Genomic DNA, 72,089 nt, shown 5'->3' with positions numbered 1-72,089 from the left:
TTTTGTTTCTCAAGTCATAGTAGGACACACCTAGTTGCTCATGATCCTAGGAATTTAAATAAAACAAGCACAAGCTCGGAAGGTAGTTTTGCATGCATGACTAGTTTTGCATAAAATTTCCAAATCATCATCGTTGCATTTGTGTCGTGGAAATAATGTGGGACATTCCCTTTTATCCTTGAACTGAACCCTGACATATATCAAGTCCGGCTGTGCTACAAGCCTTGAGCCAAAATCCCGATTTACCATAAACCTTGCCCTAAAAAAAACAAAAGAGAAAGGAACTTCCCAATCAAAAGAGTGGGAGAAAGCAAAAAGAGAAAATTCCCCAATCAAAGAATGGGAGAAAGCAGAAACACAAAAAAGGGAAGAAAATTCCTGATCAAGGATCGGAAGAAAACAGAAGAAATATGCAAAAAGGTCTTCTGACCAGACGATGTCTGAACAATGCAGATTTGTCACCAAGAAAACATGAAATGAAAGGAAACCACGACCTAAAGTGGTCCTCTCTCTTTGATTGCCAACCAAAATCCTGTGCGTCAGTGACTTGTTCGCCTCGCGCTAAACAAAAAAAAAAACAGAAAAGGAAAAGGCCAAAAATATTCAAAGCCAAAATCCCACAAAAAACACCATTCCCAAGGAAATCCTACTGACCCACGATCACATGTAGTCTTTGATTTGATAGGAAATAATTTGCAAAATCAAGTTATGGCATATCTATGGTTCGGAATTAGGATGAAACACTTACCTGTGTGAGATTGATACACTTTGAGTGATTTTCTTCTATTTTTGTTGAACCCAGTGTTTCCTCTAAATGGTCATTTAGAAACGAAATGCTAACATCCAAAATCTCATTTGTGGATATGAGAAGTTTTCATCAGCATACTCCCCTTCCCTGGTAGACACATTGTTTTTCATCCAAAAAGCATATGTTGCTCTGATTAGTTGGAAGTTTTCTCTCTTTACTAAAGCATGTTCGCATTTTTTAGTGAAGAAAACACCAAGACTATTTTTAGTCTCACAAGTTAGCCAGAACTACGTAGGTCTGAGTTCCTCATTGAGGATACGTAAGAGCAAGAGCCTCGCTTTTGTCGGCCGCCCCCGACAATTTCTGTCATACTAACACTGGAGTCACGTGACATGCGGAGATACCCGAGTGGTTATCCGTAAAAACTTTCTTTTTCTATCTCTAAGACTCAAAGCATGATAGCACGCAGAGACTAACTTCGTCTTCTGCACCCTTTGTCAATCGCGGCCAACAAACCCGTTGACACGCAGAGATTTACGTCATCTTCCGCGGAGACAAATTCTATCATACTGACACTGGAGTCACATGACATGCGGAGATACCCGAGTGGTTATCCGTAAAAACTTTCTTTTGCTATCTCTAAGACTCAAAGCATGATAGCACGCAGAGACTAACATCATCTTCTGCACCCTTTGTCAATCGCGGCCAACAAACCCGTTGACACGCGGAGATTTACGTCATCTTCCGTGCAGACAAATTCTGTCATACTGACACTGGAGTCAAGTGACATGCGGAGATACCCAAGTGATTATCCGTAAAAACTTTCTTTTTCTATCACTAAGACTCAAAGCATGATAGCAAGATGAGTGGGTAAACGTGTAGATACGGATTCTGCGCCCTTTATCATTCAGGAACGACAAGCTGAGTGGGTAAACGGGATACAGATTCTGCGCCCTTTATCATTCAGGAACGACAAGCTGAGTGGGTAAACGCGTAGATACAGATTCTGCGCCCTTTATCATTCAGGAACGACAAGCTGAGTGGGTAAACGCGTAGATACAGATTATGCGCCCTTTATCATTCAGGAATGACAAGCTGAGTGGGTAAACCCGTAGATACAGATTTTGCACCCTTATCATTCAGGAACAACTAGCTGAGTGGGTAAACGCGTAGATATAGATTATGCGCCCTTTATCATTCAGGAACGACAAGCTGAGTGGGTAAACGCGTAGATACGGATTATGCACCCTTTATCATTCAGGAACGACAAGCTAAATGGGTAAACGCGCAGATCCAGATTATGCGCCCTTTATCATTTAGGAGCAGCGAGGCAGGTGATAAACGCACAGAGACAGATTATGTGCCCTTTGTCATTCAGATTTCGCAAGTTGGGTGATAAACGCACAGAGACAAATTATGCGCCCTTTGTCATTCAAAAACAGCAAGTTGAGAGGTGGGCGGAGACAAATTATTGTCATTCCGCACACCTTTTTGCCGTCCAGAGGCGGTCGTGTCCGGTGGCACACAGAGACAAATTATGGTCATTCTGTGTCTCGCCGCCCAGGCCCGATCGTGTCCAACAAAACGCAGAGACAAATTATGGTCATTCTATGTCTTGTATCAACCAAGAGGAGCAAATTCGACTGTATCAGGGAGGTTCACTGGCCGAACGGTGTTTCGCTCGAACAAAATTAGTGTCTTATCTTTACTTCCCTTTTATCTCCAATAAAAGACAAGTAAAGAGGGGTAACTGTCATACCCTAATTTCGTTCGGGGACCATCCGTTGTTGGGATGCGACCCTCATTTAACCACTTCGAGGTACTTGGCGCCCATCGTTAGGCAATTCGTGATGTTCCGTGACATGCCGGAAGTCAAAAGAAGGCATTGTAGCACAATCCGTGGAGTTCCGCAACATGTCGGAAATTAAAAGGAAGTGTTAGTGCGCAATCCACAAAGTTCCGTAACATTCCAGAAGGCAAAGAAGGGATGATTACGTAATCCGTAAGGTTTCGTAACATTACAGAAAGAAAACAAGCATCGTTACGAAATTCGTGAAGTTTCGTAACGTTACGGAAAAAGAATCACCAAAAAAAGGCAGGGGGATGCACTTAGTAAAAATGGGGGTGCAAATAGCAACCAGGCCCACTTGGGCCCTCCAGAAAATTCCTCCAGAAGGCGGTTGCTTCTGGAGGAAGCAACCTAGCTCGCCTGGGCGAGCTGGGTGTCAAGCATCTCCCCCATTTTCCTATAAATAGGGGGAGAAGTGAAGAGGAAAATTGTTCAGCCCTCCTGGTAATTCGAGATCACTTGAAATTAGTGAAAAAAATTGTTTTCGTGAAGAAAATCCAAGCCGAGGCGCTTCCGTAATGTTTCCGTAACGTTTCCGTGGGTGATTTCGCGAAGATTTTCAACCGTTCTTCGACGTTCTTTGTTCGTTCTTCGTCGTTCTTCGATCTTCAACCGGTAAGTACCCGAAATCGAAATTTTCAATTAATTCTATGTACCCTTAGTGGTCCTCATCTGTTTTCACGTGCTTTTATTTTCATTTCATTTACTTTCTGTACCCCATTTTGACGTGCTTTAGTCATTTGCTTAAGTCATTTTCTTGCCTAATCAAAAAATAAAATAAATTTCCACCGATCATTTGAATTGTAATATCCGTTAATTTCTGTTAAAATGAAATTCGACCGTTCGGTCGTGCCGTAACTACATTGGAAACCAAAAAGAGATAAAATAATAATATAATAGTCAAAAATATCTTTTAGTAAAATAAACCAAAAAAAAATCAATCGGACGTTTTTCTTTGGGATTTCTCTTTCTTAATCGAATCGACTAATAACCAAAGTGAAACTAAGGCTAAAATCAATTCATAAACCAAACTTTTGTCATCGCCTAAAAAACCATTTTCAAAGGTCCAACGCCTTTAAATGGTCTTTTCCGCTTTTATTGGTTAAGGGTAGATTTCTAAAAGGCCTAAAATCAATATGTAACTTTGTTACCTCTTTCAAAAATAAAGAAATCATTAATGGTCCAATGCCTTAATGTTTTCTCACTTTTCAAAAGAATCGAAAGATTGTCTAATGATCCAACGCCTTAAATGACCTTTCATTCAATAAAAAAACATATCTTGCAAAAAAGGATAAAAAAAATAACTTAACCAAAATGCTTTGTTCACAAAAGAACTACGTAGGTCTGATTTTCTCATCACAATTGAGGAATACGTAGGAGCAAAGGGAAACGCCCTTGTCGACCACAAAAAGATAAAAACATAAAAAGGCATAAAAAAGACATAAGAACGTAAAAAGGGAAAAAAACATAAATTGAAGTCATATTTGCACATTTGATTAAAAGCTATTGTCTCCTTTGACGGACGTGTGGGGTGCTAATACCTTCCCCGTGCATAAATACAACTCCCGAACCTTTCACTTAAAGTTCGTAGACCACGTCTTTTCCGGTTTTTCCGACGTTTTCCTCAAATAAACGTTGGTGGTGACTCCGCGCGTATTCCTTTCTTGGAACACGCACCCGCGAGTCTCGCGTCGCCCTCCCGCCGAAGGGTAGGTTGCGACACTATTGCTCCACCATGATGTTGCTTTAACCTCTGTCCGTTCACTACCCACGTCCTATCAAGGTCTTTAGATTGAGGATCACAAAGCTCCACTGCTCCATATGGTCAGACTTTCTTGATGGTAAATGGTCCAGACCATTTAGATTTAAGCTTCCTTAGGGCAATTTAAGTCTTGAGTTGAACAGTAACACTTGTTGCCCTGGTTGGAAGTCCTTCTTAAGTAACTTTTTGTCATGATACTTTTCAACCTTTTCTTTATACAGCTTTGAAGATTCGTAAGCATTTAATCTCATTTCTTCCAATTCCAAGAGTTGCAGCCTCCTTTGTTCTTTGGATGCGGTTTCATCAAAGTTCAAAAATTTCAATGCCCAATATGCTTTATATTCCATTTCCACTGGTAGATGACAAGACTTTCCATACGACATTTGAAATCAAGATAAGCCTATCGAAGTCTTGAATGTTGTTTTGTATGCCCATAAAGCATCATCTAATTTGACAGACCAATCTTTTCTAGTGGAAGCAACAGTCTTCTCCAAAATCTTTCTCAATTCCCTATTTGACACTTCTGCTTGCCCATTTGTTTGAGGATGATAAGATGATGTTACTTTGTGTGTTACATTATATTGTTTCAAAACCTTTTGTAACAGATTATTGCAGAAGTGTGTACCTCCATCGCTAATCAGAATTCTAGGCACCCTAAATCTTGAGAAAATGTTCTTCTTCATAAACTTCACCATAGTCTTGGCATCATCATGGGGGATTGCCACTACTTCAACCCACTTAGAGACATAGTCAACAACCACTAGAATATATTCATTACCACAGGATGAAGGGAAGGGACCTACAAAATCAATCCCCCAGCAATCAAACACCTCAACCTCCAAAATGTTCTGTAAGGGCATTTCATTTCTTCTAGATATACCACTTATCCTTTGACATTGATCACAGTGCAGCACATGCTGATAAGCATCTTTAAAAAGTGTGGGCCAAAAGAATTCAGATAGCAAAACCTTGGTCATTGTCTTATTTCCACCATAATGGCCACCACATGGAGAGTTGTGGCAATGCCATAAAATACTCTTGGACTCTTCTTGTGTCACACATCTTCTTAAGAGATTATCAGCTCCTATTTTAAATAGATGTGGATCATCCCATATATAAAATCGAGCATCATGCAGAAATTTCTTCCTCTGCTGCTAGTTAAAATCCTTTGGGATGATTCTTGCAGCTTTAAAGTTGGCCATATCAGCAAACTAGGGTCTTTCACTTATTAAAAATAATGATTCATCAGGGAATTGATCTTTCACTTCAGCTTCTTTTGTTGTAACTTCCTCATTCACTAATCTTGACAGATGATCAGCTACAACATTCTCTGATCCCTTTTTATCGCGAATATCCAAATCAAATTCTTGCAACAACAAAATCCATCTTATCAATCTTGGTTTGGAATCAGCCTTGTTAAGCAAGTATTTAATAGTTGCATGATCAGTGTAGATGATAACTCTTGAGCCTACCAAATAAGATCTGAACTTTTCAAGTGCATAGAAAATTGCCAACATTTCTTTTTCTGTGGTAGCATAATTCACCTATGCATCATTTAGAACTTTGCTGGCATAGTAGATGGTGCTATAATTACTAGCGCAAACAGTAATTTTGTTTTCAAATCATTAAATGCTTTCATACATTCTTCATTGAACACAAAAGCAACATCTTTATTCAATAAATTGCTCAGTTGTTTGGCTACTTTAGAGAAATCTTTTATGAATCGCCTGTAGAACCCTGCATGTCCTAGGAAGCTTCTTATTCCCTTGACATTCATGGGAGGAGGTAGTTTCTCAATTACATCAATCTTTGCCTTGTCCACCACTATCCCTCTTACTGAAATTTTATGCCCCAACACTATTCCTTCTTGAACCATGAAATGACATTTCTCCCAATTGAGAACTAGATTAGATTCTTCATATCTCTGTAATACTCTTTCAAGGTTTGATAAGTAGCCTTCAAAAGATGGCCCAAAAATAGAGAAATCATCCATGAAAACTTCAATGCATTTTTCCACCATATCAGAAAAAATAGCCATCGTACACCTCTGAAACGTAGCTGGAGCATTACACAAGCCAAAGGGCATACGCCTATATGCGAATACACCAAAAGGGCAGGTGAAAGCAGTTTTCTCCTGATCTTTGGGATCTACCGCAATCTGATTATAGCCAGAGTATCCATCCAGAAAACAATAATAGGATTTCCCGACAAGTCTTTCAAGCATCTGGTCCATGAAAGGGAGTGGATAATGGTCCTTCCGGGTGGCATCATTCAGCTTCCGATAGTCAATGCACATTCTCCACCCAGTGACAGTCCTTGTGGATATCAACTCATCTTTATCATTCTTGATGACTGTCATACCTTCTTTCTTGGGGACAACCTGCACAGGGCTAACCCATGCACTATCCGAAATGGGATAAATAGGGCCTGCTTCCAGCAACTTAAGCACCTCCTTACGCATCTCTTCTTTCATGATTGGATTAAGTCTTCTTTGAGGCTGTCTCACTGGTTTTTACTTAGCTTTCATATTAATTTGATGCATGCAATAAGATGGGCTAATTCCCTTCAAGTCAGATATGTGTTATCCAATGGAAGCTTTGTGTCTCTTCAAAATCTGCACCAACTGATCTTCATCTATTTTCTTCAATAAACTACTAATAATCACTGGTTTTGAGTCATTGTTCTCCAAAAACACATACTGCAAATGGGCAGGTAAGGTCTTCAATTCTGCTTTTGGTTTTTCTATTTGCCCACTATTCTTCAACTCCTCAAATACAGAATGTCCCTCAGAGATTTCTCCTGCACCTTCCAATCCTTTGATGCAAGTCTGCACTTCTTGTTCCTCCTCTTTAGTGAGATATTCTACATGATTAACCAATGCTTTTTCCAAAGGAGAATGCAATGTCATGGTTATAGCTGTTGTTTCTATTTCTTGTTCTACCTTGTCCAGATCAAAGCAAACTTTCATATCATTTGGATGATTTATTGCTTCAAATAAGTCGAACGAGGCTTTCTGATCCTCCATGCTCAATTCTAGTGTGCCTTTCCCTATATCTACTACGTAGTTGGTCGTGGACATAAAAGGGCGGCCCAATATTATGGGGATGTCAGAATCTTCCTCTATATCCATAACCACAAAATCCGCAGGAAAAACAAGTTGCTTGACCTGAATTAACACATCCTCGATCACTCCATATGGTCTTGTGATGGAGCGATCAACTAACAGGAGGGTCATGCATGTAGGTATTATCTTTATCTTTCCAAGTCGCCGGCACATGGAGAGAGGCATTAAGTTGATACTAGCTCCCAAGTTTATGAGAGCTTTTCCTACAGCAACCTCACCAATGGAACACGGTATCGTGACAACTCCAGGATCTTTGTGCTTAGGTGGAAGAATGCATTGAATCACAGCACTACAATTGCCTTCCACCACAATTTTGTCACTGTGGATGTACCGGTTCTTCTTTGTCAGCATATCTTTTAAAAATTTGGCATAGAGGGGCATTTGTTGAAGTGCTTCTCCAAAGGGTAAAGTAATTTCCAGTTTTTTGAAGATATCAAGAAATCTGGCCAAATGTCTTTCTTTCTCTTTCCGGGAAGGTACCAAAGGATAAGGAACTTCCTTGCCTTCATTTGGAGTAGTAACCTTCTTCTTGTCAGTGTTTGCCTCACTCTTGCCTCTCCTCATCTCATCATCAACAACTTTCTCTTTTTGTTTTTCATTTTTCAACTTTTTTTTCTTTTTCTTTTTCTTCTTCTTTTATTCTTTCTCTTTTATTGGTGTCTCTTCTTCCTTATCATCTTCAGCCTCCTCATTAATCTCTTCAAAAAAATCAGAAACGGGTTCAAGTGTTGGCTTAGGTGCCAGCTATTGTTTATGTTCCTCCATCTTCTTCTTAGCTTCACTCTCATCTACATGGATTGTCATTCTGCTTCTAGTCATCACAGCTTTACACTCCTCCTTGGGATTTTTCTCTGTATTAGCTATAAAACTGCTTAATGATCTATCCATCAGTTGCTTTGCAAGCTGTCCTACTTGGACCTCCAGATTCTTTATGGCAGACTCTGTGCTCTTCTGGTTGGACATAGAAACCTGCATGAACTGAGCTAGAGTCTCCTCCAACTTCGTTGTGCGATCATAGAGACTAGGCCCTTGTTTCTATGGCCTTGTGGATGGTCCACCTTGATTTCTATTGAATTGATTCCCAGGGTGGTTCCTCAATTGTCCCTGTTGTTGATTGTATTGCTTGCCATGTTGGAATCCAGAAAATCCTCCTGCATTAAAATTGTTTATGGGCTGATTTCCCATGTAATTGACTTCATGAGTGGGTTATTCTTCAATAAGGATACAACATCCAGATTCATGAGCTCCCCCACAGATGGTACATCCTGCAACCTGCAAAACAAAAGCATGTGAAGTATGTGCCGAATGAATTTGAGTTGGCAACATACATACTGTTTCAGTCAATGCCTCAAGTTGCTTAGACAACAACTTATTTTGTGCCAACAATGCATCTTGGGAGGTTAGCTCCAATAAACTCTTTTTAGTAGGAATGTGAGCTCTATCTCTCAAAATATCAATGTCACTTGCAGCCATATTTTCAATGAGATCAATGGCTTCTTCAGGGGTCTTCAATTTGATTTTTCCATCTATAGCAGCGTCCAATAGCTGTTTGGACTGTGGTCTTAACCATCTATAAAAATGTTGAGTTGTATCGGTTCTGAGAATCCATGAGTGGGAGTCTTTCTCAACAAACCACAGAATCTTTCCAAGGCCTCACTCAAAGATTCATCGGGAAATTGGTGAAAAGAAGAGATGGCGGCTTTGCCTTCTGCAGTCTTAGACTCGGGAAAATATTTCTTGAGAAATTTCTCCACAACCTCATCCTATGTCTTAAGACTATTGCCTTTGAATGAATGAAGCCACCTCTTAGCTTCTCCCGATAAAGAAAATGAAAACAAGCTCAATCGGATTGCATCTTCAGGCACTCCAACCAACCTAATAGTATTGCATATATCTATGTAGGTGGCTAAGTGTGCATATGGGTCTTCAATTGGTAAACCATGAAACAAATTATTTTGAATCAGCTTAATCAATGATGGTGGATATGTAATGGCTTGTGCTTGAACTTCTGGTTGAGAAATGCTGGTGAAAAATTGTGGCACATTAGAACTTGAATAATCTTCCAAGGTGACTCTTCTTGGCTCTTCAGCCATGATGTGGTCTTCGATATGTTCTAAATGAGAATGTCCTGCAATAGGAAAACTAAAAGATGCCTCGGAAGAATGAGGTTCTTCCTCTGGAATTGTTGCTGCTTCTAAATCCTGCAAAAATTTTCTAATTCTCTCTTGATTGCGCCTCCTACAAGTGGCGTTAATCTCCAAATCAATGGGGATCGAATCACCTGCAGTAGATCTTCTTTGCATAGGCTCTGAATTCACGACGTTGTGCTTAGCGCCACCCTCGCGCTTAGTGCGGGTAAGTGGATTCGGGCTTAGCGCCAGTCGTGCGCTGAGCCTGGTTGAAGACACCTATTGTGCTTAGCGCACTGATCTCGCGCTTAGCGCACGGCCTTGATGCTGATGCTCTGCCAGATTCTCCTTCGCGCTAAGCGCTGAAGTTGCGCTTAGCGGTGGATTCACACCTAGCCCACTGATAAGCTAAGCTCAACTGCCACTTTTTGCACTTCAAAACTTAGCCTCTTTTTCACCTGAAATTGCACATGTTTCATCATTAAATCCAATGGACATATTCTAGAGACAACTTTATCCATAAAACAAAATTTATTTACAAAAATCACTACAAAATAACCATAAATTGGGGAACTATACAAGTTTTGGAAAATAATTTCTATACAAAAGTTTGTCGTATAAGACGACTAACAGCTTTGCATACCCCAAAGATCCATCAAGAAATTACTTGTGAAAGAGAGCCATGAGGGTGGGCTTATGGGCCACTTTGGGATAGACAAGACCCTTGTCTTACTCAAAGAAAAGTTTTATTGGCCTCATATGAAGAAAGATGTCCATAAGCATTGCACTAGGTGTGTGGCTTATCTACAAGCCAAGTCTAGGGTGATGCCTCATGGGCTATACACACCCTTACCCATCCCATCTGCACCTTAGGTAGACATTAGTATGGACTTTGTCCTTGGGCTTCTTAGAACCCAAGGAGGTGTAGACTCTATCTTTGTGGTGGTGGATATGTTTAGCAAGATGGCACAGTTTATACTATGCCACAAGGTGGATGATGCTTCCCACATCTCAAAACTCTTTTTCAGGGAAGTTGTGAAACTCCATGGTTTGATAAGGACCATTGTGTCAGATAGAGATGCTAAGTTCCTTAGCCACTTCTGGAAAACCTTATGGGCTAAGCTAGGAACTAAGCTTCTTTTCTCTACCACTTGTCATCCACAAACTGATGGGCAAACAGAGGTAGTGAATAGGTATTTATCCACCCTTTTAAGGGCTCTTCTGAAAGGCAACCATAAGTCTTGGGATGAGTATCTTCCTCATGTAGAATTTGCCTACAACAGGGGGGTTCGTAGAACCATCAAGCAATCCCCTTTTGAGGTTGTCTATGGGTTCAATCCCCTAACACCCTTAGACCTCATTCCCCTCCCACTTGACACTTCTTTTATACATAAAGAAGGGGAATCTAGGTCATAGTTTGTAAAGAAGTTGCATGAGAGGGTTAAGAACCAAATAGAGAACAAAACAAAGGTGTATTCAACTAAAGGCAATAGAGGAAGAAAGGAGCTAGTTCTTAATGAGGGGGACTGGGTTTGGCTCTATCTTAGGAAGGATAGATTCCCTACTAAAAGGAAATCCAAGCTTAGCCCTAGAGGGGATGGACCTTTTTAGGTCTTGGAGAGGATCAATAACAATGCCTATAGGTTGGACCTCCTAGAAGAGTATGGAGTCAACACCACTTTTAATACTTTTGATTTAATTAATTTTGCAGGTGAAGTTGATATTGAGGAGGAGGAACCCACAGATTTGAGGTCAAATCCTCTTCAAGGGGGAGGGGATGATGCAATCCTCCCTAGGAAGAGACTAGTTACTAGAGCCATGAGCAAGAGGCTCCAAGAGGATTGGGCTAGAGCTACTGAAGAAGGCATTAGGATTCTCATGAACTCATGGTAGATTTTTTAGCCCATGGGCCAAGGTTGGGTCCACTTATCTTTGTACAAATTAGATTAGGATTTCATTATTTTTGGTCCTTGTATTTAGGGCTCCATAATGTAGGTAGGGTACCCTAGAAATGTAAGATTTTTCAGTCCTTGTATTTTAGGACACCTAGACTAGTTTTTGTATTAGGGGTAGTTTTGTAATTTCACATGCATTAAGTGAATATTTAATGTGTGTGTTGGAAAACAAAATTAATTGAATTGGGAGAAGCCCAATCCAATTAAATTTTAGAGGGGGAGGTGAGCATTTGCTTGCTACACACCATTGCCACATCATATAGTCACACTTTGTGCATGTCCTTCATGCTTTACATGTCTCATGACACCTAAGCACACTTAGTGGAGAATATTGGACTTGATCTTGGATTAGTGGGCTGAACCATAACTAAAATTCACTAATCATAATTAGTGAAATTTTGGCTCCGAAATTTGGCTCCATAAATTCAATTTCAAATTCAAGTGAAATTTGAATAGAAATTCAAATTTCCCTCCAATTTGTGTGACACTTAGGCTATAAATAGAGGTCATGTGTGTGCATTTTTCAACTTTGATCATTTGAGAATTACACTTCAAAGTTCAGACCTCTTTTGAGGCACAAAATTTCGTGCTCCATCTCTCCTTCTCCCTCCACTCATCTTCTCCTACCTTCAAGCTCTTATCCATGACTTCCTATGGTGGTGAGCTTCTTCTTGACTCATCTTCTCCTTGAAGTGGCGTCTCCAATCATCTTTCTTCCTTCTCCATTCCACTGCCATGATCTTCAAGAAGCAAAGGACTCCATTGATGAAGAAGATCCAAGGCTTACAAGCTCCACATGGAGCTACATCAGAAGGTGCACGAATCTGATACAACACCAGAAAATAATGTAATTATTGTTGCAAATAAATTTATATGCCCATGATCCAAGTCATCATGTAGTCAATTCTAATTTTAATAATAAAGTATTATTTTATTTTCATTGTCATATTTCATTATTTGATTAAAATGGTCCATATGATAATGTCCTTGATTAAAATTAAAGACTTGTTATTATAATAGAGATTATAATAACGAGAAACAAGTTTATTCTAATTTTAATCTAAAGCGTTCTTGATCATAGGATTATTGTAAATAGGATATCAATAATCCAGATAGATTAATATGAATATATATATATATATATATATATATATATATATATATATATATATATATATGATAGTATTTATTGGATAAATATTAATATATCTCATCTATTAATTTGCATATATAGATGAGTCACATGTTGATATGATCATTGAACTAACTCAATTGAAATTTTCTAATGGTTAAAATTTACCATAAACTGTCAATAGAAAATTCTCAAGAAGAGGTATAATAGCTTTCTTTGATCGGAGATTGTCATAGTAATTAATAGGTTGTTTGTTGTATTTTGATTCCGAACACCTAATGCTTTAGAGCACTTGTTGAATGGATATTGGATATGATTAAATACCTGTAGAATTAATGATTAATGGAGAAGGAATCCATCAACTCTTGGTAATGAGTTTGAGCTCTATGAATAAAATTATATCCTGGCCAGAAAAATTAAATAAAAGAATAAATGAGTTTCTTAAGTCATTATGAGTTAACTCAAAAGGGTTTGATGGTAATATCATGCTCTAGAGTTAACCTAGAGCTGTGAAGATGAAAGAAATTATTACACTACTCTTCTAATGATTCTTGAAAGTAAAATGTTACTTCATGCTATCTGGACGTTAAGGAGTGTTGCTAGACGCCTACCTTGATTAGTATATTAATTTGATTAATATATTACTGACTTAGTATTGAACCTACGGGGTCACACACAAACGAATGTTCTGATCTCTATTAAAGAAATTATTTTAATATTTAATGATTAATTAAATTAGAGAATTTAATATGATCAAATGATTAATTGATTTAAAAAAGGTGGAATATTATTATATTTTTGCTAGCCCTGAAAATATAAATAATATGAAAGATTTTGTGAAAGAAGAGAAACAAACATGTATGATTTTGTATTTGGAATTTGGGTTGAAAAGGCAGCTAGATACAAGTTTGACTTGGTCAATTATTATTTCAGTTATAATTGCTAAATGGTTAGCAATAAAAGGTAACAAGAAATAATATAGTTTAAAAAAGGATACTATCAATAATGATTTTAATTTGATCACAAATTTGGTATCCTTAGCATGCTATAAATAGAGCCTTAGGCTGCACGTTGAAAAAAAAATCTCAATATCACTTCTCTATTCTTATTTTTTCACTTGTCAAAGTTGTTGATGAATAGAGGTCAGTCTCGGTGTGGATACACGTAGAATCTTCACACTATTGAAGAATTTTTATGCTTCAAGAGCTCATCAACAGGTACACTTTTTAATATGTCATCTGTTTATAATATAATTTTAAATATAAAATAGATCCTTTTATTCCGCAATGCGTGTTTTTTGAACACCTTTTTCCTTCAATTATATCTATCTATCAGACAATAAAAATAACAGGAACTCATGGCTTTTACAAGTAACATGATAAACACACGGGGATTCAATCATTGTCCACTTTTACCCAATTATACAATTGTTGTTGCTATGATATAACTTTCCTAGTAAACTTCATCATTCTATTCTATCCTAATAGCTAAACTTTCTATTTTTCTTAAGTGGTTATGTCTCTAGAATATGCAATCAATGGTATTGTCTTAGGCAAAATAGAGGTATACAACTTTCGCGTGCTGCTACTTGAGATTATTAGTGGGATGAAGAACAAGACTTGCATCCACTCAAATCATACATTCAATCTCATAGTGGAAGCAATGACAATCGAACTTAAGTTCTTGTGGATCTATCACAACCCCCCAACACTGGACCAATCCTATTACAGTGGTTCCATCATGGTTGCTCACCCTATTCGTTCCCCAATAAAAATGAAATTTAAAATGAAACACTGACCTAGCTTGCATCATTATACTAACTGAAACAGTCAGACAGGGGAAATGAGATACTCACCGTGGATGATGACGATTGTAATTGAACGGCGGCCGAATATGTTTGACGATGGGGTGGGTCGACGCAGAAGGGTGAGTGATGAAGAGGGTGACCTGAGTGAGGGAAGCACATAAGGCGTGAGTGTACTGATTGAGGTCACGAGGCTGACTCAATTAATGAAACGAGTCACGTGACTATATGGCGTGCAAACCACGATGGTGTCGAGTAAAAAAAATCATGGAAATTGTTGTACCATAATTTGAAGACGGGTTTTTACATGATCGTCTTCGTTTTCAAACTTCATAATTACGAACGTGCCACTACGTATTATACCACAGCAGTTTAGGAGGACCGACGTCGTAAGTGTGTCATAAAAATATGTTTTTTAGTAGTGCTAGCGGTTCCCTAAGATTCCTAATATTTTTCCTCTAGTTGTTCTGCTAAGGTTTTTAAGCGTTAGAGAAAAGAAGAAGGAATTGGAGCCTCAATTTCATTGTCTCTCCATGCGAGGGACATTTCTCTCTCTACAAACATTATTTCGCAAATCCCAATTGTGAGAATGTGCAAAAATAAGTTCCAAAGGTGGTGTCCAAATTTTGGGAAAATGAATTTGAAAATAAGAAAGAGCGTAGAAACATAGTAAATGTAAAAAATGACATAATATGTCTCTATTTATAGATAAAGTACTTTTAGTCTATTATATACTCTATTTTTCTTTATTTTATTATTTTATAAAAATGAACTCTATTTTACTCCCTATCAAATGAATAAATAAAAAATCTTTTTTATTTTTTGAAAACACATTTATTTTATTTACCTTAAAACTATTATTATAATTAATAAAATTATTTCTTCTTATTTATTTAATTATAAAAAGTTTATTATTTATCTAAAACTCTATTTATTTTTAAATCAAACCCTTTTTAATTTATTTTATGAAAAATAGGATGTTGCAACGCACTTGCATGTCCTCCAAGACCAATAAAATAGTTAACTTAATTAATTTTAATTTAAACATTATTCTAGAAATACCGATATAATTCAATAGTTTAAGTAAAAGTTATATTTAACAACATTGTCGAATAAAAAAATTCACCTATGAAATTGACTTAAATTATTAATAAATCAATTAATACATTTACTTGTATACCGAAATGATTGATTGTTTCATTAGTAAACTCCACAATCGTATATAAAAAACATATTTATTTATTTATTATATAAAGGTATATAATTACTATATTTAAAAATGAGTTTATGTTTCTTATAATTATAAGAAAAAAATGAATTTACTTATTTTTTATATTTATATAAGTGATCAAATTAGGTAGATAGTAATATCTCTGTACTTGATATAGTTATATATTTTTTCTTTATAAAAAATATTAGATATATATATATATATATATATATATATATATATATATATATATAACTTATTTTAAATTTTTTGTAATGTAGAAATTAAAAAAAAAAAAATCTTGATCCCTTTCGAATCGAATTTCTGACTCCACCCCTGCTGAGGAACTAAATTTGAAGTATTCTTGCAAAATTTGATAGTGATGGAGAATTTGTTTTGGGAAGCAAAGATATTCTCAACCATAGCTTGGCTTTTTCTCACTTACAAAGGACAAGGAATCTTCACCCTAATATCCTCGATTTAAATTTTCAGAATGTCGTGTTTTTTTTTTTTTTTTTTCAGAATGTCGTTGTATATCCAAAATCTACTACAAAATATAAATTGACTTATATGTAGATTATCAAATCATCATGTGGAATGTTCAGAGTTATTTCAAGTTGTAAAGAACATCAACTTACTTCGATATGTAGATAATTAATTTATATGGTTTTCAACATTTTAATTAAAAATACAGTAAAAAAGTTTTAATCAATATTTTATTCCATATAAAATATATTTTGTCTCGACAAATATTCAAAACAACAACCCGTGCTTCCCACGGTAACCCTTAGATATCATTCAAGTGCCGTTGATTTTTTATTCAGAATTCATATTCAATTACGTTTTTCTGAATTCTGATCTTTTGTTTCTTTACTACCGCACGCCTCATTCTTTCTTTGGCTGCCTGTGACGTAGGTGTAATATTATATAACCAACATTAAGATTTTCCATTACATGCTAAGGTTAAGTTTTTAAGTCTAAAAGAAAATCAGTCTTTGATCAGGTATCAATGGATGAAGGAAAAGAAACAAAGGGGACAAGAAGTAAAGGAGACACAGAAGAGGAGAGGGACAGGTTGGGTAAGTTGCCTGAAAATGTTCTGCTCCATATAATGAATTTCATGGAAACAAGACATGCTGTTCAGACTTGTGTCTTGTCTAAACGATGGAATAACCTTTGGAAAAGTCTCACTACTCTCACTTTCCATCACTTTCGAAGAATCAACGTTAACAAATTTGTATCTCGGGTTCTGTCAGACCGGGATGATTCCATTTCACTACTTAATCTTTGTTTATCCGGCCTCGATCAAGCTGAATCCGGACACTTGATTTGGGCCACGAGATATGCTGCCTCACACAATGTCCAGCAATTGACGATCCACTTACCTTACAAATTTACAAACATACTCAATTGTTTTGACCCTCTCACTTTGTCCTGTCCGTCCTTGACATCCCTTGAGCTTCACAAAGAATGTTGTGGCCCTCCTTTGGAAATTCCAAAATCTCTGCAGTTACCAGCGTTGAAAAGCTTGCTCTTGGAATATGTCAGTTTTACTGCAACTGACAATGGCTGCGCCGAACCCTTTTCAACCTGCCACTCGCTAAATACTTTGGTCCTATGCTCTTTGCACATTGATGCAAAAGTACTCTTCATATCTAATTCTAACCTTTCCATTTTGAACCTGAAAGACCTGAAGATCTTGGACACCATTCAACAAAAAATTGTGTTTTCTACTCCAAATCTTAGTTCTCTCACAATCACCAATTATTTAGGTTTCAGTCATCAACCATTCTCCTCCACATGCAATCTTTCGTGTCTTGAAGAAGGAACTATTCACACCACTACTTATATATCTTACTCGGTCTTCATAGGCTGGCTGCAACTCTTCGCTAATGTAAAGATATTGAAACTTTCTTACGATACCCTGAGAATACTGAAAGTAAGTTTTCTTTAGTTTGTTTTCTCCTCTCCTTTTCTTTTTGATATAATCCTCATGTGATTCCTGCATTGTTATGCCAAAATGTTTTGTCTATACTCAAATCCTGCATTTCACTAAGTCAATTAAAATTTATCTTCAATTGACTCTCATTGTGTAGGATCTATCAAATCATGCTACAACAAGAACTCAACCTCCGTGCTTTGCTAGATTGGAGTCATTGAAAGTGAAAATTATCCCATACCTAGAAATGTCTGATGAAGAAGTAAACAGGGCAGTGGAGTACTTCAGAACTCTACTAATCAGAGTTGCTGTCATAAATCGCTGGAACTTACAACAATGTGCGTAACTCTTTTGGTAAAAATTACAATTATTCAATTTTTACTCCATTTGATGTTTCCCTTTCTTGCTGATGCTCCCTTCTTAGTTCTTACAACAAATATAGGGTGGTTTGATTGTCATTGTTTGTATTTTTTTACTGGAGGTGTTTTTCTTATTTGGCTTTGAAAGATGAATTATTTTTTAAGAAAACTTCACTGTGAGGAATGTGTCTAAACATACAAATTTTTTTATTCCTTAGAGGTGGTTAGTAACTTTGAGTGCCCTTAAGATTCTAAATGAAAGTTGCTTTAGTTTTATCCACTACTACAAAAAACAGTTTTAACATTGGCTTATTAACATCGGTTTTGTACAAAACCGATGTTAAGTTAAACGCGGTGGTATATTTGTAACCTGCCTTTTAGATAATCCTTCTAAATATATCTCTTATTTCACACATGATATCCCTTCTGTCCTATACTTATTACCAATACATAACCTGCCTTTTAGATAATCCTTCTAAATATATCTCTAATTCACTCTTTCGGTATTTGTTAGTTTAGAAATGATAGATATTTGAAGGCTTGCTCAAGAAATGTGTGACACCCTCTACCCCACACATATATATACTAATAATAAAAAGAATAAAAATATGAAGTAATTAATAATTTTTAAAAACATTTAAATAAAAGCATTTTAAAAGAGTAAAAGGTTCACATTTGCTTTAATATTTGTAAATAAAACTTATAAAAACACATATTCGACTCAAAGCAAGGTCGTCAAAGTTTACAAAAGAAATTTTGTTAAATCATTGAGGTAAAAGAAAATAAAATAACATCATGCAATTAAAATAAAAACTCATCTCCAATGTCACATCCTATCAGAGCATTGAGTCTCAACATCTTTTAGTACGGGGTTCTTTAAAGTCATTCACCTAGTCATCTGCTCCCATGAATACAAGGTTTGAGATCATTACAGGATCCAAACACAAATAACACTCAAGGAGTGAATTATCACATTTCTAAAAACAATACAAATAAAAAAAGATGTAATCAAAATAAATTATGGAAGTAATTATAACATAGCTCAACTTAATACAATCCACGTCACTTCATCACTTTATCATTTAAAATTTATTTTTCAATCACTAATCACATTACGCATGAATCACATACTAAGGTCAAGACGTAATAACACTCATCAATTTCATAATAAACAATTAGCAAGCATTTTGCAACATTTATACTAAGACTCAAGCCTATATGCAATGTAGTACCATGTCAGTGAAAAATCACCATGGGACGCTTAGGAGTACATAACAAGACACACCACACAATGAATATGTCAGGTCACTCTCACTAAGTAAAATCATAAGGTGACCAGTCAGGGTTACTCTGTTTTGCGAGAATGCTTCAACCATATGAGATCAACACTCAAATTGAGTGTCTTTACCCTCAAGGCTTAGACTCTGAAGAATCTGTTAGGGTTTCGCCTTCCTGATTCAAGTCCAACCCCTAAAACAATTTTTTTGTACGCAAACACTGCTCATGAATTATACAATACCCACGACCTCACACTCGTGTTTCAAACATGTTTAACACATTGTGCTACAATTTAACACTGGTTCCAAACTAGGAATCCTATGCTTTCCCTATAACACTGTGCATAAACACTTTTCTCAAGATAACTACCAGTCGGATTATTGTATAATTCATAACTCACAACACAAGTATTGTCACATCGAGTGTTAACCACTCACTTAATCATAATCAATTTCATATCCATAATTTTAACATCTCATAATGTCACAATCCACCATCACATGTTTACGTGTATCTCGTAAATTAACGCATGTTCAACTTTGCACTTATACTAAATTTCAATAACAATGTTATAATCTTAAAGCAACATGTTATTTTACAATTCATCACATATTCAATTTATAGACACACACAATTTCAATCACAAATTCATGATCCTAATATAACCATTTATCACAATAATCTTTTCTAAAACACAAACAAATTATACAAAAATATTTCTCGCAACAAGGGAAGTAAAATTCCTCAAACAATTTCACATAATCATACATGAAAAATTATAATACAATAAACATTCCAAAATAAACCTCAATTTGATCCTTTAAGGACCTCTACACATGTTCATTCTAACCCTAATTGTGATAAACTCACCCCTTACTTCTAAGCGGGCTCATGTATGTAGTCCGGCAATGATAGCAACACCTCTAGTGGTTGTCTATGATTCCTCGAGCTTTTCTTATGTTTGTTCTATTAGGGTTTTCAAGCGTTAAAGAGAAAGAGAAGGGATTGAAGCCTTCATTTCACTGTCAACATGAGAGACTAATTTCTCTCTGCAGAAACATTGTTTCGCAAATCCCAACAACGAGACTGTGAGGAAATGAGATGTGAAGGTAGTGTCCAATTTTTACGACAATCCAACGGTTAACGAATCAATGATCATAATTTTACTGGAACATGTTTGGATGTATGCGAGAAAAGAAAAAACTTAGTGAGAGGGACAAAGAAGGTTTTGGGAGGGGAGAAGGGAAAACGAATGTTAGAGAAAAAGAAAGCATAGAGATATATCCTCAGTGTGAGGACTGACTCATTTGCCTCTAGGATAATTCCAGCCTATTATTTACTCCATTTTTTATTTATTATTTTATAAACAAATACTCTATTTTATTTTCTATCAAATGAAAAAATTAAATATCCTTTTTATTTTCCTTCAAACCATTATTTTAATAAAATTATTTTTCCTTATTTATTTAATTATAAAAACTTTACCATTTTTTTAAAACTATTTATTTTTAACTAATTTTTTTTAATTTATTAAAAAAAATGAGGTGTTACAAATTAAAATGTGTATTGGTATTCTTAGATGAAAATATTACAATCCCAAATTCTATTTGCCAAATTATCAAAATGCACTTTTAATTAACAAAAGGTAGTTTATAATGACCGTGTGAATGAAACATACATAACATTTCCATTTGATTTAATCATTCAATTGATACATGATGGAGTATGTAACGTGTTATGTTTGGGTGCTCGCACATGTGTTTCGATTATTCTTTCTGCACACACGTTTCCTTTCTTCTTATTTTTCTCATGCAATTTGGTGTACTGAAATGGTTAATTTTTTAGTCTTAATATTTACATTTCCGAATGAAACAAGGAATTCTTTTCATTGTGGTTTGGAACAGGTCTTTTACTTTTCTTTTTCTCCCTTTAGAGTTGACGAATTCAAAACAAATATATGCAATTTAAAACAAAAATAAATTTTGGTAAATAAATATTCGTTTATTAATTCACAATAACTATAAATAATAGAGTATAATGGTGATACACTTTCATAGTTTTTTTTCTCTCTAAATAATATAATGAATCATTATATTCATGTAAGTTTATTTGCTCATTTTATCACTGAGTTTTCATCATTTTTTTAATTTTACTATTCAAGTTTAATTCTTTTGAACTTAATCATCATGTTTCTTTTTTAATTTTTTTTTGTCTATTTTACCATTATGTTGGTATAAAAAACAATAACGTTTCTAAAAAGATTGACAACAAAGATACGTACTTTTATTTTTTTTATTAAACGTTTTTAGTGGCAGTTAACATTGGCAAAATGAAAAAAAAATGAAAACTTGAATTGTATTTTTTTTTAAATTATGATAGTTGGATAGTAAAATCTAAAATATGCAATTAAGCCATTAATTTAACGAAATCATTTAGTAATAGTTAGCAATATATATACACTCATCATCTCTTAAATAGTAAAATAGTAAATGCTTTAGTACATACAGATGAGAGATCAAAATAGTAAAAAAAAAAAATGCAATATTCAAATAAGAAAGCCTTCCAAGGCACATATTTTGTTATGACTAATTCATTACTATAAAATTAATCTACCGAAGGAAATGTGGTAGGACATACATTTTGTAGTTTAGATCTCAGACACAGCACTTCTATGTGCTTGTCCCTACCTACTCTTACATGATTAAGAAACTCATACGCCCACCGTTTCAGTCATCATTGCGTGCCTAACGTTATCATTTTGGAAACACAAATGGAGCCAAACGGCTTTTAAATTTGTCACAAGCCATATCATATATGACACACTCTGTCAATGTCACTTTGTGGCAATGCTAGCAATTGACTTAGATTTTTCCTATTCGAAAGGGTATTGTATTGCAAGTTTAGTTAAGCATATTTTAAAATCAATGATTTCGATCTTGTAATTTTTATAATTGAAAAATTTTGTTCCTCTTTATGAAAATTTAGATAAATGAAACAAAATTTACCAATTATAAAATATAAGTGGACTAAAATTATCATTTTTAAAGCATAAAGACTCAGACCAATTTGAACCAAAATTTGAAAAACCTAAACTAAAGCACACAGTTATCCTGATAAAAATCATGGTATGTTAGTAACACTTTTCTAAAAAAAAAAAAGAAAAATCACTTTTAAATCCTTAACCAATATCTAATGCATTGGTGGTTAATGTTTGTTTTTCTATATAATAGAATCAACATTCCTCAGCTTCCTTCATTCTCTTTCATTAGGGTGCTCTAGGATGGGATGTTTTCCGGCTTGTTTTGGTTTATCCAAGAAAAGAATGCGTCCAAAGAGATTCTACAGATTATAGCTGAAGTCCAAGTAAATCTGAAACCCCATCTTCCTTCAGTAGTCTTGTTTTGTTCACATTTTGTACCATTCAAGAACAGTCAGTATATCATTGTATCATCATGGGTTTTTTCATGCTTTTGTAGTTTTGTAGTATATCAGTTTAATGAAGAGGGATTCTCTCCCATCTTGCAGAAATATGGACACTATGAACCGCAGGAATCCTGTCTCACTGTGAATCATGCCATCACAGAGCCTCATTGTCCCACTTTCTGAGTTCATGTTAGTTAGCTCTTATCTTTCTCTTATATGAGCCTAACCTCAATGTTTACCAGATTTTAGATAATGAGGAAGAAGTGACAACACTAACAGAGAAAAAAGAAGGATATGCAGTTTCTCATATTGAAGTATAACATAGTGAAAAGACGAGCATGTGAGTTTTTTGAACTGTATTCCTTGGTGGCAGAAGAAAGAATAAAGAATCTTAGTTGGTGAGGAATTGAGTGCAAGTTGTTATGAAAGGGATGAGTGAATTGTATTTGTGTGTAATTCTTGTCCTGTGAGGTTCTGTCTTTGTTTATGCATTCATATTTCATGGTGCACCTAATATATCTAACATAAGTAGTATCTACTCTAAAATTTGAAATTTACTTACATTCCGGAAGCATGTTAAAAGTGAAAAAAATCAGTCCAATAAAATATTAATTTTTAAAGACTTATCTATCTCATGAGAACTTCTCATATAATAGTTGAATTGATAAAATTCAACTTCTACAATAGGTTATTGTCAAGTCAAGCACATGGTGGAGTAAATAGATTCCCAAATAGGATAGACTCTTGTTTAGACAGTTTGTACAACATAAATTGATATGAAGAGTAGATTCACATAAAAAGTATAACTGAATATAAACGTTTATTCAACAGCAAAGATGCAAGCAGTACACAAGGACTGTTTCAGCATAATTATTTGAGAATGAATACCCAAATCATGAAAACTTGTTCCATATATTGAGGAACCAAAAAAACAAAAGGAAATATTTAATAGTTGTGTCTCCTCTTTAATTTAGAAAGATTATGATCAAAGCCATTGAGAGCACAGCTTTTACAGTATCAGTAGATGGGGGTAAGCATGAAAGCCATCTCCGCTGTCCAAATCATATTTCTATCATGTGTATTTTGATCTACATCCAAGATCCCAAAGTCCCTCTATGAAATCATCTCAAAACCCAGTATGATGAACTGGATCCATGGCTTGGTAGACATGAGAAACTGCTTGTCTTGGTTTATTGGACTGCTGGTCCCACCTCAAAACACAGATCAAACCTGTCAAGTTGTCATGTTTTGGTTGTAATCAGGGTTGGCAAGCCACAATAATGTCCCCTGATCCAGCAGAGCTTGAGACAATTATGAAGATGGTTTCTACATTATTGCACAGATGCAAGAATCTGAATCCTCATCTTCTGAATCACTGACATCACTGCAGACACGTTGGGAGACCAAATGAGAAATAATTCTTGTATATCTCAATAAATAACACATAAAACTGATTGTCATACTCAATTACATTGTGTTACATTGAAGTTGTATTGCAAATGCATAAAAAAAACCCTTAATTTTTTTTCTTTCCTGCTGTTTTTTCCTTTCCCTTTTCTCTAGGCAAAATTAAATTAGCTGACAGAATTTTTAAGTAGATTTCAATGCATCCTTAACTCCACCATCATAGCAGCAGCTCCTATATTTTTCGTACATTGTATGAACTACACATCTAATTACACAAGTTCAGTAGATCAAGAAAAAGATGAGATGAAACTAGTCTATTTTTTCTCAAAATGATTATAGTTGGTCACTTCAAGCCATATATATGGCTTCAATGTTTTTTTTTCCTTCACATGAAACAATAACAATCCTTGAAATTTACTATTTCCCATATCAATTTTTCCTCTATCACTTTCTCCCAGAGTTTCTAAATGTCATAAGTTTTATCCCCATAGTTTCTATAAGTGTCGCCATAAGTTCAACCGTGTTAACAGATGCAGCCTTGCTTGTTGCCTTTCCCATATAAATAGGAATGTGCTTCCCACATAATATTGTCTCCTGAGTCTCACTAATAACTAACAGTGACCAATAAATCTTCCCTCGATACAGAGCCGGTTATTCTTAAGAATCCAGCCAAGGAATTACAGCATTTTCAACTTCTTCATGACATGAGCAAGCAGAATGAAATTCCACCTTGGAATTCACTATCGTAAGTACCAACTCTCTGCATTTTTACAAGTCTGTGTCAAAGTAAAACACGTTTTAAATACACTCCTCACCAAAACCAACTAGCTCGCATGTTTGCCACTTATTCTCCTTATTATCCCATCATTCTTATTCCTATCTTGAACAAAATGCAATAGATCTTAAATCTAGTATTTCACTGCATTCTACCTTTTACATTCAATAACCACAAAGATAATAAAAATGAAACACAAAGGAAGGCAAGGAAAATGATTGAACAGGTATAAAACAAGCCTTACTCCTGCGATTTCAGTATCACCCCTTTTATTCTAAATTGATGAAATTCATAGTAGTTAACTAAAAAAAAAGATAATGGGTTTCATGTTTTTCAAAATGTGTCATTAGTGCAAATGCTTTATGCTCAAGACTCAAGAGTCAAAAACATAATAAATGACTTTTAGATAGTCAAAAACTCTTCTGCTAAAGAAATTGTGATGCATAGGTGGGAAGCTAGTAAGGAATCAGATAATTCTAATATATTGTTCCATGGCCCCTGGAAAAATTTTACCCATTCATACTTGTCCATCAAACAGACATCCAATATTTAAGGAGACACACTGATAGCAGGAACACTCAGTATTGGTATTCCTGCGATATTTCTCAAATTAACCTAACTGTTGCCAGCAACTTACATTGACATTTTCTAATTTAATTGTAGTACAATAAAAAAAAAAAGCCTTACTAAATTAAATGTTTAGCAAACTTGGAGTTTTGATCATTGAAAGATTGTTAGCACATTGATTTATCCTTCCAAAGATCATCTCTATGTATCAGTTAACAACAATGGCTTTGCAAATGCTAACGCTCAGGTGATCAGAAGATTTAAAGGTCTTCATATATTTTTTTGGTTAAGATCTAACACATGGAGAGATCAGAAATATGATTTGGAAAGAAAAGATGGTCTATGGCATATAAAATTCTGTGCAAATCCTAAAAGCCATGGGTTTATAATTCAAAAAGCACATAGCTAGTAATTTACAAGTCTGCACAATGCTAAATCTATAAAAATGAATATTTTTTCTAATTTAAACTCTAATTTATTGTTCTTTAATCTTTTTCAATTTGCCATAAATGCTAAGAAGCAGAAGACAAGTGTTCAAAGTTTTTAAATACTGTCATGACATAAGAAACTTGTTAGTCAACAGGAGAGGGTTGCTATTAACCGAGGACAAAATATACTGCACTTAAATGAGGATTAGTTAGTAAATGAGGGTGACACAAACTAAAACACCTGGAGTGCCCTCCTAATTCCAACCCAATTGAGTATCTGTCAAAGAAAACACCATCCAAAAGTACCATTTACAGATCATCACAATGAGAATCATAAAATAGACGACCCTGCAGTAAGGCCTAAGTGAACTCAGCCATACAAAGTAGTTGGAATTCAAACTTATTAGGTCAAATCAAACTAAGATCTGATATAAAATCTAAGCCATGACATGGTACCCAGGCCAACCTGTAAGAGTGTAGTAATTCTAAAGACCCAAACTCAACCTAAACCCATGAATTATTTTTCTTTTTTTATAAAAAATTGCTGCAAAAATCAAGTTAAAACTATAATTTTTTAGTTTTTGGAATAAAAAAAGTTAATTAAAACAAGATAAACCCATTAATTAAGTTGAATTTGACTTGTTTTCCTTTTTGGGATAGAAAAGAATATAAAACATAAAGGTCACAAGTTCCAATTCATGTGTTGGAAACTTTCAGCATTGGGAGAAGGTCCAAAAGTCAAACAACAAAACAGTGAAAAGAGAAGGGAAAAAAGGACCAAAAATGTCTAAATTAAGAGGAATGTACTGGTTCAGAGAACATTTAAAGAAACAACAAAACTAAACATCCACTAATTATCAACGCACAAATATTATGTGAGTATTATAAACATTAAACGTAATCAGCTTCTCATTTCTACTCCAACTTGAAGTTCTGACGGAGACTACAAAAGCTTAATTACCTTAAGTTGATCCAAATACTCCTAAAATAAAATATAGGTAATTTCAAACAAATGAATGAAATGGTGATCATCATAAACACATCCGTATGGGTAATGAACAAGATGACAGACACCGAAGTTTCAACAAACTTCATTAACACATTCCGGAAGAAACTTAGCTTATTTTCTGCAAAAGATATCACCTTTACCATCACAAACCACTACATGGATTTACAGACATGTCATAACTACCCTACACAACATAAATTTAGCAAAAATTCACGACATTACCCAAATTAGGAAGAGCAAAAACATGTCAACCTCTTCTTTCCTCTTCCTACAGCAACACAAAACTGAACTAGCCAACTAGTGCATAACAAGTGTTCCAGTTACAATAACCAAGAGAAAATTCAAATCATAATAAAATTGCGAACAAGTTACCATAAAATGAAAACAAATCAAGACAAAAACAGAACAATTCAAATAGCCAACCCAAATTCACCAAGATTTACCGAATTGAAAAAACAAAAAAAGGGGTACCTTGGCTCATATTCCAACACCTCAGCAAGCTTGTTTCCATTCCTATCATTCCACTGCACTTTCCGGCGAGTCTTTTCACAGTTTCTGGACATGCCACCTCTCCGAGGAGGCAACAAAGAATTGGAATCACTATCATCTTCTCCGTTGACATGATCTTCAACCTTTTCACAAACCAAAGAAGATGTCACCACAGGTTTATGTTTATCCATGAGGCAACCATTAATATCCTTAGAATCCATATCCACCAACAACCACACACAAACAGACACAGACACAAAAAAGCAAAAATTTTCAACCCAGAAAAGATTTAGAACAATTTAAAGATTTGGAAGAGACTCAGTTGACTAAAAACCATGCTCCAACTTAAAAATCTGAAAAAAAGATAAAAACTTTGGATTGGAAGAACAAATCTAAGAAAGGTCAAAGCGTTCTCCACGACGGGGATATGGAGAAATCAGTGGAAACAAACAATGAGAAGGGGAAAAAATTAAAGTGGGAAGAAATTTTGAGAAGAGAATCTCAGTGTAAAGATTGGAAATTTATTTTCTCGAGAAAATGAGGGAAAAATGACAACCCATCATCGGATTTTATTTATTTATTAGTAAAATGGGAAGAAAAATCCCAACACGAAAGAGCTTGAGAAAATAAACAAGTTGCAAACAACTTGTACTTTTTCTTAACTGCTTTTGCATAATATTTATGTAACTGTAACAGTAAAATTCTCCGTTAACAACCCAGAGCTGAAACGTTAAATGGTAAAATTGAGAACCCAATATCAGCTGCTAAATACCAAAATAAAAGTATATAAATATTTTCTTACACTAATTATCATAAAAAGTAATAAACTTATAGCATGTGATTGGAGTGTGAATATATAATTATTTTTCTCTTTATAAAACTAATTGAAAAAATAATCAAATTATGAAAAATTAACTTGAAAGTTGAAAATGAAAAGCAAGTTAAAAAATTAATGGTAAAATATACTAGGTTAAATTAGATTGTTTTTAAAATTAGAATTGAAAACCCAATATTGATTTTTTAAATAGAAAAATAAAAAGTATATAATTTTTTATATTTGAAAAAATTAGGTAAAAAGATAACTAAAAATTAAAAAAATAATTAGAAGTTGAAAAATTAATTAATAGTTGAAATTTAATATCTGAAAGTTTTCGCAAAGATGATTCTAATTTATATATCATGTATGTTTATGGTAATTTGAATTGATTAATAGTATATACTAAATATAGATTATACCTTTTTTTTTATTGTGTATGAGTAATATTATTTATTCAATAAATTTGATTGATTGACATGTGTAATTGAGGAAACAATAGCGGGTCCGATAGTTGCACATTAAATTAATTTATTAAATTATAAGTATTTAATAAAAATTATTTATTTAAATAATCCAAAAATATAAAATTGTATAAATAGACATATTTATATGAAAATTTTATTTTAATGTTATTTTATTGATTAAAAATATATTTTGTGTATATTTAATTTTAGTGGTTAATTACTTTTAAATTTTATATTTTTTATTTATAAATCAGTTATTTTAATTACCTTTTTTACTTTCAATTATCTTAACTTTTTCATGTTATTAAACTTATACTATATTTTAATATATTTTCAATCAATTTAAAATAAAATAAATTAAACATACTTTTAGACGTATTACTTTCATTATATTAATAGTGTAATGATTAAAATAAATAATATAATATAAAAGTATTCAAACAATTAAAAAGAACAAAAGTAAATTGTCATCTATCAATATCAAATCGTATAAACTCATAATAATAAAATAAAATATTGTAAATAATAGTATGATGGTTTAAATAAATTGTGTAATTTAAAAATATCTAAAAATAATAATAAAATAACCTTGGTATCTTTACTCTGTATCATATTTTTATACAGCGTAAAAATATCTTTATCAATCATTTAACTCATTTTTATACAGTATAAATATCTTTAGATTGTATTTAGATAAATGATTGATATTTATATTATAAATCATTTTAAAATAATTTAAATTTAATGACTTTTTAAAATATCAATCATTTTTAGTTATATAGTAATCTATAATTAGATGACACTATAACTTATATATTTAAAAATACTCATATTATTATTTGAGTTATATAAAAAAAATTCTGTATAATGCACATGTTAAAACACTATTTTAAAATATATAAAAGAAATACATGAAAAAGTGTTTTTAGGATAAATTGAGAAGTGCTGGAACATATAAACTTAAAAATAAATAAATAAAAACAATTTTGAAACAAAATTTGGAACAAGAAAATAATATTTACTCAAGAAATCATCACTCCTAGAAGGGTTTATTTTTTAAGTTTCTCAAATAAAAAATTATTTTTAGTTTCTCAAAGTAAAAATTAATAAACACTTTTTTAGTCCCTGTCCTCTAATAAAAATTTGTATGTTTAAATTTTGAGAGGGTAAAATATATAAATTTTTATTCGAGAGATTAAAAAAAATAGACTCCTAATTTGAGACACTAAAAGTATGATTAAGCTTAAATTTAATCTCGATTTATATCGTTAGGGTCGTAAGTTTGTCCTTGTAAAGATGCTTGATAATGAATTTAGGAAGATTTTAATTCTTAAATGTAAGACTTTATAACTATTGGAATAAACCCACATCCAAGACTAAGAAGCAAGAGTAGCCTAAGTCATCATTCTAGAGTCTACATGCATGCATGGTCACCATTGGATATATTATCTGCTTAAATGTCCCATGAACTGCCATAATTTTATTTTTATAAAAAGTATCTCAATAAATTTAAAAAAGAGAATATGTATAAATGATTTTTAATTTTAACTTGTGAGACTTAACTATTATTGAAACATGTATAAAAAAAATATTATTAAAAGAGATTTAATTTGATACTTACAGGTACAATTTAGAGGATACTTGAAAGATTAATTAGTATCATAGTCCCCAAAAAAGAAAGAAAGAAAAAAAATATTCCATGTCCATGTGACATGAGCAAGAAGTGTGGTACGCTGGAATGGCTAAGTGTTAGCGTCTAACCCCAAAAGTAAGTGGTCCGGTGTTGCTGTTGCTCTCACACCAATTGTCCTTTTCAAGTTCAAAAGAGTGGGGTTTAATTTCAACGTTGAGCAATCAGAGAAACCCTTCTGCATTCTTTTGCACACCCCGAAAAAGCAATCCACTGAACATGGACGCAAAGATCCTGATAGCATTAAAACAGTAATTTTTGACCAATATTTGTCATATATATTTTACTTTTCGATTACGATAGATTTTGTTCAAATTATTTTCGAAAACATAATCATATACACTTCTTTTATTGTTTCAAAATATTTAATTTTGTAAATAATTCATTTTCGTCTATAAATTTAACCAAATATTTTTAATAAAATTTCTTTTTAATCGTATTTTTTCATCATTAAAATCCAAACTCAAATTTTTGCTTAGAAAATTGATTTCAATTTTACATAGACTAATGACATATTAATTAAAAAAAATACTTCTCTAAAAGTTAGAAAAAAAAACATTTCTCTAAAATTTCTCCACCAATTCATGATGTTAGAATACTTCTCTAAATTTAAAATATTAGAAGTGGAACATTTTATATCCAAGACTCTGATATCAATATCATGTTGCTAATTAATAAATTTATTCATCATGAATGATAAAAGATGAACATTTCAATGTGTAGGAAGGAGTCAATCAGAAGGGAAAGTGACACAAAGAAAGGATCATGAAAAGGAACAAATGTTGAGTGGAAGAGAGTGGCTTCAGGGATTTGCTTCAAAGGTTACCAAACATGATTGCAACACTGAACTTAGATTTTACTCAAAGCTCATACAACCAAAAACGGTTGAGAGGGCCGGATCTCAAATTAAATTGTATGTTCACTTTAACAATACAAAATATTCACACAATCTCAGAAGAGGAGGAGAGATCGAGTTATATAAGAATGGCATGCATAGAGAGAGCATCTCCAGCACTGAAGCAAATACTGCTCAAACTTTGCTGGTAATAAGAGGTTATATATGAAAATTAACTTTTAGGAAACACTGCCATGTTTGCTAGGTCTTATCTTTTTATTATATATGTTGGTTAAAGTTTTTCTAATATGCAGCACATGGTTTTGTTGTTTTTGTATGTGTCTGTTTTTGTTCTTTTCTTTTCTTTGGTTAGTTTTTGTTGAAGGGAAAGTGCAAAAGATAAAGAATGAAGCAATTTCATTATTGAAAATAGTTTTAGTAAAGGAATTATATAATATACTAATGTTTGTTTGTATTTGGAAAAATATGCATTTAAACAAAAATTTGTTCAGCATGTGACACGTGAGATTGATATATTACTAATATAAGTTGAGCTTCAATATTTATTCCATGTTTGATTAAAGTTACTATATATTAATACAATCTTAGTTCTTTTTAAAACTCTTGACTTATTTCTCTACATCACATTTTGAAGCATTTTTTTCTTCTAAAAAGTTGTCTTTTCCTTATTTAGTAATTTAGTTAAACATATATATAGGTATAATAAGTACATAGGTATATTTAACAAATAAAAATGTAATGTGTTTTACCGTTCTTACTTTTTTTATTATATATATATTAAATGAATTATGCGTGTTTGAAGATACTATATTGAAATGTATTATAAAAATTTGTTGTCTTATTTTTTTAATTTTATTAAAAATAACAAACTTATTTCTAGAAAAAATTATTAAATTAAAATACATTTCCTTTTTTTAAAAGGAAATGCATTTCTTTTTGACAGATATTAATACATATTTGTTTTTTGCCTCCTCCTCACTGCGTCTTTTAAAACTGTACCTTATCTTATATATAATATTGTCTCTTAAATATGTAGTTAAAGATTTGATTCTTGATTTGTGCATATGAAAAAAATTTGTTAGGAAAAATCAATTACTTAAATGAATATTAATATTTGGAGTGACTAGTCCATGACTCCCAACCCAACCGAGGGATGTTCCAGATTCATCCCAAAAAAGAATGTATATGCAGTTTAAATAGTTTTTTTTTCTACATTTTGTTAAACATGTAAAATATTTTTCGAAATGAAATCCTCATAAACTATTTTTAGTAATTTCCTAAGCTTGGTTTTATTTTGTGCTAGAACAAAAGAAAACAAAAATTATATTATGCAGGATAAGATAGCTCAGAATAATCATGTTATTATTGTAGAAGTATCTGGAAAGAGAATGAAAAACAAGTTTCATCATCATATTCTATAGAAAAGAAAAAAAAAATAGTTTAAACATCACGTGTTACCAAAAACTTGAAAGTTGCAGAATATCTCCCTTTCTGACAGCACTAGTGTAGTGTTTGATATGATTTTGGCAGACCTAAGATTCATTTTCCAGGTAAGAAAAGCATGGTTGTGTCTGCTGAAAATCTCACTGATTGGAGGAAGTTGAAATATCATCACCTGATTTGATTTGTCGTTGCTTTTGAAGTTTTGTATACATTTGGTTAGGTAATAATCAATTTTTAAAAAAAATTGGCAAAGAAAAAGTTATACCAAATCAATGATATTGACAAGATAAATGTTAAATGGAACCACTTATTTATCATTTTATATAATAATGTCGCAACATCAGCAAACGTGTACAAATCACGATAAAATAGTTGCTTATGTGGTAACCATCATTACGAAAATAGCATTAACTATTAAGTGTTTGTCCATGTCATGACAGTGCTGAGAAGCCCCTGGAGATTGATCATCACTTATATGAATTTGGGTCAGTGGAGTACCATATTCAGGTAAAACTCTATTTTCTTTCATTTCAAACAAAATATTTCAATAGTCAACCAGGATTGCATGAAAAGAGAGAATGTACATGAAAAGAGAGAATGTACACAGTTGGAGGTGCTTCTCAATGTATTATTTTGGTTGTGTGCAAATCTTTAGATTTGTTAAGGATTTCAAATTGAAGTTTTAACAAACATTCTCAGTAAGATTTGACTATTTGTGCTATGTTTACAGTCTCAAGCCTCTAATCCACAAGTAGCTTACTTGTCAATATCAATGCCACCTCTATGCCATGGAGTCATACAAAATGAACTTTCTTCTTACACCATTGAAATGGTAAAGGGTCTTTGTCCAAATGTTGTGGGGATTGCAGAGCCAGCCAAAGAAGGATATCAACTTACTCTGAAGCTTAACCTTAATCAGATTCCACAAAACAAAGGTTTGTTTCCCTTAACTACCAACTTGCAGCATGGTTGCCACCCTTCCACTCAACTAAATAACATTGGTGATTGCAAACATTTTATTCATACAATAACAATGGCAATGATGCCATTGCATAGTAAAAATGTAGATGCAATAATGTTTGGCTATCTAGTTTTCCTTCTATTTAAGAATTAACTAGTGAATTCAAAGTTAATGTTCCTCACACAATTTTTCATGAACTGTGCATAACTGTTGATATTGGTACATGCTACATTTGGATTCAGGCCATATACTTCCTTTATAGTTAAACATATATCCAACATGGAACGGATAATTTGAATAACTATTTAGAGAGGAAACTCCAGAATATCAGCATATGGTATACAAACTAAATACACATCTTGTGACATTTTAAATACTCAAGTATGACATATATTATCAAGCTGGAAAGAAGAATTATAATAGTCCAAGGACAACCTAAAGATGTTATTAATATTCGGACAGTCCAAAAAAACAAATATAGTCTAGAAAGAAACTTCTTGGTGTGTAATCCGAGTAAAAAAAAAAAAAACAGAAATGAACATTGTATGCAGCTTATTAGTAAATGGTCTCACAGTCTCACATAATCTCTAACTTGAAATTTCGAACTGTCTGATGATGCCAAATTCTTGTTTCAGACTATGATAAGGTCATTAAGGAGATTTCAACAGTACATTCAGTAATTCTGAGTTCACAGCTGAAAGAAATATTGTGGAACGTGAATTTTGATGATGCACTTCAGGGGATGTACAAACCCATCAAACTAGTCTACCATCCAAAAGACCATTTCTTTCTCATTAGGCAGGTAATTCTTAGGTAATCAAATTTTTTAACCTGTCAAGTCAAATGCCATAGAAGAAAAACAAGAAAACAAAGTATAACAGGACCTTCGATCAAGAATACTGTAATACATGAAATGGCATCATATAAACAATGTAAGGTATATGTATTTCAACTTTCAAGTAACACCGTCATGTACTTTAGAAATTCAGAAGATAGTGAGAACCACGATCACTATAAATTTGTGAGGTATGCAAACAAATTAAGAAGAAATCTGACATATTATCTTCAATTAATTATTTCAATTTAGAATAACTTGTTGATTCTCACAAAATCGCAGTACAAATGGTCAACAATAACCACCCATGAAACATCCATTCCTTCTGTATTTTTTTTGCTTATAACAAATCCTTCTAAATTTAGTTATATTTCACAAAAAGAAGAAAAAATCAATAACCTAATAATCAAAGACAACTCATTACCGACTTTCTGGACTGTAAAAGTTATTCACATTTTAATCCTTTTCCATACTGATCAAATAATACATAATGTATGCAGCCACAAAGAATCATAGCGGTATTCCCAATTCGTTTTAGAGAAAAGTCAGATGTGATCATTGCAACGGCTTTCTTTCAGGTTGGTAGTTAAGAACGCATAGCCAAGTAATTTATTTTCCATTCAGTGTACTCTCAACTCATTTATTTACTATCCATGACAGGAGCTTGTGGATGTGGGAAGTTCAGATAAATGGGCCAAGGTACCACCTTGCAACTGGTCAGCCATTCCTCCACCAGAGTTAAGAGGAGAAGCTTTTGAGGATTTGAGTACCAATGGAGGGTTTTTTACTTTCGGTATACTATTGTCCTACAACAATTATCCCACGAACTACTTTCTTACAAGACATAAACTAATGACATAAACACACTTTTGAACTCAGTTCTTGCAAAAAAAAAAAAATCCCACAAAAGAATTGTTGAGTAAGATGGATACCAGGCATGTGAGACTGACAACTCTTTTATGTTTAACAGATATCTCTTCTCGCCATGTTGAAGGCAATAGGCTAGACAAAACTGTCTGGAATCTATTAAATTTTAATGCCTATGTTAGATACCATGTAAAGGTAACATCAATATTATTATTGCTTCCTAAGGTCTACTTTGTAAATCACTTGATTTCTGATGTTTCTGATTGACTTATGTACTACAGAGCACCAAAGGTTTTATTCAAAGAAGGATGAGGAAGCGTTTGGAAAGTTTAGTTGAGGTACATAAGCACCTAAATTGCAACATTAGGTTCATTGTCAGAACAAGGACATTCATATTGGCAACATTAAGACTTGAGACATATAGTGAGACCTAAATGGGACCCATTGTATGCTTAAAGTGACTACCAAAAGGCATTTCCTATGCCAGACACTATATTGTTTGCATAACAGACAGACATCCAACATCAATAGCTAAATCATCTCAGAAAAATGTTTATCCTTTTGTCTTACTTGCAGGTCCTGCACCAAACAAACTTAGAAGAAAATGAACAAACCAAACAACATCAAGGTTTGCGTTCTGCTAATACATTTCAATACTGACAATATAATTCAAAACTTAAGGAGACAAGCTATAGTATAAACTTGTTTTAGAAATATTCGTTAAAGGCTATACTGGTGAATTTTTGTTTAAATTGGACACCATATTAATGTTATAGTATACACTTGGTATTTTTTTTTATCCGTAGGAATCAAAGACAAGTATCGAGGGGTTTACAACAACTCATGCATCCTGTTCAACTATCTGAGTTAGACCCCTCGATACACTTGGTATTTATAGATAGGAATGAAAGCAATATAAAGTAAAAAAAATTGAGAAAGTTGTCTAACAGCATGTCAATTATTCATTTACTATTTATTTTCAACATGCAGTATATAGGTACACAAAGAAACTAGTGCGATCAGCAAAGTATGCCGTCTTGAAACAAAGATGGGGCACCTTTGGAAGAAAAATAAAGAGGATCCGTTTCCGACTTAAAATTCATGGATTTACACGATTTCGTCAACAATGGTTTAGGTTCCCAAAATTTTCAACGGGATATACAAAAATAGTGGAAAAATCTGCGTAGTTTTCTTATGTAATATATGCAGTTCATAGAGATGGTTCAAGAAAATAAATACTTCACTGCACTATTTTCTCATGCCTAACTATAAAATTTATTTGGACTTTCGACTATTTGATTGTAAACAAAAAGGAGGATATTCATGTCTCTAGAAATCTACCAAATTTGTAATTGTGGAAATATAATGCCAATGTCTAGCAATCATAATGAAGTTTTATACTGAAATGTTTCACACAAGATGAGTATCACTTCAAGAGGGGTTCCATCTAAATGTTTGATAGATTTGAGTATTCAAATAGAGAAGTGTAAATCTCACTTTTAATTACCATCATTGAATCCATTAATGCTCACCACGTACACTTATCTCTACATCCATTGCCTAATATAATCATATTAGAAGAACACAAGGAAACAACTCCAGTAGCTAAAAATCTCTCGGTTAAAGTTTAAGAACAAAAGTTTTCATCTAGAGTCATTGACAAACAACTGTTATATAGTTTAAAAAAATGCTAAGCAATTTGACACAATTATCACTGCACATTTAAAACAAGCCTTCCTTCACATCATAAACTAATAAACACAATAACCTATCAAAGTACAGGCACTCAAACTATTAATATGGCTCCCTATTACATATTTTTAGTTTTCCTCGTCAATTTCAATCACATCAAGCAATCTTTAAATGTGTTATGTTCTCCAACAGAAGACAAAACCAATACAAAGAAATATGACCTTAACCTTAATCCAAATGTCATAACTTTCATTCATTGTAATTGTAATATGTACACATATACAGTTCAAAATATCTTGGCAAGAAACAATTCTACAAAGTCAGTTCAACACAACAAACTAAAAAAATGTCAAAACCACATCCTACCATAAAAAAAAAATAGTTATTCAGGTCACAACACGACGAGACAGCGAAATAAAAAATTATCATAAATAAATAAATTATTTTCCAAAAATGAAAAACTTGAGTAATCGTCACCAACTTTTATTTAAGGAAAACGTCGAGAAAATAAAAAAAGGATAAGGAATGGTCTATAATAGTCATTTACCCTTACGGAAAATGTTAGTACCCCACACACCCGTCATGAAGACATCAACCTTTAACCTTTAATTGAGTGTGTTAAAAATAAAATGACTTTTAATTATTTATCTTTTCTTGAAAACATGAATTATATTTTGTTATATTATTATTATTATCATTATTATTATTTTATTTAGAGAAGGAAATTAAATTTTTATTTTTTAAAAAAAGGATTTTATTTTTTTAGTTTTTTTTATTGACAAGAGATTTGTCCTCGCTCCTACTATCTCCAAGTACAATTAGGAAATCAGACTTACTTAGTTTTCTTAGAAAAAGAGTTTGTAATGTTGGGTTGATTTTATTTTATTATTATTTTTTAAAATATTTTGGGTTTTGTAGTAAACTTTGTGAAGTCAAGCAAGTCACATATCCAATATGACATTCACAAAATTTACTCATATTTTATTAAAATATCAAGCAAGTCGGAGACCCAACAAAGAGTGCGTGTAACATTAAGGGATTATTTATTTGAGAATATTACCATTTTAGAAAAGGCTTTTGTTGTGTGGTAAACTTTGTGAACTCAAGCAAATCGGAGACATATTCACAAAATTTACTCATATGTCATTGAAACACCACCAAACAAGTCGGAGACCCAATATGAAGTGTTCAGAGTGTAAGCGTATATTAAAGTATGATAATGTGAATTTGCAAAAATAAATAAATAAATAATTGACATAGTGGAAGGAAATCAAATAAATAGAATAGAAAGGGATAAATCAAAAGTGGGGACTACACTTAGTAAACAAATAAGATGAATAACGAGATCTTTACAATGCATTATTAATTAAATTAACTAGTTAGACAATGATAAAATAAAATCACATTCAAGAATAAAATAAACGATAGAGATGATAATAATAACAAATAAAAAAATAAAAAACAAAGAGTCATCCATTAATATTTATAATTTATTTTATTTATTATTTTTTTCTTTTTTTTAATATAACGAAAATATAACAATTTAACCAATTTCTTGAAAAATTCAAACTACGAATGTCTGAAAAATATACAAGCAGCAAAAATACACAGTGGCGAACCTATAACCATGTGAGGGTGTGCACTTGTACCCCCTCATTTTTTAAAATTCACCAAATTTGTAAATAAAATCTTATATTTTTATATTTTATTTCATCTATATTTATATAATTGAACCCACTAATTTCATTTTTTGTAATTTGCATCCATTGACTTAGCGTCTTGAATCCGCCACTGAAAATACACTATTTTGATGTGTCAAGAAATGACATACCTACCTCCACAATTTTTGGAAAAAGATCAAGCTGCTGATCAAGCTGCTCATGAACAGTAGTAGAAGGTATTGTGACTTCACTAAATGTGACACAAGATTTGACAAAACTAAAATGCAATCATAGAATTAATGCAACATGAATTGAAGATTAGACACAAGAACTCTAAAGCGTTGAAGGGAGAAGCAAAAGTGAGGGGTTCTTAGAACATCAAAGTAGTGGCAAATCAGAGTAAGTTAGAGAGGGTTCAAGGAACACACAGGGAAGTAAGAAAGACGCAGAGGTACTGAGAGATTTTCTCCTGCTTCAAAAGGAGAATGACAATGAGGTGGTGCAGAAGCAAGAGAACAAAAAGGAATAAGCGCCAACCAGATCCTCCTTTTTTAGTTTTGACATTGACCACCTTTTTACACACCTTTCCTAACCTCTAAACCTAATTCTTTTTTTTTTTTTGTGCTTTTCCTTTTTTTATATTCATTTTTTCTTTTCTTTTATTATTATATATTTTTTTACTGTTACGTTTTCTTTCTTCCTTCTTTTTCTTTTTTTTTTCCTTATTTATTTCTATTTTTATGTTTTTCTTTTAACGTTTTCTTTCATTTTTTACTGTAGTTTTTTTTTCTTCTTTCTTATTCTTTTTTTACTGTTCTTTTTTTTTTCTTTTTCACGTTTTCTTCTTCTTTTTATTTTTTGTCACGTTCTTTGTTTCTTCTTTTTTTCTTTTTTCTTTCTTTTCTTCTTCTTTTTTCTTTTTTTACGTTTCCTTTATTTATTTATTTTTCTCGTTTTTTCATTACGTTTTCTTTCTTTTTTTTTTCCTTTTTTCGTTTTGTTTTTTTTTCTTTCTCTTTTTTTCTTCTGTTTTTTTACTGCTATCTTTTTTTTTCTTTTCTTCTTTTTTTCTTTCACGTTTGCTTTCTTTTTTTTCTTCCTCTTTTCATTTTTCTTTCTTTTCTCTTTTTTTATTTTATTTCTTTTTTCCTTTTGTTTTCTTTGTTTTTTTTCTTTCTTTTCTTTTTTATCTCTTTTTTTTCTTTACTTTTTCCTCTTTTTTTTTTCTTTTTTCTTTTGGACCCGAATAGAATTAGGATCTGACAACTATCTCTCTTTACTTGTCTTTTATTGAAGGTAAAAGATAAGTAAAGACAAAGACACCAATTCCGTTCTGATGCTTCTTCGAAAGATCACAACATGAGAATGAAGAATCTTTGGAAAAAAAGAAATTGGTGTACCAACAAAAATAAGAACTTTGAGTTCAACGACAAAGCAAAGAAACGAGTCTCATGAAACAAAAAGACAGAGGATGTTGAGAGTCCTATGAAACATAAAGACAGAGGACGTTGAGTCCTACAAAACATAAAGACAGAGGACGTTGAGTCATAGGATACATAAAGATAGATGACGTTGAGTTCTATCAAAACATAAAGATAGAGAACGTTGAGTTCTATGAAACTTAAAGACGAGGACGTTGAGTCCTATGAGAACATAAAGATAGAGGATGTTAAGTCCTATGAAAACATAAAGACAAAGGAAGTTGAGTCCTATGAAACTTAAAGACGAGGATGTTGAGTCCTATGAAAACATAAAGATAGAGGACGTTGAGTCCTAAGAAACATAAAGACAGAGGACGTTGAGTCCTAGGAAACATAAAGACAGAGGACGTTGAGTCCTAGGAAATATAAAGACAGAGGACGTTGAGTCTTGTGAAACATAAAGACGAGAACGTTGAGTCCTATGAAAACATAAAGGCGAGAACGTTGAGTCCTATGAAAGCATAAAGATGAGGACGTTGAGTCCTGTGAAACATAAAGACAGAGGACGTTGAGTCCTATGAAACATAAAGGCAGAGGATGTTGAGTCATATGAAACATAAAGGCAGAGGATGTTGAGTCCTATGAAATATAAAGACAGAGGACGTTGAGTCCTATAGAAACATAAAGACAGAGGACGTTGAGTCCTGTGAAACATAAAGACGAGGACGTTGAGTCCTATGAAAACATAAAGGGGAGGACATTGAGTCCTATGAAAGCATAAAGATGAGGACATTGAATCATGTGAAACATAAAGGCAAAGGACGCTGAATCCTATGAAACATAAAGATAGAGGATGTTGAGTCCTATGAAACATGCCAATAGGTACCCAAGGGATCAACCTTATAAGAAAGCAAGAGGTTGACTCTTTAAAAGGGCCACTCAAAAGATAGGACATTGGATTTTGGAAACTGGCATATAAAGAGAAATCTATCCACTTATAGCCTGATATGCAACATATGAGTTTTGGAATGCAGAGGCATGCAAACTTCATCCTGAAATGCAGCAAATGTAGGCTTTGTATCTAGCAATGCAATGCAAAAGATTTTGAATCATGAAAATTGTGCAATGCTCATGACATTTTTTCCTTTTTTTTGTGATTTTTTTTCTTGTGAAAAACATAGATTGATTGTCCCTTTCTGAAAGACGTGATAATTCATGCAACCTCATCTTATCTTTTGCAAATCCCTTCAGAGACTCCCTTAGAGTGTATGTTTTGTTTGATTTAATCATTTGAAAATTTTGGATGACGGCAATGGAGTCATTTGACATTTAATCAATCAACTAAAATAATGATCCTAGGGTTCATCCCTTTCTTTTTATTTTAAAACTTTGATTATTCTGCACAACAAGGAAATATAAGGCTTTGGGACCAACCGCATGTATCATTGAAGGATGACAATGGATTGTTACACTTTAGTATATGACCAAGTGAAACTTTCCTGGTTTAAGATCATAGAGGGATGCCATGGAACTGTCGGTCTTGCTAAAGCTTGATGACATGTGTTGATCCCGAAAGAATTTATATAACAAAGGCTACCCTTGGATTTGAAAGGAACCCTAGGGAGTCTGCATAAGCGACTAATGTTAGATGTACCCTATTATCACAATTGTCTTTGGGCGTCTTCCATGAGCTATTGGTCGAATGAGTTTTCTTCTCAAATGTGCAAACCTTGAGGCTTCTTTTTTTTTTTTAACAATCACAAGTGTGTGTGGGTTCCATTCCAGAATCCAAACTCAAAAGCAAAATTAGTCATTCCTTGATCTACATGGATTTTATTGGGCTTGTAACATGGTCAGGGGGTAAGAGGGCTATGAAAGAAAGGATCAGAGAGGCTCAAAGAGTATTTAAGGGTTATATTGAGTAAGAACCTTGAGAGCCTTGCTTGTACTTTTATTCATTTCAACTTTTTGAGTTGGGCTTTACTCCATTTGTCTTATACATTAATCCTTATTGCACTTTTGTGCTTTCCTTGTAAAATTTGGAGATCTTTTGTCTCTTTTTGCTTTGCTCGCCTTTGGCGGATTTGCTTTTCTGTTATTTTTGCCTAACCTAGAGCTGAATAAACCTCATGCATGTATTGTTTGCATTGCTTTTCCCGCCAGTTTAGCAGTGGTTCCTACTCAAGGTTTTTGTTTTGTTTTTTCTTTAAAAAAACAATTATACTTTGGTTCGGAGGGGGTAGCAAGGGATAAATTAGTGTTTGGGATGAAGAAACATGACCGTGTGTCATTTCAAATCTTGACTAGAGACTCTTACAGTTTGGATTTTGGGACAAAACCTCTGATAAACATGCTCCTGATTATTTTTTATTTATTATTACCCTAACTTTTGCCTAGGCATCCCTTTCAGGTTTTCAACCTACCGGGTGAGAACTTCTTATTTGCCTTCTAGTTCGCTTGAAGCTCATGCATGGTGCCTATAATTGTCCCAGTGTAGGGTTCAGAGGTATTTGCTGCTGTCGTTTGTCACGTTCTTGTAGCAAGAAGAAATGAAAGAAAAGAAGAAACAAAAGAAACTATGCAAGTTCTCAAAAGAGAATTTTCGAAGACAAGAAATATTTAAAAGATTTTCAATTGACAAATTAAGTCAAATGACTCTTGCTCTTCAAAAATCTTTTTTTAGAAAGAAACCTTTTAAGAAAGATAAGATGAGGTTGCATGAATGTCTACACTTATTATTTATTGATTTAAACACAGTCAATCAAATGTTTATTCAATTTTACTTGTCACTTACGACACCGCCACCAAACGTGTAGAACGTGCCATTTTTTATTGGGCAGACCTGGAAATTAACTCCGGAGTGCAGGTCACTTGAGCAAACAAACTAGCGACATACATTCACATTCCAGTGAAGGTTAACTAAATATGCAAAGATGTAATTGTGAGAGAATGAGAGACAACAACATCAAATCCATCCATATTATTAGCATTGTGACTGTTGTTTACAATAATAGCATAAACCTAAAAATCCTAATGAGTCCTTGAGACATCCGACAACAACCTTCAAATTGCCTCAAGCATCATGCATAGTATTGCTTGACGATGTCAAAATTCACAAGCGATCGTCCTCCTCAAATCTCAGCCAGCCTGCATCAATCATACTTTGCACCTTATGTTTCAGGGTCATACAGTGCTCAATGGAATGCCTTGGAACTCCCCCATGATAAGCACATGTCACATTCGATTTGTATCCTTTGGGAAATGGAGGTTAAGGGATCTTTGTTGGGCTTATGGCTACCACTGCATTATTGAGCAGATACGAGAGTAAGTCAACATATGACATCAGAATTGGGGTGAATTCTACATGCTTATATTTTGGGAAATTCTTTTCCTGATTGGTGTTTTGGTTGGTATTAGGGGTGATGTTTGGTCTTGGATGTGCATTGAGTGGATTTTGTGGCCGATATAGGGGTGGCCTTTGTGGCTGATTGGGTGTTCTTGGTTGGTAATGGGTAGGACTGATATTGGCTGAGAAGTGATATTGCTGGGAAGGATATTGGTACATGGGATTATAAAGGGCTAGTGCAAAGTTTGTCCATGAGGGAAGTGCATCCACACCATGAGGTTCTCCTTCCTTCTTCCTCTCGCCACTCCTTGCAGGTCCCCCATTATCAGGATTCGCAAAAGCAACATAATTAAATTTCTGTTTCCTCAGACCTGCTTCAATTTTCTCGCCAACAAACACTAGATCTGCAAAACTCAAAGACATATAACCTACCATTTTCTCATAGTAGAACACTGGTAGTGTGTCCATTATCATTGTTATCATCTCTCTCTCCGTCATCAGGGGCACTACTTGAGCTGTCAGATCTCTCCACCTTTGAGCGCATTCTTTAAAAGATTCATTATCTCTCTTGCACAATTTTTTGTAGATGCATTCTATCTGGAATGATATCAGCGTTATATTGATACTGCCTAATGAAGGCATCCATTAGGTCTTTCCAGGAGCGGATTCGGGAAGGTTCTAGGTTAGTATACCAGGTAATAGCTGCCCCGACGATACTCTCTTGGAAGAAATCCATTAGCAGCTTTTCATCTTTCGTATATGCTTCCATCTTCCTGCAATACATTTTGTTGGATCAAGTGGCCTCTAAATAATTAAGAAGGGGGGTTGAATTAATTATTAATATGTCTTGACTAATTAAAAATTTATCCTTCTTAATGTTACTAGATTCAACTAGGCTTTTACTACTAAGTTAAGAAAGTAAAGAACAGAAGCAATAACTTAACCAAAAGTAAAAGTGGCAATTAAAAGTACACAGCGGAAATTAAAGAGTGTAGGGAAGAAGAAGACAAACACAAGATTTATACTAGTTCGGCAACAACCCGTGCCTACATCCAGTCCCCAAGCAACCAACGGTTCTTGAGATTTCTTTCAACCTTGTAAAATCCTTTACAAGCCAAAGATCCACAAGGGATGTACCCTCCCTTGTTCTCTTTGAACAACCAAGTGGATGTACCCTCCACTTGAACTGATCCACAAGAGATGTACCCTCTATTGTTCTCAGTACAACAACCCAAGTAGATGTACCCTCTACTTGTACCACAAAGGATGTACCCTCTAATGTGTTAAGACAAAGAATTCTTAGGCGGTTAGTCCCTTGAATCTTTGTAAGGGGAAACAAAAGATATCTCAGGCGGTTAGTCCTTTGAAATCTTTTGTTTAAGGGGAAGGGAAGAATCAAAAGAATTCTCAGGCGGTTAGTCCTTTGAATCTTTTGTCAAGAGAGAAGGGAGACACAACAGAATTCAGGCGGTTAGTCCTTTTATTCTTTTGGCAAAGGGAGAAGAGAATGAAGAAGAAGAGTAGCACAAGTTTTTGAACAATGAACTTTTCTTGGAAGAGAAAATATTGAACAAAAACTCTATGAAAGAAATATGTTTATCATGAAAGAAATCAGTCTTAGTTTTTTGAAATTCGTGCCATGGTCACATATTTATAATCATTTGATGACTCAAGTTAAAGTTTGTGACTCTTGGCAATATCATTAAAACTAGTCAACTTTTAAAAGTTGTGACTCTTTTGAAAACTAGTCACTTTAAAAGTTGTGACTCTTTTGAAAACTAGTCACTTTAAATGTTGTGACTTTTGAAAAACTATTAAGAAACAAGTCACTTTAAGAATTGTGACTTTTGGTAATTTGTTTTTCGAAATCAGTCACTGGTAATCGATTACTATTAAGGTGTAATCGATTACACATCAACAGATGTGACTCTTCATGTTTAAATTTGAAAATCAAAATGTTTATAAACACTGGTAATCGATTACAAGTATTGTGTAATCGATTACACAAGTTAAAAATGATTTGAAAATGTTTTATCACTAGTTGTGACTCTTGAAATTTGAATTCTAACGTTTTAAAACATTGGTAATCGATTACAGCTTTGTAAATCAGTTTTGAAAACAATGCTGACTCCTGGTAATTGATTACTACCTTATGATAATCGATTACCAGAGAGTAAAACTCTTTGGTAAAAGATTTTGTGAAAAATTCTTGTGCCACTCAATGTTTTGAAAAACTTTTTCAGTACTTATCTTGATTGAGTCTTCTCTTGATTCTTGAATCTTGAGTCTTGAATCTTGATCTTGATTGTTCTTGAATCTTGATTCTTGAAACTTGATTGTTCTTGAATCTTGAATCTTGAAACTTAATTGTTCTTGAATCTTGATTCTTTGAGACTTAATTCTTGAAGCTTTTTGACTCCTGGTTCTTTGAAACTTGCTTAACTCTTGATTCTTTGGCATCATCAAAATAATCTTGGAAGTCATTGCTTCCACACATTTTTAGGCGATTCTTTGGACAAGTGGTTCCTTTGTACTTATCAAATTCTGGCACCTTGAACTTCAGTGAAATAAACACGTCAGGTACCAAGCATAATTCTGACATGTCAGCAAAGCCATAATTTCCTCCTCCTTCAATGACCCTCAGCCTCTCCTCTATATGATCAAATTTTTTCTTTTCAACTATAGCAGAAGGTCCTCCTTCCATCACAAAATGTAAGGATTGTGATGGTGGTCGATACTGAGGCTCCCTCACAGCATTTGGCATGGGGACACTAGAAAATGCAGGCCAGTCATGTGTTTCCCCCCAGATAAACTCTAAAACCGGTCATAGTGTCGTCTTGAGGAGCTTCTGATGCAAGCTCCATTGGAGCTTGTAGGCCTAGGATCTTCTTCATCAATGGATTCCTTTGCTTCTTGGAAGATAAATGGCAGCGGAATGGAGAAGGAAGAGAGAGAGGAGACGCCACTTCAAGGAGAAGATGAGTCTAGAAGAAGCTCACCACCATAGGAGGCCATGGATAAGAGCTTGGAGGAAGAAGGAGATGAATGAAGGGAGAGGGAGAGAAGAGCACGAAATTTTGTGCTTAAAAGGAGCTCTGAAATCTGAAGTTAATATTCAAATGATCAAAGTTCAAAAAAATGCACACACATGACCTCTATTTATAGCCTAAGTGTCACACAAAATTGGAGGGAAATTCAAATTTCACTTGAATTTGAAATTGAATTTGTGGAGCCAAACTTTGGAGCCAAAATTTCACTAATTATGATCAGTGAATTTTAGTTATGGTTCAGCCCACTAATCCAAGATCAATTCCAAGATTCTCCACTAAGTGTGCTTAGGTGTCATGAGGCATGAAAAGCATGAAGGACATGCACAAAGTGTGACTATATGATGTGGCAATGGGGTGTAGTAAGCAAATGCTCACCTCCCCCTCTAAAATTTAATTGGATTGGGCTTCTACCAATTCAATTAAATTTATTTCCAACCACACACATCAAATATCCACTTAGTGCATGTGAAATTACAAAACTACCCCTAATACAAAAACTAGTCTAGGTGCCCTAAAATACAAGGGCTGAAAAATCCTATATTTCTAGGGCACCCTACCTACATTATGGAGCCCTAAATACAAGGCTCAAAATTAATGAAACCTTAATCTAATATGTACCAAGATAAGTGGGCTCGTACTTAGCCCATGGGCCCGAAATCTACCCTAAGGCTCATAAGAACCCTAGGGCCTTCTCTTGCATCTCTGGCCCAATCTACTTGGAGATTTCTATCCAATGCCCTTGCGGGGTAGGATTGCATCATTCCCTCCCTCTTGAAAAGGATTTGACCTCAAATCCCGAGGTTCTTGAAACTCTGGGCTTTTTTCCTCAACACCTAGATGAAGATGCTCTTGATACCACATGATGCAAGCTCCATTGGAGCTTGTAGGCCTAGGATCTTCTTCATCAATGGATTCCTTTGCTTCTTGGAAGATAAATGGCAGCGGAATGGAGAAGGAAGAGAGAGAGGAGACGCCACTTCAAGGAGAAGATGAGTCTAGAAGAAGCTCACCACCATAGGAGGCCATGGATAAGAGCTTGGAGGAAGAAGGAGATGAATGAAGGGAGAGGGAGAGAAGAGCACGAAATTTTGTGCTCAAAAGGAGCTCTGAAATCTGAAGTTAATATTCAAATGATCAAAGTTCAAAAAAATGCACACACATGACCTCTATTTATAGCCTAAGTGTCACACAAAATTGGAGGGAAATTCAAATTTCACTTGAATTTGAAATTGAATTTGTGGAGCCAAACTTTGGAGCCAAAATTTCACTAATTATGATCAGTGAATTTTAGTTATGGTTCAGCCCACTAATCCAAGATCAATTCCAAGATTCTCCACTAAGTGTGCTTAGGTGTCATGAGGCATGAAAAGCATGAAGGACATGCACAAAGTGTGACTATATGATGTGGCAATGGGGTGTAGTAAGCAAATGCTCACCTCCCCCTCTAAAATTTAATTGGATTGGGCTTCTACCAATTCAATTAAATTTATTTCCAACCACACACATCAAATATCCACTTAGTGCATGTGAAATTACAAAACTACCCCTAATACAAAAACTAGTCTAGGTGCCCTAAAATACAAGGGCTGAAAAATCCTATATTTCTAGGGTACCCTACCTACATTATGGAGCCCTAAATACAAGGCTCAAAATTAATGAAACCTTAATCTAATATGTACCAAGATAAGTGGGCTCGTACTTAGCCCATGGGCCCGAAATCTACCCTAAGGCTCATAAGAACCCTAGGGCCTTCTCTTGCATCTCTGGCCCAATCTACTTGGAGATTTCTATCCAATGCCCTTGCGGGGTAGGATTGCATCAGCTTCATGTGTTTCCCCCATAGGTTGAGAGACATGTGCATGAGTATGATCTGGTTGGGATTGTTGATTCTTAATGAATACGGGTGTGGAATTATTGATATTCTCACTAGGAGCGTATACAATAGTAGGTAGTGTATAATTAGGAGGCAAACCATATGGTGGAAAAGAAGACTTACTTTAGACCTAGATATAATGAGGCTCATATCCACCCCCTCGCCTTCTTGACCTACTACATCTAAGATTGAACGACTTACTTGATTGAAACCGGGTGGGTGAATCGAGTCCCTCTTAGTAATAGTACTGGCAGCAACAGCTATAGAAACGTTGACCTCCATCATCTTCCTCATGCTCATCATTGCTTCCATCATTATTGTCATCTGCTCCTTCATGGCCCTCATATCAACCTTCATTTGCTCCTGTACTTGCTCTATGTCACTCATTATCCTTGCCTTGGCACATGTCTAGTAAGGGTTCCGTAAAGCACAATTTTCTTTCTTAGCACAATGATTATTTTTTTTATTTCAAGGAAAGAATGTAATGAGCAATGCGTACCAATGTGGAAAAACAAATAAGCATGAATGCATGTGAATGATAAGTTGTTAAAGTATTCCAAATTTTACACAGAACCCTTAATAGAACATAGGGTCGAATCAACTCTAATTTTCATTAAAACAACATTGTTCATTACATCCCGTCAGAGTCAAAGTGCAACTGGAAGTAAAACACAGGCACATCAGCAGTTCCTAATTTTGTAAGTTATTAGCTCAATCATGTGTTGGCAGTAGTAAAAGAAGCTATGTAAACCGGATCCATCTTCTGCCCCAACTTTCGCAAGCTGGGTACTTTCATACTTTGACATTGACTTGATTAAACCCGTTCTTAAAAGACTGTACTTGGTTCGACCCCATGATCCAAGGAATAAAAATTTTGATCGTTAATACTTCGGTAGCCTATCATAGAGATGAATGATTAGGCATACTTATGTTATGCATGACAAATGTATTTATGAGATCGACACGAGATGCCCGAAAGATCACCCTTTTCTTGTTAACAATGCATTAGGTACCATGTTCACGTGATTTTCAATCATTTTTAGGAGAAAGGAATGTATAACCCCAACATGGTTTGTTTATAGCTATCACCATGGTATCCAACACATGTAACTGAGAACGCAATGTAAACTTTCACGCTTCATTGTGGCTTTTTGGCGATGAAGAGGAAAATGCAAGGCATAAACTACTATATGGCAGAATTATGCATGAGCGAACATAACATGCGAATGATGACAACAAAATGTATGTAATTGTTTGAACAAAAGCATGCTAAATGAATATGTATGGAAATGCAATGACTTATGCAAATACGGTGTATGAATATGATAAATGATGAATGCAGAAATGATATGTCCATCTTGATGCCATGAAGAGATGCATGATGCGGTCAAGGAAACACGACAGGATGAGTGATGTGCCATCATTTTCTTCTATTTTCTAAACCCTTTTTGCACCATTTTAATTACTGATTGGTCTTAATTGTCAATTAATCAGGCAGTTTTATTATTTGGGCTCATTTAGCTAATTTGATGTTTTTAATCTAATTTAAGGAATTAATGAAACATTTGGCTTAATCCGGATTTTGGTTATGGACTTGAAGAGGGCAAATAAAGCAGCGCTTACCTTAGTTAATTTCTAATTAGGAAATTTTGCAATTTTATTTTATGTTGTTTAGTGTTTATTTCGTTTTGGGCCAGAGTATTGTAACAGGGCCCAGTGACTTTGAGTGACTCTTTTTAAATAGCAGCCTTGGGATTCGTGGAAGGCTATTCTGTTATGCTATTTTCATTATTCAGAGCTTTTGTTTTAGGTTTTGATGTTTTTATGTTCTAAGGCTACTGTTTTCGTTCTTAATGCAAATTTCCGTTTTCTGCTTCTAATTACAAGTTCGTTCTTGCTTCTTCTTCTACTTTCATTTACGTTTCTGCTTCATGTTTCATTTGCGTTTTCTGTTTGAATCCATGGAAGGCTAGATTTTCTGGTGTTGTTTCCTTTTGAGGACGAAGCCCAACTCTCTTTGAGGTTTCGCTTGTAATGTGGTTTCCTGGCAGTTTTCCCTTCACCAGTTATCCCAAATTCGTGAATATTAATCAGTGCACGCTTCGTATTCAATTAATTGCCTCTGAGCCTAATTTGCGTTCATGCTTAATGGATGAAGGGCTAACTGGTGTATGTGGTGCCTAATCACGTATTGAAAACCCTAAGTTGATTTTCGCTTAGTAAATTGAAATAGGGTTGGATTAAGTGGTTGACTGTTAGGGACGAATTCTCCATAACCCAGGATAAGAGAATGGCTTCTGAATCAGAGGAAACAACCCGTTTTTAATATTCGTATTCCAGTTTACTTGTTCTGCTCTTTAATCACAAAACAAACAAACCCCCCCCCCAATCGTTACTGTTACTGCAAGTATATTATGAGCATTTGGTTTGTCACTGCTCGTTGGGAAACGACCTAGGATCACTTTCTAGTTACTGCATTTTCATGTTTATTTGATTCGGGTACGACCTCGATCAATGAGACTGCTCCATGCCCTTAATTCAAGAACCTAATGGAAAGGGTCTAAAAGTCCATTATCCAGTGACAACTTCCAAAGGTAGTTTCATGTAGCCTCATCGGCCTCTAAAGATATCATCCTTTTAAGTAACAACACTGCGGTGATAGGGACTACCAGCGGCAATGCCTCACCAAAAGAGGAAAACTCTATATGAGGCTTCATTGTCATCAAGCGAGCCGAAGATCCAACATGACCATAGATCGACCTCCACTCCTTATGGCTCACACAGACCCGAGTATAGGGCCCAATATCTCAAAGTGTGTGCAAAATGTGTAGGTGTCGTGTGTGAACAGAGCAACCTAAGAATTACCCAACCCCACCTGCAAAACAACTAGAAAATTCCCAAGAGGATACAACAAGTACATCACATGTCATCTACCCTAGGATTCAATGACATAATTTATTTCTAACTACGAAGGTAATAGATATAAGGATATACACCAAGAAGTAACAACGTAACAAAGGCTATATACAAGCATGAGCGACACTTTAATGAACAGGAGCACAACGTAAGGATAAAAGAGAAATGGAAAATAAATAAAGAAAAGGTCACAATAAAATTGCACACTTGATCAAATGACTTAGCTCTCTAGCGATTCCCCAATGGAGTCACCATCTGTCGCAATGTGGGACATGACGAGACGACGAAATAAAAAATTGTCATAAATAAATAAATTATTTTCCAAAAAAATGGAAAACCTAAGGAGTCGCCACCAACATTTATTTAAGGAAAATGTTGGGAAAACCAAAAAAGGATAAAGAATGGTCTACAGTTTGAAATAAAGGATTCGAGAGTCGTTTACACATGCGGAAAGTGTTAACACTCCACGCGCCCATCATGAAGACAACAACCTTTAATTGAGTATGCTAAAAATAAAGTTGTTTTTAATTATTTATCTTCCCTTGAAAACATGAATTATATTTTGTTATATTATTATTATTATATTTAGAAAATAAAATAAAATTTTTATTTTTATTTTTTGAAAAAGGATTTTTTTTTGTTTTTTTGGGATCGACAAGGGATTGTTGTAACACCTTATGTTTCGTAAAATAAATTAAAAAGGAATTTTATTTAAAAATAAATATAGTTTTAGAAAAATGATGAGATTTTTATAATTAAATAAATAAGGAGAAATAAATTTATTAATTAAAATAATGGTTTGAAGGAAAGTAAAAAGGATATTTTATTTATTCATTTAATAGGAAATAAAATAGAGTTCCTGTTTATAAAATAATAAAAATAAAGAAAAATAGAGTAAATAATAGGCTAAGAGTACCCTAGCTATAAATAAAGGCATATTAGGTCAGTTTTCAAACTTACGTTACATCTATACACTTTCTCTTCCTCTTAAATTCGTTTTCCATTCTCCCTTACCAAAACACTCTTTTTTTTTTCCGCATACACTCAAACATGTCTCAGTAAAATGACCATCCTGGATTAGTTAACCGTTGGATTGTCATCAAATTTGAAAACGAGTTTTGGAAGTTATTTCCGCAAACACTTACCATTGGGATTTTCAGGCTAATGCCTGTGGTTGATGAAATATCCATCACACTGAGCTTTCTCTTTTCCCTACACCCAAACCTGTTCCACTAAAACTACGGTCGTGGACTCGTTAACCATTGGATCTTCATGAGATTTGGGCACCACCTTTGGGACTCATTTTTACACAGTCGCACCATTGAAATTTGCAAAGTAATGTTCTTGCAGAGAGAAATTAGTCTCGTATGTTGACAGTAAAATGGAGGCTACAATCTCTTCTCCTTCTCTGTGACGCTTGGAAATCCTAGCAGAACAATTTGAGGAAAAACTTGAGGAGTCTCACAGAATCGCTAGAGATACTACTATTACTATCGAACTACACTCGTGAGCCCGCTTAGAGGTAAGAGATGAGTTTATCACAATTGAGGGTTAGAATGAACGTGTGTATGGATCCTAAGAGGATTAAATTAGGGTTTATTTTGGGATGTTTATTGAATTATAATTTCCCTTTATGATTATAAATATGATATTATTGTGTTTGAGGGACCAATTGATGTCTTGATGCGAATTGGTTGATGAAATTAAGTGCTCTTGGTGTTTTCGTGTTTTTGACCTATGATTTTGATTCATTGATTTTAATATGATTGTTGAAATTGTTTGAGGGGTTTTACTCCCCATGTTGTGAGAAGCATTTTTGTATAAATTGTTATATTGAGATTATGAAATGATGATTCAAATTGTGAGTAAGTGACAAATTGAACCTGTGATGAATGGTGAGATACATGTGTATTGAGATGTTGTATGTATTGAGTTGTGAGTTATGAATTATGTAATCACACAATTGTAAGACCCTTTAAGGGTGAGAAGTATTGTGATGGGATCCACTGTGGGAACCCGACGAGTTGAATCACTTTGAGGCGCGACGATTAAAAATGATTTTGAAAACAATTAAGTAGTTGTGTGTATTGCATAGTTCATAGGTAAAGTGTATATGATTCGTGCGGTGTGATAACATGTTACTTTAGAATTATGCCATTGTGATTGAGATCGAGTGTATGTGATAAATGGAGTATGTATTGACTTGTAATATATATGTGCATTGAGATGTTGTGTGCATTAAGTTGTGAGTTTTGAATCGTATAATCACACGATTATAAGACCCTTTAAGGGTGACAAGTTAATGTGCGACGAGTATTATGATGGGAACCACCATGGGGACCCGACGAGTTTAATCACAAATGCGACGAGATAAAATTATTTTGAGAAAAATTGAGGAGTCATGTGTTTTGTACAATTCATAGGCAGAGTTTTTGTGCTAAAATGTTTTCTAGGTTGGACCTGAATCAGGAGGGAGAGGCCCTAACAAACTCTTTGGAGTCTAGGCCTTGGGGTAAATACACCCGGTTTGAGTGCTCTTTTAAGCCTGTGCCAATCCCACGTGGTTGGAGCATTCTCACAAAACAGCGTGGCCCTAACTGGTCTCCCTATGATTTTACCTAGTGAGAGTGACCTGACTTACCAATGTGTGGTTTTCTTTGTCATGTGCTCCTGGGCGCCCAATGAGGTTTTTCACTAACATGGTACCACATTGCCCATAGGATTGAGTCTTAGTGTCTCTGTTGCAGAACACTTGTGTATTGATTGGTATTGATTGATTTAGTGATATTTTGTTTTGATCCTTGAGTACACGAATGATGAAAAATTGAATGAGACGTGTTGTGTTTAGATGTGGTGTTACACGACAAAGTGGTGGAATAACGTGAGTTATGTTTAAGTAAGTTGTATTTCATTTATATGATATGTATATCTATATTTTGTCTTGTTTCTCTCTATTAATTAGGAATGTGATAACTCACTCCTTGTGTGTTGTTTATGTTTGGATCCTGTCATGATCTCGAAGTTTGTGTTTATGGGAGTAGATGACTAGGTGAATTGCTTTTTGGGCATCGTGCTCTTGCATACATGCCACCCGCCATGGGTGGCACGTACTTGAGACGTGGTGATATGCTCCTGTATATATGTAACTCGCCATGGATGGCATATACTGAAGTCATGATGGTATGCTCGTGTGTACATGTCACTCGTCATGGGTGGCATACACCGAAGGCTTGATAGTATGCTCTTGCATATGTGTCACTCGCAGTGGGTGGCATATACTAGAGTCATGGTAATGTGCTCATGCGCACATGTCACTCGTCATGGGTGACTTGTATTGAGTCTTAGTACTATGCTCTTGCATATATGTCACTCATAGTGGGTGGCATATACTGGAGTCATGATGGTAATATGCTCTTGCATGTATGTCACTCACCATGGGTGACATACACTAGAGTCATGATAGTGGTACGCTTTAGCATACATACCTCTTACAAAGTGGTACGTACTAGAGTCATTGTGGCATGCTCGTGCATGCATAGTGCCATGCACTAGGGACTTAGTAAGGTGCTCATGTGCACGTATCATGGGTGGCATGTACTGGAGGCTCAGTAGGGTGCTCGTGCGCATATCTTGTCGTGGGTGACATATATTGGAGACACAATGTTATACTCTTGCATAAGTGCTTCTTACAAAGTGGCACGTACTGAAGACTGAGTGCTAGAAGAGGGGCTCACCAAGGGTAGACCTTGAGTTTTAAGAGCATTGGAGCTACGACTATGGATGTTCTTGTCTTGATAAGAGAAATATGAAAAGGAAGGGATGTAGAATTTTATTCAATGTATTTGATTGAGTACAAACTCCCTTCGTTACCCCAGCCTTGTTAAAACCCCTTAAGCCAAAACCCTGATTTTTTTATTTTTAGGATGAAAGACCTGAGTAGGAAAAAGAGTACAACATTGGGTTTGGAGTATAAGTCAGCTGAAGTAGAACTTCAGGTGGGTGGCATTCCATGTTCTTGGAATTGTTTTGCCATCCAGCTCTTGTAGTTAGTATGCTCCGTTGTCAAGGTTGGTTGTGACCCTGGAGGGACCTTCCCTGTTGGGGCCAAGCTTTCCCGCTCAGGGATCTTTTTTGGCTTCACCTTGGACTCGCCACACGAGGTCACCAAGTTGAAAGGCTCGTGGTTAAACCTTTGTATTGTTTCTCCTGGATGCTAAAAGTTTGGTAGTTTCTTCTTTAATCCTTGCCGTTTCTTGGACTTCTTTGGTGGTTTCAAGTTCCACCCTCATATTTTCTTTATTTTGCTATTGCTGGAATAGTAGTCTCCTTGTTGATAATTCCCCAACTTCAACAGGGATCATGGCATTTGTGCCATATGTGAGTTGGTAAGAAGTTTTGTTGGTTGCTGTCTGGGGTAAGCAGTGGTACACCTATAGTATGTTATAGAGTTCTTCTTTCCATATGCTCTTAGACTTATCGAGTTTAGTACATATGACCCTGAGGATGACTCTATTAGCTGCCTCTGCCTGTCCATTAGTCTAAGGATGTTCGATAGAGGTGACTAGGTGCTTGATGCCTAGCCTTATCAGGAAGTTTTCGTAAATTTGAGCTTTGAATTGAGTGTTGTTGATGGTGACAATGGCGTATGGGAGGCCGTACATGCAAATGAGGTGTTTCCAGGTGAATTTTTCCACCTTGCTGGTCATAATTTCCTGTAGTGGTCTTGTTTCTATCCACTTAGTGAAGTAGTCGATGGTGACTAGTAAGTATTTGACTATTCCTGGGGCCTTTGGCAATGGTCCCTGTATGTCTATTCCCCACATGGAGAAGAGCCAAAGGGAGCTCAGACTGTGAAGATTGTTAGGAAGAGTGTGTGGCACGTCTGCAAACTCTTGGCATTGTCTACATCTTCTGGTAAAGTTGAGGTGTCTGCCCTAAGCGTTGGCCAGTAGTGGCCAGCTCGCACCACTTTGGTGGCTAGGGAGCATTCTCTAGTGTGGTGTTAACTCATTGGCAAGTGCACCAAATTATCACAAGTAGTAAAGTAAATGAAAGTCCAAGTGTCGAGTCCATAGGGACTTTGTTTGTAATTAGATTGGGGCAAACCCAATTTTCAAGCAATTAATAGAGTAGAAAAGATGAAGAATTGTGAGTGAAAAATTAAATGGAGAAGTAAAAGGTAAGAAGACAAGAAAAATAAACAATAATTTGAATGTGAAAGATGAATTCATAATGCAAATATGTTGGAGCCTAGCATGCCAAAACTACTTGTGATGCAATGTTAATAATTTTTCCCTATCTAATATTATCTCAACTTTTACTCACATATACTTTGATACTCAATCTTTGGTTCCCCGCATGAAGAGCCTAATTTATCTATTTTCTCTCCCAAATTCCTTTGCAAAGATAAAACAGTAAATCACATTAAGAATAAAGATGCATGAAATAGGCTAAACAAAAATCACTTTATTCCTAGACATGATTTCATTTAGATGCCCTTTCCCAGTTCTTTAGAAAATAATCATTTTCCAATGCATTACTTCCTAAATAGATGCATGAATATGGGTGATTAGACCATAATCAATAACACTATAACATAGAAAAGAACAATAAAAACCAGAGTTACATTAAATAGATAGTAGAGAAGAATTACATTACAAGAGTTTGACCGCTAGGATCCCAATATTGGGGGTTTTAATCTCTCATTGCCATGAGAGGCTTTACACTCTAGGAGTTGATGGGAATGAAAGAAGAAGAGGGATGGACAAAGAAAGAGAAGGGGAGAATGGCTCTAGAAGAGGGTTTCTCCTATTTGAGATACTCAAGCTTTGGGTGTATTTAATAGAGAACTCTGAGTCTCGGTGTGTCTTTCTCCTTTGCATCCTACTCCTTTTATAGGCCTAAGGTAGCTTAAAATTCACACGACCTCGCGCTAAGCGTGTTCTTCTGGGCTTAGTGGGTATGGCGGTGATCACACACTTAGAGCAACAACATTTGGGCTTAGCGAGTATGACAACGATCAAGTGCTTAGCGTGGGATTCGTGCTAAGCGTGCCTTTGGGTTTCTTCATGGGCCTTCTTCGCCCTAAGCTTGGGCTAGCCGTTGAACGAGTTTACGCGCTGGGCTTATCTTGTGCGCTAAGCGAGCTGCCCCAATCTTCAAGTTTTTCTTCAAGTTTTTGCATCAATTTTCCTTTAGAGCACTTGTAATTTTCTTTCTTTTGAATCCTGCTGGTCAAGAATTAAAATGATATTAAAATTCTCATTATTTCATTAAAAACAACAGTAGAGTATAGGAATTCTAATCATTCTTAGTCAAATTTGACTATCAATTAAACCCAAATTTTAAGAGTTATCATGAGAAGACCTTAAATCACTTCATGAAGTGCTCTCACGAGGTAGTCTTCCTATTAGTTGTTTAGGCATTTGAGTAAGGGTGTTGTCAACCCTCTTATGAATAGCTCGCCATGAAGGACGACGTAGTAGCTGGCCTTTCGTCTGAGGTGTCGAGCTTTATCCTTGTTTAAGGGGTCATCCAGTTTGGTTCCTCCTCTTCTCCAACCATAATGTCCTTTGCATCTATGGTGGGAGTTTGGAGCGTTTCCTGGATGATAGTCTTGAGGTGCCCTGCCTTCTTAGTGCTAGCCAACTTGGAGAAAATGTCTACTCTAGTATTGCATTCCCTAGAGATGTAGTACATTTTGAAACATTCTAAATTGTTAATGAGAGACTTTGCTATGTGATAGTACTTGAGAAGCATAATTTCCTTGGTCTGGTATATGTTGGCAACATGTCCTTGGACAAGTTGCGAGTCTGTGTAGCATCACAACTTCTTAGCTCTGACTTCTCTTGCTAGTTTCAGACCTACAATGAGTGCATCATACTCTGCTTGGTTGTTTAAGGCTCTGAAGTTGAGCTTGAGGGCTTGCTCTAGAGCGATATTGTTAGGGCCTTCGAGGATGATCCCTACCTCGCTTCCTTTTACGTCGGACGCACTATCAACGTAAAGGGTCCACCAGTCTGGGGTGGTTGTGTCGTTTCCAGTGAATTCTTCCAGAAAGTCAACCATGAATTGTGTCTTCATGGGGCCATGTGGTTCATATTGGATTTTGAACTCTAAAAGTTCTATAGACCAGGCCACCATCCTTCTTGCGAGTTAAGGCTTTCTCAAAACCTGCTTGATGGGATAGTTTGTCTTGACCACCTCTTGATGAATCTGGAAGTAGGGCCTAAGTCGTCAGCCCGAGGTGATGAGTGCTAGCGCCACTTTTTGATCATTTGGTAGCACTTCTCGGTGTCATAGAGTATGCGGCTGGTGAAATAGATAGGGAGCTCGTGCTTCCATTCCTCTTGTACGAGGGTTGAGCTAACGACTTTGTCAGCTACTGAGAGATACAGTAGTAAGGGTGCTCCTAGCCTGGGTCAACTCAAAATTGGCAGTGTGGCTATGGTCTTCTTGAAAGGCAGGAAAGCTTGTTCACAAGTCTCGTCCCATAGGAAAGGCTCAGTTTTCCTAAGTAGTTTGTAAAATGGCTTCGCCTTTTCAGCGAGCTTCGGGAGGAACCTGGATAGGGATGCTAGCCTACTGTTCAAATTTTGGACTTCTTAGATGTTGGTAGTGCATTTATCAGGGTTGGCTTCAATCCCCCAGTGTGTGATCATGAAGCCGAGGAACTTGCCTCCGCCTACCTCGAAAGTACATTTCTCAAGGTTGAGGTGCATGCCATATTTGTGGAACTTCTCGAAGACTTCTTCCAGGTTCGCCACGTGTTTAGATATGCTTTGAGACTTGACAACCATGTCGTCCATATATACCTTGACATTTTGTCTGATTTGTTGTTTGAAGACTTGGTCCATTAGTCGTTGGTATGTAGCGCCTGTGTTTCTAAGGCTGAAAGGCATGGCCCTATAGCAAAAGTTGGCATCTTCAGTGATAAATGTAATTTTCTCCTCGTTTGGAGGATGCATCTTGATCTGGTTATATTCGAAGTAAGTGTCCAAGAAACTTGGAACCCGTACGCTCCATCGACTAGCTTGTCGATGTTGGGCAGAAGGTATGCGTCTTTGGGGCATGTCCTGTCCAAATCTGTGTAGTTGGTGCACATTCACCATTTTCCATTGGCCTTTTTGACCATGATGACGTTGGCAAGCCAGGTATAAAACTTGACCTCTCTAATGAAGTTTGCACGGAGGAGTTAGTTAACTTCTTCTTTGACGGCTTTACATCTTTCTTCTCCTATCTTCCTTTTCTTTAGTGATATTGGTTTGGCCTTCGAGCAAATGGCAAGTTTGTGGTAGATTATGCTAGGATGGATTCCTGGAATGTTAGAATGTTGCCATGCAAATAAATCCGCATTTTTGTGTAGCACGTCAACAATGCATCGTTGCTCATGATTGGTAAGGTCCCTACTGAGCCGCGTGCACTTCCCGGGTTTAAATCTGAGTTGTAGCTTGACAAGCTCTGCGATAGGTTTCAGGCCTTTTTTGGAGGTGTCACTCGCAGATCTATGTCGAATTGATCGCCTTGGCCTTCTTGGTAGATAGTCAGGGCTCAGATTTGAGGCCTTTCATCCACGCTCATGATTCAAGTGCGTTTAACTGTTGTGGGGTGAGGCATGGCGGGCTCCCTGATGGAAGGATATGGTGATACTTTCAAGCTCTCTGCATGGCATTGTTGTGCTTGCTTTTGGTTAGTCCTGACGGTGACAATCTCCCCTGTCAGTGTAAGGAATTTCATTTTCAAATGGGGCATGGAGACTATAGCTCCAAGCTCGTTAAGTGTCTTCTTGCCAATTAAGACAAAGTATGTTGTGTCTATGTCAACCAGTAGATATTTGATGGTGAAGCTCCTAGAGAGCTTGCCCTGACCGAAGGTGGTCATCAAGTCCAAGCAGCCTCTAGTCTTGACTCTCTCGCCTGTAAAGCCGAGGAGTGGACCAGCGTGAGGGTGGACAGTGTCGGTGAGACCTCGAGTCTCTGGAAGGTTTTCTAGTGTAGGATATCAACCGAAATGCCCTGATCAATGAGGACCCTGGACACCATGAAGTTCGCAATGATAATGGAGACAACCACGGGGTCGTCATGGTTGATAGGGTTAATGCCCTTGAAGTCCATGTTCGTAAAGGTGATATGAGGGAAAGTTCATTGTAGGGGTGTGTCGACAAAATTAATGTCGATGTCCCAAATGGTGTGCATATGACGTTTTCGGGACTAGCTGGACTGTCCTCCATAGGAAAATCTGCCCGCAATGGTGTTGATTACATCTCTGATTTGTTGGGCGGGTTCTTGTTCTTATGAAGGTTGTCGCTCGCATCGCTGTTGTTGTTGTCTTTATCTGCCTTGGTCTTTTGCTCTTTTTCTATCTGCTTCTTGGTTCATATGCTACTCCTCTTGGTGTTCTCCGGGTCTTGCTCCTGCTTGGTGGTTGTTTGACCTCTTAACAAATTGGGTTAAGTACCCGACTTGTATAAGTTATTTTATATTGTCCTTTAGGGCCTAGCAGTCTTCAGTGTTATGACCAATACCACGATGATATCTGCAATATTTGGTTGTGTTTAACCCTGGCCTGGGAGGTTTCGTCTAGGGTAACTGGATGGGTACCCCCAGGTTGAATGCTTACTCCAGAATCGTGGCGCGATTGGCCGTTAGAGGTGTGTGATAATTGTTGTGCATAAGTATATTTTGTAATTAAGTCACATAGGAATTATTGGATTTTCCCTCTTTTATTGCTTCTTTTTGTGTGAATCATTAGGATTTTGGCATCCTCTGAGTTTTTTTTTCTAGTAGGTGCTTAAACTAGTAAATTTATACTGTTTTGGTGGTGTATTTTTTGTAGAAACACAGAAAAAGGCATGGAAGAGAGTTGAAGGCCTGGAGACTCTCGCTCAACGCACCATATGCACTAAGTGCGACGCAGTCGCTCAGTGGGCAGCCCTCGCTTAGCACGAAGAAGCCACTTTGGGAGTCAGGTGTCACGTGAAGATGCACTTAGCGCATGGCCACTTACTACTCGTTTATCGCTCATAATTGCGAAAATCAGAACTGAGCTGCATTTTTAAATGGGAAAAAGAGAGGGAACAAGGATTGTTCAGCTTCCCACATTGAAGAACAACCTAGGGTAGGGGGAACCCATTCATTTTGAAGCAACCTTCCCCGTTTCCTCTCCATTTCCCTCCATTCTCTTCCACCACTTTCACCCTTTTGTAATTTTAAGCCTTCCATGATAATGAGAGGCTAAACCACCCATTGTTGGGAGTTTAGCAACCTAATACTCTTGATTTAATGATTCTTACTATCCATTTAATGTTATTTTAGTTTCATTGTCTCTTTTCTATGCTTATTTTCATGCTCATGGCTTGATCATCCATATTCATGCTATTTTAGGGTTTAGGCATTGGAAAATGTTTATCTCTTAAGAATTGGAATAGAGCATCTAAATAATTCATCTTTAGGGATAGAATGGTGCTATTTAGCTTGTTTTATGCATCTCCATTTATAATGCAATTTAGCTAGTTTATCTCTTAAGGGATTAAGGGAGAAATTAGGTAAATTAGGCACTTTCATGTGAGGGATCATGGCTAGAGTGTATGAGTAGATGTAGGTGATAATTGACATAATATTGAATAAATAAATATTATTAACATTGAATCAAGAGTACTTTTAGTAGGATAAGCCCTAACATATTTGTATTCTGCATCAACTGTCGCTTCACCGCTCCGAGTGTTTGTTTTTCTCGCCTTGCATATGCTAGCTAATTAGTTTAATTTTATGTCGATTTACTTTTAATTTCACATGTTACCAATAATTTAATCAACTCATCAATTTCTTGAAATTGGATATACACAAATTATGAGTAAGGTCAAAGTTTGTGTGGTCTTGACACTCGGACTTCCATTTTAATTTACCACTTGGACAAATTGGTGCACTTGTCAATTAGTTAACAAGTTTTTGACGCTGTTTTCGAGGACTTTGTCCTTTGTACTTGGTTGTTTGCATATTCCAATTTTAAAGAAATTATTCTTTATTCTTTAATTCTTTGTTTTAATTCTGCTTTATAATTGACTCTTTAACCTTGTTAACCTGCTCAGTAGTTGTTTTCCTTCTTGTATGCGAGGTAAAATTTCAGAGGATAGCCTTGTTCCATTGAATTTGGAGATTGAAGCAACTTGTAGAAGAAACAATGCTACAATAAAAAGGAGAAAGCAATAAGAGGTGCATGCTAACCAAGGAGATAGAGGAGCCTCATCCTCTGAATCAATTTCTTCATTTCCTTTGATCCTTGAGGAACCAACGGTGACCAACCCACAACCCATTTTTGAAGAACCCATTATGGCAGAAACTGGCCATCGAGAGTGACTCTAAAGGATTACTATAGTTCCTCTACACCTCATAATCTCACCAGTATAGCACGAACGAAAGTTCAAGTGGCCAACATTACATATCCACACTCCCTCATCCAGTTGATTCAGGGCAATCTCTTCCATGGCCTCCCAAATGAAGACCCATATGCTCACCTTGCTACATACATAGAGATATGCAACACGGTGAAGATAGTAGGAGTTCTAGAAGATGCCATCCGCCTCGACCTATTTTCTTTTTCCTTGGCCGGTGAAGCAAAAAGATGACTTCACTCATTCAAGGGGAATAACTTGCGAACTTGGGAAAAAATGGTGGAGAAGTTCCTAAAGAAGTATTTTCTGGAGTCCAAGACTGCTAAAGGAAAGGTAGAGATCTCTTCATTCCACCAATTCCCTGATGAATCATTGAGTAAAGCTCTTGACCATTTCCGTGGTCTACTCTGGAAAACTCCTACCCATGGGTTCAGTGAGCCTATTTAGCTAAATATATTCATTAATGGCTTGCGAACCCATTCCAAGCAGCTTCTTGATGCTTCCGCCAGTGGGAAAATTAAATTAAAAACCCCTAATGAGGCTATGGAGTTTATCAAGAATATGGCAGCTAGCAACCATGCCATCCTCCGTGATCGAGCTTATACACTTGCAAAGAAGATCCTTCTTGAGCTTACATCTCAGGATGCACTGCAAGCTCAAAACAAGCTCCTAGCCAAGCAAATAGAAACCCTCATGAAGACTCAAAACAAGCTTCCTCAACAGTTGCATGTTATGCAACCTACTTCATCCTCAGTAATGCAAGTTAGGGGATGCAACATTTGTGGTGGAACCCATGAGTTAGTCATGTGCATGGCTCAAGATGATGCATCCAAAGAGGTCAACTATATTGCCAATCTGAATCGTTAAGGATTCCATCATGGGGGACATTTAGGGTACCATAAGGGAGGAAATTTCTCTCAAAATCAAGGCCAATGTTGGAGATCCCACCCCAGGAATAACTTCAACAAAGATCAAGGAGGTCCATCTAATCGGCCTCCCAATAAAGGGCATAATTTATATGAGAGGACCACCAAGCTGGAAGACACCTTGACTCAATTTCTATAGACTTCTATGTCAAATCACAAAAGCACTAAGTCAGCCATCAAGAATCTGGAGGTATAAGTGGGCCAATTAGCCAAGCTACTAGTTGAAAAGTCCACGGGGAATTTTGTGGCCAATACTGAAAAGAACCTCAAAGAGGAGTGCAAAATGGTTCTCACTAGGAGCCAGAGGAGGGAGAATGCTGAGAAAGAAAAGAGAGCTGAGGGAGAAGTGGAGGATGTGAGTGATGAGGAGGGAGAGGATAAGAAGAGAGAAGAGGCTATGAATAAAGAAAAAAAGGAGTGAAGAGAAAAATGAAAAAATTAAAAAAAGTGAAAAAGAAAAAATGAGAGTAAAGAGAGTGGTGATGAGGTCTTAACATCTAAGACTAAGAGTCCCTTGGCTTAAGAGGTTAGAAAGGAGACACCATCAGTCCCGGTGAAGGAAGCCCCATATCCCCTAGTGCCTTCAAAGAAAGAGAAGGAGCGATATTTTTCTCGCTTTCTCGACATCTTCAAGAAGTTGGAGATCACTATTCCCTTTGGAGAGGCCTTACAACAGATACCTCTATACACTAAATTTCTGAAGGACCTTCTCACAAAAAAGGAAAATATATCAACAATAAGAGCATCATGGTGGAAGGCAATTGCAATGCTATGATCCAAAGAATTCTACCACAGAAATTTAAAGACCCCAGAAGTGTGACCATCCCATGCTTTATTGGGGTTGTGTCAGTAGGAAAAGCTCTCATTGATCTGGGGGCAAGCATCAATCTATTGCCTCTCTCTATGTGCCGGAGAATTGGAAACCTGAGGATTGCTCCCACTAGGATGACGCTTCAACTAGCAAATCGATCCATTACCAGATCATATGGTGTAGTTGAAGATGTCCTGGTTAAGGTTCACCAATTCACTTTTTCGGTGGACTTTGTGATAACGGACATAGAAGAGGATTCTGATATCCCCTTGATATTGGGCCGACCATTCATGCTTACTACAAAATGCATTGTGGACATGGGGAATGACAACTTAGAAATGAGTGTGGAGGACTAAAAGGTAACCTTCAACTTGTTTGAGGTGATAAAGCACCCCAGTGATAGTAAAACTTGCTTCAAGGTGGAGGCAGTTGAGCAAGAAGCTGACCTTATTATGCAGCGCGTGACTATTCACTCCCCATTGGAAAAGGCCTTGATGAATGATATTGATTGCCTGACCAATGAGGAGGAGAAAGATCTCGGGGCTTGTTTAGAGGGCTTAGACAAATTGAAAGAGACTCCTCTAGGGGAATATGCCTTTGAGGAACTGAAGAAAGATAACCCAGTAGAGAGGGCCAAAGTAGAATTGAAGGTATTCCCTGCTCACCTGAAGTATGTGTTTCTAGAGGAAAATGACCCCAAGCCGGTAGTGATCAACAATGAATTATCTTCAGATAAGGAGGCATGGTTAGTGGAAGTGCTCAAAAAGCATAAGGCAGCCATTGGGTGGCATATTTTTTATCTCGAGGGAATTAGCCCTTCTTACTGCATGCACAAAATTATAATGGACGGTGACTATAGGCCAATGAGACAACCGTAGAGGAGGCTTAATCCATCCATGAAACAAGAAGTATGGAAGGAAGTCCTCAAGCTACTTGAGGTTGGACTTATCTATCCCATTTCTGACCGTGTTTGGGTTAGTCCAGTCCAAGTGGTACCTAAGTGAGGCGGGATAATTGTGGTCCACAATGAAAAAAATGACCTCATCCCTACACGGATTGGTACAGGATAGAGAATGTGGATAGATAACCGCAAACTCAATGATGCCACAAGGAAGGATCACTTCCCTCTGCCATTCATGGATCTGATGTTGGAGTGGCTAGCTACAGTCTTTCTATTGTTTCTTGGATGGCTATTTGGGGTATAATCAAATTGTAGTGGACCCCAAGGACCAAGAAAAGAAGGCTTTTACGTGCCCTTTTGGTGTCTTTGCCTACAGAAGGATTCCATTCGGGTTATGTAATGCACTAGCTACCTTTCAGCGGTATGTGCTATCCATTTTTGCTGACATGGTAGAGAAATGCATTGAAGTGATTTTGGATGATTTTTCAGTATTTGGTCCTTCCTTTGACTGTTGCCTCACCAATTTGGAGTTAGTGTTGAGGCATTGTGTTGAAATGAATATGGTGCTAAACTAGGAGAAGTGTCATTTCATGGTTCAAGAAGGAATAATGTCAGGCCATCAGATCTCAGCTCGGGGGATTAAGGTGGAAAAAGCCAAAATTGATGTCATTGAGAACCTGCCTCCACCAGTCAATGTAAATAGCATTGGGAGTTTCCTTGGACATGCCAGCTTCTATCGACTATTCATAAAGGATTTCTCAAAAATTGCCAAGCCATTGAGCAATTTGCTGAACAAGGATGCAGTTTTTAAATTTGATGAAGAATGCCTGGTAGCTTTTCAGACTCTGAAGGACAGACTTGTGTCTGCTCCAGTGATGGTGACCCCTGATTGGAGTCAGGAATTTGAGCTAATGTGTAACGTTAATGATTATGCAGTTGGTGCAGTTCTAGGACAGCGGAAGGACAAAGTGTTCCATTCCATTTATTATGCCAGGAAGGTCCTGAACGATGCACGACTGAATTATGCATACACTGAGAAGGAGCTGTTGGCCATTGTCTATGCATTAGAGAAGTTCAGATTATACCTGGTGGGCTCCAAGGTCATTATTTTTACCGATCATGCGACGATCAGATACCTTCTCACCAAGGCAAATTCAAAGCCAAGTCTAATTAGATGGGTCCTTCTACTCCAAGAGTTTGATATAGTGATTAAAGACAAGAAAAGGTCTAAGAACTTAGTGGCTGATCACCTATCTAAGTTGGTCAATGAGGAAGTCACTCAAGAGGAGATGGAAATCTAGGATGAATTTCCCGACGAATACCTACTATCCATGGGTGAAAGACCTTAGTTTGCAGATATTGCCAACTATAAAGTTCTTGGCATCATTCTAGATGATCTCAATTTGCATCAACAAAAAAAGTTTCTCCATGATGCATGTTTCTATGTCTGGGATGATCCGCATTTGTTCAAAATTGGAGTGGACAATTTGATGAGAAGGTGTGTTAACAAGGAGGAAGCCAAAAGTCTATTGTGGCACTGTCACAATTCCCTTTGTGGTGGACATTACAGTGGGGATAGGACAACTACGAAGGTATTACAAGTGGGATTCTTTTGGCCTTTCATCTTCAAGGGTGCCCATGATCACGTGCTTCATTGTGACCAATTTTAGCGGACTGGGGGCATTTCTCAAAGGAATGAGATGTCCTTGCAAAATATAATTGAAGTTGAGGTATTTGACTGTTGGGGTATTTATTTTGTGGGCCCTCTACCATCCTCTTATGGGAATGAGTACATCTTGGTGGTTGTTGATTAAGTGTCCAAGTGGGTGGAAGTTGTGGTTGCCTCAAAGAATGATGCCAAGATTGTCATCAAATTCCTGAAGAGAAACATTTTCTCCCGCTTCGGGGTCTCCAGAGTGATAATCAGTGATAGGGTTCACATTTCTGCAATAGATAGTTGTAGAAGGTATTGGGCATTATAATGTCAAACGTAAGGTAGTTTCACCTTATCATCCTCAGAAAAATGGCCAGGCCGAGGTATCCAACAAAGAATTGAAGAAAATTCTGGAGAATATTGTTGCATCCTCAAGGAAGGATTGGTTGTGAAGTTGGATGATGCCCTATGGGCTTACAGGACTACCTTCAAGACTCCCATTGGAATATCACCATTTTAGATGGTCTATGGGAAAGCTTGTCATTTTCCGGTGGAGATGGAGCACAAGGTTTACTTGGCCCTCAAATTTCTCAATTCTGATGAATCTCTATCTGGTGAGAAGCGGAAACTGCAACTTCTAGAGCTGGAGGAGATGAGGCTCAATGTCTATGAATCCTCCAAGATTTATAAGTAGAAGACGAAGGCGTACCATGATTGGAAGCTGCTGAAGAAGAACTTCCAGCCCGGACAGCAAGTGTTGTCGTTCAATTCCCGACTAAAGCTCTTTTCGGTAAAATTTAAGTCCAAGTGGTCTGCCCTTTCACCATGAAAGATGTGAAGCCCTATGGAGAGATTAAGTTGATGAATCCTTCCTTGACTGACTCAAAGCGGAGCTAGATTATCAATGGCCAAAGATTGAAGATCCACAATGGTGGCAATATTGAGAGATTGACCACCATGAAGGTGTCTCACATCAAGCTAGTGATGTTGAAGAAGCACTTACTCTAAGGCAACCCAAAATTTCTAACCCTACTATTCTTTTTCTTTGGTTAAATTGTGTGTTGTTTTGTTGCTTGTTAATAATTGTGTGTGGATCTTGAATTAGGCTATTATGCTTTAAATTTCAATAATAGTGTGAGCTTACCATGGCTATAAGGTGTTGTGAATAACCTTAGGAATGTCTGCATGATTGGAATTGATTAAGTGCTAGTGTAGAAGTGTTGATGCTAAGTCTGGAAATGGTCATTTGGCGCTAAGCGCACATCAGCATGCTAAGCGCGTGTGTATTGTCACGAGAGTCGTGCTTAGTGCACTAACTCTCCCTAAGCGTGCTCTAACTCCCGCTAAGCGCAGTGAGTTGTGCTACGCATCTCGCGCTAAGCCCCAGTGTCCTTTCATTTCTTAATACCTGGCTTAGCGCACACCTCGCGCTAAGCTGCACTATCTTTTCATTTTTTGATGCATGGGCTTAGCGCACCTCATCGCGCTAAGTCCTAATGTCTCTTTGTATTCCATACATAGGCTTAGCGTGCCTCCCCGCGCTAAGCACTAACCTGCCTTTATGTGCCAGTGCACTGGCTTAGCCCCACTCTCACACTAAGCCACCTATCAATAAATGCTATATCCCATGGGGACTAAGCATGCCACTTCGCGCTAAGCTGCCACACCCTTGTGGCTTGTGTCTATTTTCCCTGGTCTTAGCGTGCCTCCTCTCGCTAAGCCCAATTTCTTCCCTATCCCATAATTGGGCTTAGCGCGCACCTCGCACTAAGCCCAAAACCCTCCCTGTCTCGAATTTGGCTTAGTGAGCATATCGTGCTAAGCCTAATAACTTCTCTGTCTACTTTATACTGCTAATTGGGCTTAGCATGCAACCTCGTGCTAAGCCCCATCCTCTTTTGTTACATTGACACTAAGCACCTCCATGGCTTATCGCCCTACCTAATTTCTACTTTACTTTACTTTCACTAATTAATTTTCCTTTTTATCTTATTAATCCTATCTTTCCTATTTTTTGTAGATGGCTTCGAAAAAGCGTTGAACGGGTGCCAGTCGACCTCAAGAGAGGGAGCTCACATGGGACTCCTCCTGTTTTTATGTTCGAGGTTGCATGACACTGATACCAAGAAAATGTTCACCTCCGGAACATTCTTCTGGAGCAAAACATGGAGCTCATGCCCAACCAGTATGATGAATTTTACGATGAGCTGAAGCGGAGGCAGTGGCACCAACGGCTCACCAGCTTGCCAGAAAAACACATCGATGTGGCACTGGTGAAGGAGTTCTACTCTAACATATATGATCCAGAGGATGGCTCCTTGAAGCAGTGTAAGGTCTAAGGGAAGCTAATTAAGCTTGACGCTCAGACATTAAACATTTTCCTTGGGGAGCAGCTTACCACACATGCCCAGTACCTCCACACCTACCTTGACCATCAGACCATCGCGGTGAAGCTTTGCACATCAGGTGGTAAGATTATTCTTAATGCCAAGAGGGCTTCGTGGAAGATTCTACGGAAAGACCCTACCTCCCACACCTCTGACCTCAATGTCGACCACGCCCACCTGATATATGGGCTTGTGATGAAGATGGAACTAGATCTGGGCAACTTCATCTCTTTCCAGATTACGCAGATCGCCCAGTCTAGTTCGTCGCGGTTGGGCTTCCCCACCCTGATCATGACTCTTTGCAATGCAAATGAGGTTACTTCTGGCTCCCTAACCTTCGAGTCATTGAGCCCCGTGATCAACCTGGCCTACATCCAAAAGAATTGTTGGAATTCTATAGATCCTTCCATCATCTTCCCCGGGCCACGGCAGGTTAGGGCTTAAGCCGCTCCCGACGTTCCACCAGTCGCTCCTCCACCTGCGGTCCCTCCTTCAGCCTTTTCTCCTCCACTATCTGGCCCACCTCCTCTCCTCTCCACTCAGCATGAGCATCTCCTGCCTATGCTACAGAGCCTCCACCAAGGCTAGTTCCTCCTCATGCAGAGCCTCTACCTGCTCTTCCTCCAGCAGCCAATGATGATGCTAGAGGACTTCCTAGAGTGTGTTGCTTGGCCAAGGGTCCAACCTTCCTCTGTCCAGGGGGGGGGGGGGGAGACACCTTTGGCGATGGAGATGATGCGGATGGCAGTGATGTTGATGTTGCAGATGTCGGTGTCGATGATGATTATGTCACAGATGTCATTGTCATTCAGGGAGCTGGGGATCCTTGGCCGACTCAGGATTGAGGCTCACTTTTGACCAGAACTTTAATTTATTTTTCTGCATTTATGATAGTTTAATTTTAGTTATATAATAGTTTTAATTTAGTTCGATGCATGATAGACACTTGGGTACTTTTTGGTTGGTTGAATTACTCGGTTTGATATGATTGAATCACAATTTTTTGCGACATGTTTGGTTGAATCGATTGCATGATTGACATGAACTGTGTACTGATGAATGTTGTTATGAAATTTCCAATTTTCGAGTGAGCATGTGTCGTTGTGAGTGATGAAGTGTGAATTAAATGTGTGTGAGTGAAGTGATTAGATTTTATGAGAGGAAATTTCATAATGATGAACTAAATGCTTCATACTACTGATGAGTTGTGTGAACCTTAACTGTGAGAGAACGGCTGATTTTAATTTCCCGATTTTGCATGATTCTTGGACTGTTTGAATGCATACATGATGTGGAGATGATCAAGGCCCTACTGTTTATTTTTCATTTCAGCTACTTAGCCAAATAGCTACCTTGTTACCAGTGAATGAATGAATCCCTTGCACCCTGTTCAGCCTAATATGAATGAATTTGTCATTGAACCTTAAGCTGAATGCAAATGCTGTTGTGTATACCCTATCTCAGGTTATAGGAGATCATTTATGGATCAAGACAAATTTGTCCCAAATTTGGGGAAGTGTCTTAGGTAATTTTTTCTTGCCGGGATATAAATAATAGCACACAGTTGATTCGAATCTCATTATATGGTATTGTGCTTTAGCATTATTGTCAACTGTGGGTTATGGTAATTAAAAAAACTAAGAAATAGGAGCTGGAAGCACTTATTTATCAAGTGATTGTTGTGTGCTGTTAAGTTGGCAATACAATAAGGTTACGACTATAAAAAAATTATTTATGGTTTGTCAAGAAAATGGGGAAGGGGTGAATGCTCTCCTATAAAAAAATTATTTATGGTTTGTCAAGCTTAATAAAGTCATTAGTGATCCATATTGTGTATGTATGATTGCATTGAATAAGATAATGTGCAAAGTTGAGAATTTTACTTTCAGTTGTTTTGATTGAAATACACATAACTGAAACACTTGTGTGCTTGAGAGAAACACTATCCTTGTGAGAAATGAAGCATGGTTGATCTTCCTTGATGCTTGTCATACTTGCTAACCTAATTTATCTCAAAGTAAATTAATGCATGCTTCTATCATGAGATTATGACAAATGTGAACTTGAGAGATGGAAATTGAAGTTGTTCAAAATGTTATCCAGTTATCTCATGTATTGTGGTTGGTATATTCTGAACATTGCCATTGATCTAACTTAGTGTAGTTAGCTTACTTTTGCTTGAGGACAAGCAAAGCTTTAAATTTGGGGGAGTTTGATAACTGTTGTGCATAAGTATATTTTGTAATTAAGTCATAGAAATTATCAGATTTTCCCTCTTTAATTGCTTATTTTTGTGTGAATCATTAGGATTTTGGCATCCTCTGAATTTTTGTCCAGTAGGTTCTTAAACTGGTAAATTTATATTGTTTTGGTGGTGTATCTTTTGTAGAAACACAGAAGAAGGCATGGAAGAGAGTTGAAGGCCTGGAGACTCTCGCTTAACGCGACGTGGTCACTCAGCGGGCAGCCCTCGCTTAGCGTGAAAGAGCCACTTTGGGAGCCAAGTGTCATGTGAATGCGCGTGGCCACTTACTACTCGGTTAGCATGCAACCTCGCATAGCGTGCAAAATCGCAAAAATCAAAACTGAGCTACATTTTTAAGTGGGAAAAAGAGAGGGAACAAGGATTGTTTAGCTTCCCACACTGGAGAACAACATAGGGCACGTCCAAGAGGGGGAACCCATTCATTTTGGAGCAACCTTCCCCACTTCCTCTCCATTCTCTTCCACCACCTTCACCCT

General features: G+C 36.1%; 3 protein-coding genes and 1 long non-coding RNA gene across 11 annotated transcripts; 3 read left to right on the top strand and 1 right to left on the bottom strand.

The window, feature by feature from the left end:
- The first annotated feature begins 16,608 nt into the window (after positions 1–16,608).
- LOC102663159 (putative F-box/FBD/LRR-repeat protein At1g78760) lies at positions 16,609–23,258 on the top strand. 7 transcript variants are annotated; one of them, XM_014763152.3, is made up of 4 exons: positions 16,609–17,652; positions 17,810–17,990; positions 22,559–22,652; positions 22,766–23,258. In XM_014763152.3, the coding sequence occupies exons 1-3, from the start codon at positions 16,723–16,725 to the stop codon at positions 22,639–22,641; spliced, it is 1,194 nt and encodes a 397-aa protein (XP_014618638.1). In that variant the 5' UTR covers positions 16,609–16,722; the 3' UTR covers positions 22,642–22,652; positions 22,766–23,258. The 7 variants fall into 7 exon arrangements, 5 of the variants coding, with proteins under 5 accessions (XP_014618638.1, XP_014618640.1, XP_014618637.1 ...); XR_001383215.3 differs by having other exon boundaries at positions 16,610–17,652; positions 17,810–18,006; positions 22,815–23,258; XR_005886631.1 differs by having other exon boundaries at positions 16,610–17,652; positions 17,810–18,006.
- A 178-nt stretch (positions 23,259–23,436) lies between these two features.
- LOC100806080 (uncharacterized) lies at positions 23,437–28,034 on the bottom strand. Its single transcript, XR_416452.3, has 2 exons — positions 27,370–28,034; positions 23,437–24,096 (listed from the first exon to the last, which is right to left on the bottom strand). It is a non-coding gene; the product is annotated as an uncharacterized lncRNA (long non-coding RNA).
- A 3,195-nt stretch (positions 28,035–31,229) lies between these two features.
- On the top strand, positions 31,230–36,720 carry LOC100817997 (actin-related protein 2/3 complex subunit 2B). 2 transcript variants are annotated; one of them, XM_003535240.5, is made up of 10 exons: positions 31,230–31,401; positions 33,098–33,164; positions 33,388–33,592; positions 34,254–34,420; positions 34,954–35,031; positions 35,114–35,246; positions 35,424–35,515; positions 35,602–35,658; positions 35,897–35,948; positions 36,311–36,720. In XM_003535240.5, exons 1-10 carry the CDS (start codon positions 31,274–31,276, stop codon positions 36,505–36,507), a joined length of 1,176 nt encoding a protein of 391 aa, XP_003535288.2. In that variant the 5' UTR covers positions 31,230–31,273; the 3' UTR covers positions 36,508–36,720. The 2 variants fall into 2 exon arrangements, with proteins under 2 accessions (XP_003535288.2, XP_040861646.1); XM_041005712.1 differs by lacking the exons at positions 31,230–31,401; positions 33,098–33,164 and adding an exon at positions 33,177–33,270.
- Positions 36,721–64,341: 27,621 nt separating this feature from the next.
- Positions 64,342–64,761, top strand: LOC100817466 (uncharacterized). Its single transcript, XM_006590083.1, has one exon. It carries the CDS (start codon positions 64,342–64,344, stop codon positions 64,759–64,761), a length of 420 nt encoding a protein of 139 aa, XP_006590146.1.
- The last annotated feature ends 7,328 nt before the right edge of the window (positions 64,762–72,089 follow it).

Source organism: Glycine max, chromosome 10 (genome assembly GCF_000004515.6).
Source record: "Glycine max cultivar Williams 82 chromosome 10, Glycine_max_v4.0, whole genome shotgun sequence".
NCBI lineage: Eukaryota > Viridiplantae > Streptophyta > Magnoliopsida > Fabales > Fabaceae > Glycine > Glycine max.
The sequence above is the reverse complement of the archived record's forward strand: the minus strand, read 5'-3'. Positions and strand labels throughout refer to the sequence as shown.

What these genes read in the sequence shown, in the direction of transcription:
- LOC102663159 (XM_014763152.3), top strand. Translation starts at nt 16,723, where the DNA reads ATGGATGAAGGAAAAGAAACAAAGGGGACAAGAAGTAAAGGAGACACA. An exon ending in ATACCCTGAGAATACTGAAA is followed by an intron (nt 17,653 to 17,809) that starts GTAAGTTTTCTT and finishes CTCATTGTGTAG; the next exon opens with GATCTATCAAATCATGCTAC. An exon ending in TCGCTGGAACTTACAACAAT is followed by an intron (nt 17,991 to 22,558) that starts GTGCGTAACTCT and finishes CTCTTTCATTAG; the next exon opens with GGTGCTCTAGGATGGGATGT.
- LOC100817997 (XM_003535240.5), top strand. Translation starts at nt 31,274, where the DNA reads ATGTTCACTTTAACAATACAAAATATTCACACAATCTCAGAAGAGGAG. An exon ending in ATGTTAGATACCATGTAAAG is followed by an intron (nt 35,516 to 35,601) that starts GTAACATCAATA and finishes TATGTACTACAG; the next exon opens with AGCACCAAAGGTTTTATTCA. An exon ending in ACAAACCAAACAACATCAAG is followed by an intron (nt 35,949 to 36,310) that starts GTTTGCGTTCTG and finishes TTCAACATGCAG; the next exon opens with TATATAGGTACACAAAGAAA.
- LOC100817466 (XM_006590083.1), top strand. Translation starts at nt 64,342, where the DNA reads ATGGTGGAAGGCAATTGCAATGCTATGATCCAAAGAATTCTACCACAG.